This window comes from Camellia sinensis, chromosome 1 (genome assembly GCF_055761805.1).
Source record: "Camellia sinensis isolate YWXY chromosome 1, ASM5576180v1, whole genome shotgun sequence".
NCBI lineage: Eukaryota > Viridiplantae > Streptophyta > Magnoliopsida > Ericales > Theaceae > Camellia > Camellia sinensis.
The window spans coordinates 170,571,457-170,643,545 of record NC_138961.1 but is presented as its reverse complement, the minus strand read 5'-3'; the positions used below and the strand labels follow the sequence as shown (position 1 = coordinate 170,643,545).

The 72,089-nt window shown below is 38.8% G+C and overlaps 3 protein-coding genes and 1 pseudogene across 17 annotated transcripts in view; 1 reads left to right on the top strand and 3 right to left on the bottom strand.

Moving 5' to 3' along the window:
- LOC145799347 (uncharacterized) overlaps positions 1-5,005 on the bottom strand; it is a 6,117-nt gene extending 1,112 nt beyond the window's left edge. For 9 of the 15 annotated variants that reach the window (XR_014341257.1, XR_014341262.1, XR_014341264.1 and 6 more), the window contains exons 1-5: positions 4,898-5,005; positions 3,654-3,746; positions 1,764-1,898; positions 1,550-1,636; positions 342-494 (exon numbers count right to left, since the gene is read on the bottom strand). Coding sequence is in view for 5 of the 15 variants with exons in the window: in XM_082888915.1 (XP_082745041.1) it covers positions 387-494; positions 1,550-1,636; positions 1,764-1,898; positions 3,654-3,746; positions 4,898-4,963 (489 nt within the window). In the remaining 10 variants the exon portion in view is untranslated. Of the gene's footprint in view, positions 495-1,549; positions 1,637-1,763; positions 1,899-3,653; positions 3,747-4,897 lie in introns of all 15 variants that reach the window. The other 6 variants (XR_014341254.1, XR_014341260.1, XR_014341253.1 and 3 more) reach the window with 2 other exon arrangements.
- A 23,084-nt stretch (positions 5,006-28,089) lies between these two features.
- Positions 28,090-38,973, top strand: LOC145820700 (uncharacterized). Its single transcript, XM_082917238.1, has 4 exons — positions 28,090-28,237; positions 37,694-37,927; positions 38,132-38,187; positions 38,308-38,973. Exons 1-4 carry the CDS (start codon positions 28,090-28,092, stop codon positions 38,971-38,973), a joined length of 1,104 nt encoding a protein of 367 aa, XP_082773364.1.
- A 1,724-nt stretch (positions 38,974-40,697) lies between these two features.
- LOC114285787 (ABC transporter G family member 1 pseudogene) lies at positions 40,698-41,015 on the bottom strand (annotated as a pseudogene).
- A 1,979-nt stretch (positions 41,016-42,994) lies between these two features.
- Positions 42,995-56,498, bottom strand: LOC114285785 (ABC transporter G family member 1). The gene is made up of 9 exons (XM_028228871.2): positions 55,799-56,498; positions 52,523-52,602; positions 48,819-49,283; positions 47,805-47,891; positions 47,535-47,660; positions 46,602-46,796; positions 46,399-46,485; positions 45,583-45,841; positions 42,995-43,604 (listed from the first exon to the last, which is right to left on the bottom strand). The coding sequence occupies exons 1-9, from the start codon at positions 56,391-56,393 to the stop codon at positions 43,201-43,203; spliced, it is 2,298 nt and encodes a 765-aa protein (XP_028084672.2). The 5' UTR covers positions 56,394-56,498; the 3' UTR covers positions 42,995-43,200.
- Positions 56,499-72,089: the final 15,591 nt, after the last annotated feature.

Sequence of the window (72,089 nt, the reverse complement as noted above, 5' to 3'; positions counted from 1 at the left end):
GCTTCTACAGATTAACAGTGAAGTAGGAACAGTAAGGTATTTATCAACTAACATTAGTAAAACATGGGGAACCTCCCATTTGAATTCCATCCACATATTGGCTAAGAAAATCAATCTGATGATTAGAACTTAAATGATTTCTAGAGCCCTTAGCAAAACCAGCACACAAAACTATTAAATAAGTGATGCTTCAATCAGTTCATAATCAAACTCAAGATATTTAGCAGCAAGCAAGGGAGATAATGGGATCTATATGATATATCCCATCACCCTACAAACAACTAAGATGTACTTCTAGCTTAAACATAATTATTATTTAAAGACAAGGAATGGTCATTTACCTACTACCTAGTGATCTGCACCAATATGTTCCCAAGAGTTGTCTTCTACTCCAGCTGACCAACTGTAACCATCAACTCCTTGTCGTCTAAAACAGGATATCTTGCTAAAGCTGAAAAACTAGCAGCAGTGTACCTCAACAGATCCACAAGCAACTGCAAAAGAAAAATTCACAGCTGTCAGGGAAATATTGCTTTAAGACAGTTGGCATGCTTTGGTGCAGAGAATTTAATGCCACGTCTTGTAGAGTTTCAGAAATCAAAGCAAAAATGCAGAGACTACTGCAAGAAGAAAAGTTGCACCATAACAAATATTTCAAACACAAGACTTGTGGCAACTGGAAAGAGTACCAAAGAGATAATTAACAGAAGAGAAGACTCGAAAGGCACAATAAGTATCTTAAATAAATGTTAATCTAAAACAGATTCTGATGAAAGAAAGTTTGTTTTTTTTTGCCCCTCACAGGATACAGTTTTGATTCCTCTAATAAAAATATTTTGATGATTTTTAACAGTACAGGGTTTAATTTGATACAAGACTTTTAATTAAAGGTTATGATATATGCAGAAGCATTTTCAGAAAATGTCCCAATCCACCAAAACAAGTCGCGACTTGCCATCCTCTGTGAACAGGTGTGACATAACAGCCTTAAGAAATTCAACATCCAGTTTGACTATGGTCAAATCATACTTATCAATAATGCAAGGAAACTCAAAAGTAAAGAAAAAATAAAAATGACACATCATTGTAGGGTCCAAACCTACAAGTCTCAAAGTTCTGAGAAGACCTTGGCAAATATTCAGGAAAAATTATTTTAAAGCCTTTGCAAAACCGATTAACTATGTTAGCAGTTTTTTTATTAAAAAAAAAAACTCAACCTTCTAATTCTAAACCTTCCTTCAGCATTTGGATTACAATTCAATTGCAGTAAAATCTAGATGTGGGTTAAATCAGCATTTATGTAATCAGCACAATGCAAGTCCATGTTCTCAGAAATGAAACATACTAAGGGTTTTTTTATTCCAATACTAGGTTCTTCCTACAGCTAGCAAGTTTCTACAAGCTGCATAATTTTATTTTCAAATAAGAATTCTGAAAAACAATGTTGATACTTCTCTTTGCACAATCCTGTAAAACGACTTCATAACTCAAGAAAAGTCCCACTTAAGAAAATTCATTAGGTAATTAATTTACATCACATATCATTTACCTGGAAAAAGAGATTGCAATGTTCTTCTTGAGACTCCTCAGTCGACATAAGTGTCATCTTCAAATGCTTTCCACACCATATGCTTGCCTAAAAGTAAGACTCAAGATATTCACCAACACATATTTCTAATAACTTCAAGAAACTGAAATATAGCATCTGTTACAGAAGTACAGATAACCTAATGAAGTAGACGGAGGATAGAAATGAAATGTACCTTGATACCAAGAGAAATAAAGTGCCGTAGACATCCTGATATGTCTAACTCAAGATATTTTGCAGCTACATGCAAAATAGTTTTATTTAACATGCACTGGGAAATGTCCAAGCATGTGAAGTCTTCCCAGAAAATCTAGTCAGCTGTTAAGGTAAGAACTGTGACAAAAAATATAGAACACTCAAACAGTGTGCAGGAATATTACACACTGAAAAATGATAATCTCCTCTTTGACAATTAATGTGGGTGATTATACAATAAAGGAGTTCAATGTGCAAGGCTTTGTTGCCACAGATCACAGCACCATCTAGTCATTTATCACACTAAAGAATGTGTACCACAAGCACATGCATCTTTGTTCCAATCAGTAAGAGATCAGCACATGACAAACTAGTTCTAATCTGAAGCTTTCTTTTATCTAATAGAATAGGACTATAAGAAAAGATCTTTGGACTGATAGAAAGAACAAAACAAATTATTTCCCATTTACATCCGCCCTTTGTGCCACATCACTTGCCTTTTTTTCTTCTTTTCCACTAATTCATCTTCATCTCATTGTTTATCAAAAAAGGAATAATAATAATAAGGGGAAGATATAAGAAGCCATGAGTCAGCATTCTAAATTTAGAGAGAAAACGATGAGTCCAAGGAGACCAACTCCCCTCCCCCCAGCACAAGTGCACAGGCATGCCCTACGAAAAATAAAAAAGTACATCATTTTTTGGAGACAAATTAAATTGCCAAATTGCTAAAGTTTAATCATTTTGTGATGACACAGGTTTGAGACAGTTAGATTAGAAAAATAAGGGGAGATCTGAGGTGGACAGGGTGAGAGTTGATGTGGTAATAGGGGGTAGAGATAGTAGGAGTAGTGGAGAACTAAAGGTGGTGAACAAAAGTGTTCAAGTTGCCGAATGAGGAGATTTTCTATAAATACGAGGGTCAGAACATGAGTGCCACTTGATCGCTCTAACTGAGCCGCATTCCCTTGAAGGTCCAGCATATACGTCACAAGGAAGCATTCAGGCACCCCCTTACGCCCAACCTCGAGAGGATCCATAGGCCCTACTCTTGATCTAGGCTAGCGTGAGCGGATTAAGGTACCAGTGGAGACAAGGGATTGAGGCATAGGAGAAGCATGCTTAGGTAGAGTATCAATTGGCAAAGCCAAGGGTACCTAGCTTGTCACTGTAAGCAAAAGAGGTGACACACTTAAGTGACGATTTGCTTGGTCGATCCTGATTTTCCCAATTTCCTTGAGGCTTAACCATAGAACAACTCTTTACCTCTCTTTTGAGGGACAACATACAAAGAGAAAAATCGAACAACCTATGCATAAAACATGAAATATAAGAAACTTCATTTTTCAAAACTAAAAGTAACACCAAGAAGATTATTTATTTATTTATTTATTTTTTGAGAAAAAAAAAAAAAAAGAGGATAAGCAAAGACTCAAAAGAATATTACAGTCACAAATCAGTTTAAAAGTGACAAGCAAAATCTTTCTCAGTAAGTCAATCAACATGTTTTTGCAAGTCAGAAATTTCCCGTTTTCAGATTGTTATAGACCCAATCTTGAAAAATCAATAATATTCAAATCAATTTCAAGGCAAGGACTAGACACAATGACAACGAAGTCACTTGGGAATGCCTATAAGAAGTATCTTCACCCAATTCCACTATGACGACAGAATCTGTTGATATACAAGACTGGAATTTTTGCTATACAATAAGCCACTGTAATTTCTCCCATGCTTACAACCAAATTCTGGACACTACCCATTTTAACCATAACAATCACGCAAGACACAAACTCAACTATATTTCAGATTTATATAAAAAAGAATGAATGAAATGAAAAACAATTGCAAAACAAAGTTGGCTGGATACTATTAGGGATTCAATAAGAGAACCCAATTCAGATTTCTCAGATATCCCCAACTCCTCAAGTTTGATAAGAAGTTGAACGCGGCTCTCAACAACCTGTAAGATAAAAAGTTTTATGTATCACAAATGTTATACCATTCACCATAGACTACAAGATCCATTGTAACAACTTCAGTACCCAGTAACATTTGTTAAATTCCCCATCAAAGTCCAAATTGATGAAGTCTGATGGACATAAAGACAACAAAAGAAGTAAATAGAAAAACCGGAATAAAATTAATATGACTACAGAAAGTATTTAAAACAGATTATGAAATGAAGGAATTGTAAGTTAGTGAGCACAAATTTAATAGATAAGTACAAAGAGGCCATTAGAGTTTACTACTATAGCACTACTATACTCAAAAGTCAAGGATAGCATTCTCTAAAAATAAGAAGTGTCCACAAAAGATGAAATTTATTATCTGTAGACAAAATTTGGTAATTAAGATGACAAAAAAATACAGCGTAGTTTTACTTCATGAAATATATCAACCCTAAGAACAAATTATGAAATATTTGAACCCGAAGAAGAAAGGAGGTTATCGTCAGTTTGTACTGCATTTAGATGAGTCCATCCTACAAAAGGTCAAAATGAATAATAGTATTTTATCACACATTGCCATCGCGCTTCCTGAAGAAAAGGGGGGTGGGGGTGTTGGTTAACAAAATCTGCATGGTTGGCATGAAAGTATGCATAAACCGAGTAAACACCTTTTCAGAGGTTGTTTGGAAAAACTTATTTGCAACTTAAAAAAATCTAGCTTAAGAAAAACATCTAAACCCAACTTCATAAAAGTTAACTTTTTGAGCTTGTTTTGAGCTAGAAAAATAAATAAAAAGTTTTATCAAACAAAATTTTCAAGGTACAACTGCTTAAGCATGGAAGTTCAAATTAATTTTTTGTAAAAATGACTCTCATTGCAACTATCGAATTACACAAAAGCTTAATGAATTAGAATCAATGAAGCTGCTCGAATTAATTCCTTGAAAACCCTAACATAGTAGTAATCATAACTCCATAAATGCATACGGATTGCCGAGATTTCGATGAATCGATCCATAAGTGAAACGATAGTTCAATTTCTGTGTTAATTTAGTGCAATTAAATCTACTAAATACTTTTGTGTTTGTGTAAACTACAACAAAAGAGCTAATCAAGGTGATTAAGAAATGAAAGAACAATTAAGAGTGGAAAAGAAGCTTACATCTGAAGATGTAATTGCTTCCAGCAAGCTATGCAAGTCGTCGTTACTCGACCTCTCTCTCACCATCTCTCTCTCCGTTTTTCGCTCGCTGTTTCTCTCTGTTCGTTTTCCCGCCTTTAACAGGCGAAAAGAAGGGGAAGAACTATTTATAGTAGGGCTTGGACTGTCTTCGGCTGGGGACGGTCTAGTCCGGCCCATTTTGAGTCCATCTTGACGATCCATGTATGAATCGTCAAGTATTTCATTTTTATAAAAAAATTATATTGATCGGATATCAATAATTACTTGATAAAATTATATGTGTGAATATTTTATTTTTGAAATCATAATTACCGTTAATACAAATTTGATCAGATTAAGTTACCATCTATATTCAATCAACGTAATTTTTTGTAAGAGTGGATATGTCCTTGTGGCTTTAAGAGCCAATCATACAAATTAGAAATCACCGTAAAACAACATATTGGATTGTGGGTTTTGTCAAAAATATAGGCTGGGCAACAAATACTACTGCAGTCTGCAGATTCGTGTCGTACATTGAAATGTCTTCCAGAAGGTCACAACAAAGTCAAGCTGGAAACCAACTCAGTTGCATACTCAGATAGACTCCAATTGCTTCTGTTTCTTCTTTTGATCCCCGTTACAGTCTCATTTTGAGCATCAAAGAGCTACTAGCTAGAACCTTGGATGGGAATTCAAACATATATGCGAGAAGCCAACTATTATGCAGATCGGATCACCAAGATACACAAGTTCTTAATCAGCCAGTGGAATCTGTTAGTCCAATTTTGGCAGCAAATTCAGTTAGGGTTATTAACATAGTCTGGTCTGGGCCATATCCCTAATGATAAAAAATTCTCAAACATGAGAAGACTTTTCTTCCATGTAACAACTGAAATCAAGAAAAAAAATGTCAATGTAGTAAAGAAACATGAGGGAAAAGGTAACAGCATGGTGAAGAAAACACTAGAACAGCGCCAATTAGGTGTTCAAATGAGTGATGGTATAGAATGGCCAGGCCATCAACCAAAAACATTTACTCTAAATTAAAAATTCTAAAAGGAGAGGGGCCATACACACATGACATTGATAATAGAAAAACATTTAACAGATACGATGCTTTATCTGAATGAAAGGCTTCTGGAAAAGAGAAACCGCATAGCAAAATTCATCTTTCATACTCCAAATAATAATAAAAGGAAAAGAATAGTACTGACAAATTGTAGAATAACTTGACAAGATGATAAACTTCTTAGGATGCCCAAACCAAATTGATCAGAAGAGTTGAACGAACCCATGATGTGGCATGTGAATAGTCGACAACCTAAACTGGTTCGGCATTATCTCAGCATCATAACTACACAACAAGATTTGGTCTAACTGGACTGTGTGGGCATTCTGGTTATGTAGGCTCATGATCCGTGGTATTAACAAGCTCAGTTGCAACATTGTAGAATATTAAAATAAGTGCAATTTAAGGTCTTACACTTTAAGCTATGGCACATCAAAATACACATGCACAATTGCAAACTTAACTTACATGTGCTCCCTCATCATCTTAAGTTGGTTACCATCCAGTCCCCACACACGACATGTACAATCCTCGCCAACAGTGACTATTAACTGAGTGAAGCCCCATGCAGAAGAAAGTTAGTTCCTATCCGCATTAAAAAGACAGAAAATATACCAACTTTACATATAGAATAGCAGAGAGAGAAGCTTTATCTTTGGGAAAACATATGAAATGCATGACTAAATTCCATGAAACCCATGTTGTAGTCAAATATAAATCCTTAATAGGTCAAGGCCAAATTGAAAAGGCCTAAATTCACTTCACCCCATAATATGCCATCTGGTTTAGAAAAACAACAACATTGCTGTAATGTCTAAAAGCTTCATCATTGGAAAAATTATCACAAGAATTATGATAACATCAGAAGTTGAACAACAGTTCATATCATTGATCGTATTCACATCTAAATGCTGTTATGTGACAATGAATTGGCGCAATATTCAGTTATAATTACTTGGCAATCATGAAGCCATCTCTGGAACAATGGAAACAATATTCCCATTGATGAAATCAGACACCAAAAAAAATGGGAAAAACTATTTAATAACAATTGACCATAGAATCAGAGGACAAATATACTAAATTGCTTTCATTTGCAGCAAGCCCTAGTTTCAGTTTTGACCAATAGCTCAGCATTGCAAACAAAATTCCTTCCCATTCTGACCACCTCATATTATATTTGCTGACATTACAAAATATTATAAAAACTATTTAATAACAATTGTAAACTGGCTAGCAAATAAAACTTACACTAGTAAATTAGCAGCGTGTTTCTGTAATCATCCTTTGGAGGTCAAAATATTTCTCAAACTCAACAAAGGAGGGAGAGATTCTCTCTTTTCATGTTACTATTAATTTGATTACACTGGAAATCAAGTACTCGCACTCAACAGAAAATTAACAGAAATTTTTTTGGTTTGTTAGTTTTCACTTATGTAATTCCTATGCCGTCTATTTTGTTTGAATTTTTTAATAAGTTTTGACTTATATTGCGATATGCATAGTGCTCTTGCTGAGAAGGCCAAATCAATGCCACCAACAACAAAGGATGCCGATAAACTAGTTTAGAAACCAGTCCAACAGACTATCATGATTTCTCTAAGTCAAACCCCATTTTGGAATTTCACGAACAGGTCATCCGCATACTCTCACCGTAGCCAAATTCATATAAAAATTATTTATGTATATATATATAGAGTGAGAGAGAGAGAGAGAGAGAGAGAGAGAGAGAGAGAGAAGCAGGGATAAAAGGGAAAACGGGGCTAATGGTGGTTGTTCATGGTGGAGGAGGAATCTGGATTAAACTCAATGGCGGTAGATGGGTCAATTTGGGGCTGGGTTTGTGTGAAGGTATGCGACTGGAAGAAAACAGAGAGAGAGGAAGAGAGAGAGAGATACCTGGGGTAATGCTCCAATGGTGGATTGACGTTGGTGCGATGGCGGTGATGCTCCTGTACCCGACGGCTATGGAGACAAAGCGAGAGAGATAGCGTGTAAGGAGGAGGGCAAAGGCATGAGAGAGAGAGAGAGAGAGAGAGAGAGCCGCTATGAGAGAGGCGTGAGAGGGAAGTAGAGGTAAAGATTTATTAAAACGGTGATGCTTTTGAAACCCTAGCAACCCATTGTTTAGGGTTTTGGGATGTCTTAAAAAATATATTTTTTATCTTTTTATGAAAAGATATATAGAAAAGTAGAGAGATGATCTGATAAAAAAAAGATAAAAATATGGATTATATAGTAAATGTGTATTTTTTTCCGACTAAGTCCTCGTTTGGGAACAGATTTTTTTAATAATTTTTGATTTTTTAGCTAAAATGTGATGTAAAAAAAATTAGTATATTTGGGATGACTTTTTAACTTTTTACGAAAAGATGTGTAAAAAGTAAAGAGAAAATAGAATCTTTGACTTTTTTGTATGGATTGTTGACTTTTTGACTTTTTGACTTTTTTAATAGTTTTTTGACTTTTTAACTAAAATGAGCACTTGCCAAACGAGGCCTTAATCAAATCAAGTGTGATTAAAAAATCAATCTAAATTTTTGTATCACACTTACAATAAAAAGTGAGATATTTTCATTTGTAAAAGTGTGATCTTTAATTGTTTTTGTAGTAGTGGCCCCTTTCCACTCAATCGACCCATTGGTAGGGGAGACCGATCCGACGAACGACGGCAACAAGTCAACGGCGCTGTGGAGATTGTTGAGCACAAGCCACGAAATCTGCCGAGGAAGAGCTGGAAGGACATCGTTGACTCTGAAGGGTACCTTCAGAGATTTCCCAAAATTCAAACCAAACACTAAACCTAACCCCAGAAAGTAAATTAACCCCAGCAACCACATGCTACGAGCAAACACCATCATCGTCAATATGTATGTACAGAATTGTGGTGATTGTGTATAGCCCTAGATTTGGGGTTTGAGGGAGGGAGGGAGGGAGGGAGGGCGTATTATGGGCGGAGAAGGATGAGAGTTTGATCCATGGTTTGGGTTTGGACTGGTTCAAGTGACTGCTAGGGCTCGTTTGCCCTTTCAGCTGCTCCTCCACCGAGCGGGAATAGAAAAAAAAAAAGTGGAGAGGGGAGCGGGGCGGGAATAAAAAATAATATTTTTTTTTGTCAAAAATAAAATTTAAATAATAAAATAATGTCGTTTAATTTTTTTTTTATTTTTTTATTTTTTGCGACGGGGTTGTCGTCATCAAAAAAATTTATTTTTTGTTAAAATATATATTTTTTTGTAGTTAATGAATTTTTTTAAAAAAAAATCTTTTTTTTTTTAGTTACTAAGATTGAAAATTTATTTGTTTCATTTTTATTTTAATGAAAAAAATATTATTATTTTCTATTTGGTAGAAGTAGGGGTAATATTTTAATAAAAAATATTTCCACTAAAATAAAAGATAATTTTTTGTGGTCAATGAAAAATATTTTTCTACGGCCTATTTTTTTTTTTGTTATTAAAAATCATGAACTAATTTTTTGTGGTAGAGGAGAGGGAGTAGTAGTAGTGGTGAAGGTGGTGGATAAGAGATGGTGGTGGTGGTGGTGGCGGTGGCGAAGGAGATTAATGGTGAAGTTGTAGTAATGGTAGAGTAGATGAAGTGGCAAGAGTGAAGGAGAGGTAATGGTAGTAATAGTAACAGTAATGGTGAAGGTGGTGGATAAGAGATGATGGTGGTGGTGGTGGTAGCGAAGGAGATTAGTGGTGAATGGTAGTGGTAGAGTAGATGAAGTGGCAAGGGTGAATGAGAGGTAATGGTAGTAGTAGTGGCAGTAATGGTAGTGGTGGCAATGGAAGTAGTAATGGTACTCGTAGAGGTGAAGTGGTGACAGTGGTAATAATGGTGGTAGTGGAATGGCGTTTGCAATAGTGGTGAAGATGGTGAAGGAGATGGGTGGTGAGAGAAAGAGAGATGAGTGAGAGACAGATAGAGGAGAGAGAGAGAGAGAGAGACAAAGCCAGAGTGATGAGCGAGAGAGAGACAAAGTGGTCGCTAAAAGTGCATTTTCTTGTAGTGGATAGATAAATCAAGAGGGAGCTCAGTAAATAGAGAAGACGAAAGAGAGAGAGTGAGCAACGCGAACACAGAGGGAGAGAGAGAGAGAGAGAGAGGGACAAAAAGATAAAGAGATAGAAAGTGGGAGACAGAAAAAGAGACAGAGAGAGAAAAGAGATGAACGAAAGAGACAGAGAGAGAGAGATAGAGAGAAGAGAGGTGAGCGAAAGAGACATAGAAAGAAGAGAGATGAACGAGAGAGACAGAGAGAGAGATAAAGAAGAGAGATAAGCGAGAAAGACAGAGAGAGATGAAAGATGAGAGAGATAGAGAGAAGAGAGATGAGCGAAGAGATGGGGAGAGAGAAGAGATAGATGAGTGAAAGACACAGAGAGAAAGAGAGAGACAGATAGACAGAAAGAAAAGAGTGATGAGTGAGAGAGAGAAAGAGAAGAGAGAGAGGAAGATGAAAAAATGGATAAAAAGATATAGACAAAGAGAGAGAGAAAAAAAAAGAGCGAAAATAGATAAACGAGAGAGAGACAGAGAAAGATGAGCGAGAGAGATAAAAAGAAGAGAGACAGAGAGAGAAGAGAGATGAGAGAGATAGATAGAAGAGAGATGAACGAGAGACATAGAGAGAAAGAGAGAGAGAGAGACAGATAGACAGACAGATAGAGAAGAGTGATGAGTGAGAGAGAGAGAAAAATAAGAGAGACAGAGACACAGAGAGAAAGAGACAGACAGACAGACAGAGAAGAGTGATGAGTGAGAGAGAAAGAGAAGAGAGACAGAGACAGAGAGATAGGAAGATGAAAAAATGGGTGAAAAAGTTCCGTGTCTAACGCCTCATTTTCTAGTAGTGAGTCGTCTCTATCATTCATGGGTAGAATAGAGGCACGGATTTGGGAATTGTATATTTTATATAAAAATCAAATTGAAATATTTTATACAATCACACCTATTTAGGGAATGTGATTAAATATATATATATATATATATATAATTACACTTATTTAAAAAGTGTGATTAAAAAGTAGTAATGTATATATAATCACACTTTAATTAAAATGTGTGATTAAAAAAATATATATAATCACACTTATTTAAAAAGTGTGATTAAAAAGTAGTAGTGTATATATAATCACACTTTAATTAGAAGGTGTGATTAAAAAATATATAAATAATCACACTTTAATTAGAATGTGTGGTTAAAAATTATATATATAATCACACCTATTTAAAAGTGTGATTAAAAAGTAGTAGTGTATATATAATCACACTTTAATTAGAAGGTGTGATTAAAAAATATATAAATAATCACACTTTAATTAGAATGTGTGATTAAAAAAATATATATATAATCACACTTGTTTAAAAAGTGTGATTAAAAAGTAGTAGTGTATATATAATCACACTTGTTTAAAAAGTGTGATTAAAAAGTAGTAGTGTATATATAATCACACTTTAATTAGAAGGTGTGATTAAAAAATATATAAATAATCACACTTTAATTATAATGTGTGATTAAAAAATATGTATATAATCACACTTGTTTAAAAAGTGTGATTAAAAAGTAGTAGTGTATATATAATCACACTTTAATTAGAAGGTGTGATTAAAAAATATATAAATAATCACACTTTAGTTAGAATGTGTGATTAAAAAATATATATATAATCACACTTGTTTAAAAAGTGTGATTAAAAAGTAGTAGTGTATATATAATCACACTTTAATTAGAATGTGTGATTAAAAATATATATATATAATCACACTTAATTGAAAAGTGACATAAAAAATAAATATTATCACACTCAATCAAATTAAGTGTGATTAAAATATCAATCTAATTTTTTTTATCACACTTCCAATAAAAGTGAGATCTTTTTTTTTGTCAAAGTGTGATCTTTAACTATTTTTGTAGTAGTGATCCAAGCCCATCAGTGTCTCAGCCAATGTCATCACAATACAACTCTTTCCATCCTTCAAGCCTTAAGCAACTTCAATCAGGCGAATGCTAGATCCACCAAAGCCCGACGTAAGCAGAAAGTGAGACAGCAAGCACAAGCAGAGGGCATGTTGTCGGAAACCTTGCCAATGATGGTCACCGCGGTCGCCAGCATCAGAAAAGCGATGAATCAAGCCGAGGATGTCCAGTCCCCCATTACAGATCAGAGACCGAGTGTCATGAGTGGTGAGTCTACACATCCGCCCTAAAGCTTGGGCGTGACCAAAGCGAAACTGAGGCAAGATCTCTTCATAACTTTCAGATTCCATCAAAGCTAGAAAATCTTCGAAAGTTGGACATACCTCTTGCCCGCCGAAGCTAAAGACATGTGTTATCGGATTCCAAAACCTTGCCGCGGTATGAAGGAAGGGAAGGTATAGCGGAATACGGCTCAGCGTGAATAGTGCATTCAAGCCAAAGCCCCGGAAGTTCAACTTTTTCGAGCCGTCTAAAGAAGCAATCCAAGCTGTGAGATTTTCGACGAGAAGCGCTTCCATTTTGGTGCAAAACTGAGATGAAATGAATGAGCCACGGAGCTAGGACCTTTAAAGGGGATAAGGCATTGTTCGGGGGGACACGTGTCGAAAAACTGGTGGTTGCTGAGCTAAGTGGCCGGCCGGCCACCTTTTCTGGTTGGCCGGCCACCCCTCTCCTCTCAAATGCAAAAAGCTGGTCGGCCAGCTCCCAAAGGTGGCCGGCCATGCTGCAATCTGTGTCTTTAGTCCTGTTCTACACTCTAGAAGGAAGTTCCTAGCATTTCCATGTATCGGGAGTGTTAAAGGCATGAGTTTTCCTCAGGTTTGGATGCGTTCTGTTGCCCAGATCGTCCGAAATACACCTTGTTTATCGAGTTGTTGTTAAGTCTTACTTATCGGGTCATTGTTTTGATTATCAAGTTATTGTTTTGCTTGTCGAGTTGTTGTTTTGTTTGTTGAATAGTCTTGTTTATCGAGTTTTTTAAGTTTTGTTGAGCTGTCGAGTTTTGTTTGTCAAGGTTGTTACTCTTTGTTTAATCAGTTTTGTTATGTTTTGCTTATCGAGTTGTAAACTTGCTGAGGTTTTGTTGTTTCTTAGTAAGTTAGGTTGTTTAGTTTGTTGTGTCGGTTCGCTACCTGACTTGGCAAATACACAATGCACATTTACCGTTCAATCTCATTTTTGTGCAAAATGATGCGATGCGATGCAATGCTGAGAACATAAAGTACAACACTTTTTCAAAAAGTTGTTTCATTCCATCATGCTTCCTTTGTTACAACATTTTACAACAAAGGTACAAGTTTTACAGAAAATAAAACTGCCTAATAATGTACAATGTGCTACTATTACTAGTAAAAAAGGTAAATAAAGCAGGAAACAGCTGCACCAATGCTCTCAAGAGCAGGAATAAGAGGCCCTCTTCGTCATCTTATGCGGAACAGGCTCTGCACCACCGGCACCATCTGAGTCAGAACTGTCATCCTTGGGATCCTCCTCAGCCTTCTCTCCACTCCCGAAACCAGGGTCGGAGCCCTCCTCTCTATCAGCAGATGTCTCTGACTGACGATCTGCAGCCTCCTCCTCCTCTTCTTCCTCACCGGGCTCCTCCTCTACGATATGTGCTCTGCGTCTGCGGGACGACTCCCCTCTCCCGGCCCCGCGAGAAGGCCGAGATGGCCCGGCTCCCCGAGAAGGCCTGGATGGCCCGGTCCGTCGCTGATATACCGGAGGCATCTGAAAATAAAAAGTGCAGTTTGAATACATCAGCTCAAATGCGTGTATCAGATACAGATGCAAGCAAACTATATGAAATGAGGGTGCATGCAGATACAGTATATGAATGTGGTGTGTCTCAGATGTGCTCTACACAGGCAACCTACTAATGCAGTGAAATGATCAAGTTCAGCATGTCATCGGAAGTATGATAAACGCGAGAAAATTAAAGAGTACCTGGACACCCATGATGGACAATTGTGCCTCTCTCCGTAAGACCATGCCCTCGAGTGCGGCCATCATCCCGAGCATCTCATCCATATACTCGACCGGAGGCGGCAGATACAAATGCAAAATATCAATAAAGGAATGAATGTCCAAGTATCTGAGTGATAAATCACAGCTGTAAAGCATACCGGCGGCGAATTAGGATCTCTGACATATCTGTGGTCAGACATGGGAGGCTCTATCGGAATCGAGTAGGGAGTCCCGAATCGCCATCCCGTCAGCTCGGTCGGCATGTCTGGCCACCCAAGATGATGATGAGTCGGAGGAATCGGGGGAACCAATCTGCCCCACCTCTGGATGTACCAGCCCTGCTAGTGGAAGGGACGTCCGCAGCCCGAGCCTGGCCCGATGAGGGCATACCAGCGGGTCTCCTCATCGGAGTATGGACTCCCGTCAATGAAGGCATCAAGTATGTGTGACGATAAGTCGCATACTCTCCCTGCTCCAGATGAAGAAATGCATCAGTACCCAACCTGGCGTCAACAACACCCTGGAGAGGGAGCCTATCAGCGGTCCCCATGTCGTCTGGGGGTGCTGAGGGAATGTCCTGAACGGAGTAGCCCCATGTCTGGCGCAAGAAGCACTCCCCTAAAAACCAGGCCCTGCCAACCGGCCCCTCTAACAGGATCCTGTACCGAGAGGCACCCCAGGCTCCGGCAAACTGGAATCGGAGGTCTCTACCCAAAGGCGCCCAAGGCTGCCATGTGATCTGAGGATAACCAATGCATAAGCTGATCAAAAATTGTAAATGCGCAAGATAAATCGAAGGTTGGAAACATGAAGAACTAAGAGTTCTGCAATACCTCTGATGGTCGTACTATGTCAAAGTACTGCCGTAGATAGAGAAGAGACTCCCGAGGTCTCGGCCGGTACGGGCCCTCAAATACCAGCGAGTAAGGGGTCATGGGAGGCATCGCCACCTCAAGCTCCAGGGCTAGTGTCGGGAAGTACGCATAGATCCGTAGCTGTGGAAAACAGGGCAGTAGCCATCAGAATACAGAATGTTGTGTGCAAATTGTAAATACAGAATGCTGAGGGCAGAGTACAGAGATACAAAATGTAAAGTGTACCGTGTGTGCAGTGTACATAAAATGAAAGAAGAAATGTAAATCAAAGGGGGCAGAAAGTACCTCCCAGGCTCTCCAATAACCGCCAAGTATGTTCCCCCGTCCGCGGGAGGTCGCGCTCATATAGCAATAAAGAGTGGCCAGGCTGGCGCCACCCCAATCATACCGCCGGACCTGTGATAGGTCCACTAGGGCAGTCAACAGATAAAGTCCGACAGTGTTCCCCCTATCGGCGAACAGAGTAGTCCCGAAGAGGAACATCAAAAATCCGCGGGCATACTGGGCTACCTCCTTAGGAGTCTCAGGCTCCATCTCCACCCTTCGGAAATAGGAAGAAAACCAAGTATAACGGACCCTGCTCGAAGATCTGTCAACTGGCGGGCGAACTCCCAATAAGTAGATCCAGGCGGCCTCCTACTGGCCTATGTCCTCGTCATATGGGATTGCCCAGCCTCCCGCATCAAGGCCAGTCAATACGGCGAAGTCAAATGGGGTCATAGTCATGTCCCCAGTGGCAGAGAAATGAAAGGAGTTGGTGGTGTCCCACCATCTCTCCACCAAAGCACCCATCAGCGTCCTACTAGCCGGACAACGAGATATCCCAGAGCAGAAGGGCCCAAACCCTGCCAAGTCAACCAAATCCCGAACAGCCTCCGGAAGCTCCGCATACCACTCCCTAGCCGCAACGAAGCCATATCCTCGTGCGATACGGGAAGTCACTTGTATTTAGAATGAATACATATATTCAGTCTCAAAATGAAATAAATGGGCTGCGTGCAAATGAAATAAATGAGCTGTGTGCAAATGAAATGTATGAGTTGTGTGGAAACTAAAACAGATACAATGCAATGAGCTGCGTGCAAATCAAGTATTTGGGCTGTGTGTTCAAATCTCAAAATCAGTGGGCAGCGTGTTCCCTTCAATCTGGGCTGTGTGTTCAGCAATTCAAGGTTTGGGCTGCGTGTTCAATTTGTTAATCAGTGGACTACGTGTTCACCCTCAATCTAGGCTGTGTGTTCAAGAATTCAAAGTTTGGGCTGCATGTTCAAATTTCAAAATCAGTGGGCTACGTGTTCACCTCAAAGTTCGGGCTGCGTGTTCGACGTCAAATGTTTAGGCTGTGTGTTCAAATTTTAAAATCAGTGGGCTGCGTGTTCACCCTCAATCTGGGCTGCGTGTTTAGAAATTTAGAGTTTGGACTGTGTGTTCTACTCTCAACAAGTGTGTGCTGCGTGTTCACCTTCAACTTGGGCTGCGTGTTCAGAAATTTAGAGTTTGGGCTGTGTGTTCTACTCTCAACAAGTGTGTGCTACGTGTTCACCTTCAACTTGGGTTGCGTGTTCAGAAATTCAGAGTTTGGGCTGTGTGTTCTACTCTCGACAAGTGTGTGCTGCGTGTTCACCTTCAGCTGGGCTGTGCGTTTGGAAATTCGAAGTTTGGGCTGAGTGTTCAACTGTCAACATATGTGTGTACTGTGTGTTCACCATCAGGTTATGGGCTACGTGATCAAAAATTCAAGTGTTCAAAATGCAAACAGAATACTGTACCATGGGCTAAGCATCAGAACAAGCTACGTGCTAAAAAGAGCAGATATGCATAGCAAGAGGCATGAAACGTACAAAAATGCAGAATACATTGCAGAAATGTAAAAAAAGCGAGGAACATACCTCCTGCGCCTGATGGGAGAGGTGGGACTCTGGCTCCCGCAATAAAAGATCCCCGGGTGCTCGATCATCGAAATCGGTAAAATGGTAGAAAACTGCCTGGGGGAGCACATGTGTCGGAGGGTCGTACCTCTCGGGTATGAAGGGTCGAACCCTCAGAGGCAGAGCCATGATATCGGGATCATCCCCAGCGTCCGAAGGACCTCCACCGTGAGGGAAATGACCAGCCATTTCAGAAAATCTGCAAAAAGAAGCGAAAATGAGCAAAATAAGCCAAAATTAGAAAAAGTCAACAAAAGTCCACTCTCGGGTAATGAAAAAGTCAACAAAAGTCAACTCCCGAGAAAATCTTCCAAATATTGAGACAAACTCACCCCAAGTGGCGAAAATGAAGAAAGAGGCACCGAAATCAAAATTTAATCGGTTCAAAGTGAAGAGAACTGAAAGTTTTCACGAAACAACTTGGCGTGAGGTGTTGGAAAACGCGTATAGAGCTCAGATCTGAAGAGGAAAATGGTCTAGGAAGGTAGAGAAGGTGTTTTCAAAGCTGGAGTTATGAGGAAAAATGCTTTGGCCGAATGGATTTAAAGAAAAGAGAGTGAAAGTACCAAAATGCCCACGATTTTGGAAAAGTGGCCGGCCAGCCTCTTTTTCGGGCAGGCCAGCCACCCCTCTCCCTCAACCCTGGCCGGTGGCCTCTCCTTGGAAAGAGAGCTGGCCGGTGGTGTTCCCCAGGTGCCCACCAAGCTCTCTGCAAATTTTGGGAAGGATTGGAGTCCCCGGGACCTGAAAAAGTACAAGAGAAGTGCACTTTCCGTCGCGAAATCGCTCTACCGGAACTTCAACTTCAACTTCAACTTTCGATGCGTTTCTCATCGTTACTTGTCAAAAGTGAGATGTATCCTTTTTGAACATGTTGCGACCCCTCCGGTTGGTAAACTGGAGGTCGCTATTGAGTCGCCCTCATCAAAAACTTGCATTTCTTTGCTCGTCGTTTTACGACAAATTCGCATTCGAGTCGACATTTATTCTGCATTGTTATGCACATCACTTGCATTCTCATGCACACCACTCATACTATTGTGCATGTTTCACGGGTGTTTTCATATCCTCACGCTTAACCCGCGTTGTTACGCGCGTTTCTCCCCGCATTGCGATGCACTTTTCCATCGACACCGCGATTGTCTGCATTCGATATCGTTTTGAACATGTGTTGCTAATTATGTTATGCTTGTCGAGTTTCTTTCTTTTGCAAGCACGATATTGTATGTATGGTTCATTTGAGGCCGGTGCGACCAGACGAACCGCACAGGTATTGTATCTTCTCCATGTGAGACGTGGCGAGAATTGAATAATTCTCCGCATTCTTAACTGCATGAAATGTAGTTGTTGCTTTGCATTCTTGCTTAAAACTGTTGCATCTATTGTGAATATGTGCTTCATTACAGCTTGTTGCATTTGCATGATCATTGAGTTACCTTCGGCTTCTTGCATTGCCAGTTACATTTTGCCCCCCCTGCCTACGGGCATGCCTGCGGGTACATCTCTGTTTGTCTTGCCTGTTTGTCTAAGTCTTCGGCCTTGTCAAAAATGGGTCGTCTCTAGACTTTGACATTCACTCCCGTCACTTATGACTTCCGAGTTCTGCCAAAGAGGGGCAACTGTAGACACCCCATTTTTGACCGACCTTAAGACACAGACGTCACTGATTGAGCGCTTGGTGATGTTGCATATTGTGCCCGTTCTGAGGTTGCGGAGTCTCGGTTGCGAGCCTTGCCTCCAGACTTCGAGGCTGTTTTGTGCTTGGCCTCGGTTTGCGAACCGGGTCCCATTTTCTCCGTTTTCTCTTCCTGAAGGGAGGGAGAGGTCTCGTAGACCATCTCTCAGTGGCTGTAGGCTACGTTTTGTGGTCGTAGGCCATTTTTCCCGTTTGGAGCCCGGTTTTCGGTTTTTCGGAGCCGTCAGCCGTGTGCCTCGGTTCGGGACTGCCTAACCACCTCCGTTTGCTCCAGTTTTTGGTATACACCTTATTTCCTCCCTTTTGAGGAACACTGTGGCTCAAGAGACCAACTTCGTGGTCGAACGCCACCTCCAGTGTTTAACAACCCATTTTCGGGGCCCCCGGGCCACGTGTTTCGGTCCCCGAACCTCCGTTTTGTATCTGTTTTGGTTCATTTTTGGTGGAGACCTTATTTTCATTGTTAGAAAGCTTGTAGGAGGGTGGGAGGCTTGTAGGAGGGTGGGAGGCCAGCAATTTTTCTGAAAAGCCAGTTTTATTTCTTCATCGCTCTCCGCCGCCCGTTTTCCTCACTAGAAAGCTAATGTTGACCACCCTTAGGCCACTTTTTCTAGCCCTAAACCACATATTTGTATTGTACACACCTGGGAGGCCACCAATATTGATAGGCCGGCCATTAATTGTCTCTGACCCTTTTGAACCTCTCTATAAAGTTGGCTTTTCTCTCTCCTGATTCACATTTTCTGGGTTTTGACCACATAGTTGTGTTGTGCACACATGGGAGGCCACCTTTTTGAGGTGGCCGACCAGCAATTTTCATTGACCCTTTTGACCCCAGGCAGGCCGGCCACCTGAACCCTTTGAACCTAGCCGGCCAGAATCCTCTCTCCAAGTGTGTTCCAGCTGTGCAATTTGTTTTCCCCCAGATTTTGTATCCGGGGGGTTGCCTTTTGGGAGGGAAATTTGAATTTGATTTTCCCCCATTTCCTTGCCTCTCTCCCTCTATAAAACCAACACCCCAGCTCCATTTTGAGGGGTTGGCAAAACCAACTGGGGCATTGCATACAACTCTCCCTCTCCCTCTCTTCCAAACCCTTCAAACCCTAAGGTTCTTGCCCCTTTTACACTACCACTCATAGCACCACACCTCCACCCTCTATTCCAGCCCTTTGAAGCTGATTTCCAGAGGCTAGGAGCACCATTTCTTGGACCAAAAGTTGTTGAAGATTTAGGCTACAAGGGTAAGTCTCTTTTCCCTCTCTTTTAGCTCTATTTTGCATGCAATCTTAGCCTATGTTGCTTACATTTTTGGGCTCCAATCTGAACTATAAATAGTCATATTTTGAGCTTCTTTTCATGTTTGATCAAGGACCTCTGGCTGTTTGAGGTCTCCTACTACCACTTGCCTCTTTAACTCTCTTTTAGGCCTATTTTTGCATGATATTTTAGGCTTATTTGTGAGATGTTTTGGACTTGGTAATAAACTGTGGAATATCTTATTTTGAGCCCCTCTTCAACTTTGTTGAAGGGCTCTCCTCTGTTTGAGGTCAGTTTCTACCACTTGCCTCTTTATCCCTCTTTTAGGCCTTTTTCTTGCATGCTGATTTAGCCTCACTTTTGTTCATTTTCGAGACTTGATGTAAACTGTAAAGTGCTTCATTTTGATCCTCTCTTCAACTTTGTTGAAGGGCTCTTCACTGTTTGGGGCCAGCCGCTGTCCCTTGTCTCTATTCTCTCTTTTAGGACCATTTTTGCATGATAGATTAGCCCTATTTATGTTCATTTTTGAGACTTGTTATAAACTGGAAAAATGATTTTTTTGACATCATCTTCATGTTTTATTCAGGGAATTATTTTATTTGAGGTCACATGCTTCCTTGTATGCTTGATTGTCCCTTGTTTTGAGCCTTACACCTAAGCTCCAATTGCATGCTTTGTTTGGCCTTCTAGCCACTGAAAATCCAGTGGATTTTCAGTGGCTGAAACACTATTTTGAGAGCCAAGATTAGAGGGGGGGTGACCCCCTCTCTCCTTCTCTTGTTTGGTGGCCTTTTTGGCCTTCCAAAGAGACCCTACCTTGCATGCTTCAAAGTCACTTTCCAGGGTCAATTTGGTGAGTTTTAGGACTACTATGTTTTATTTTCATAGTTTTTTATGCCATGCTAAATGTCTATCTTGCATGTGCTTAATAACTCCTCACATGGCCCTCTAAAGTAACTCATCATTTTTGCATGTGTTGGCTTCATTTCAGTGGTTATTTGGGCCTATTTTCACATGTTTTGTTCACTGATTTTTTCTGGTTTGGTGAGATTCCATATGCTTCACACACTTGCCATGTAAACCATGTTCGCTAGTCAAAGTTGCATGCTACTTTAGTCCATCTTGCTAGCACTTTTTGGCCATGCTTTGAACTAGAAAACTTCATTTTTTGGGACTGCCTTGGCTCTGTCTTTATACTTCATGATCAAATAATGCATTCTTTGTATAGCTATAAGTCATTCCATGTGCCTAGTTTCAAGTTTCGGGTTTCACCTCATGCATCGGGTGCCATTTTTCCATGTTTCGGGGCTGTTTAGCACCATATTTCTGTGCTAGAATTTGTGAGTTTGCATGCCATCTTGCTTCCCTTGCCATGCCTTGTTAGAGTTGCATGTTGCGTCTTAGGATCGGTCCTCGGTTTGCGTGCATGTGTGCACGCATTTCGATAGTCCCATTTTCACCTAATGGCTACTGATGTGAGTGTGGCTGAGGTCCACTCATGTTGGTGTAAGTCCATCGTGCATTGTGTAGGCCATTTCATTTCATAGCATTGTGTATGCTAAGTTGTATGTTAGAGCATTGTGTATGCCTCGTTACATCATGTATTGTGTATGCCACTTCATAGCATTGTGTATGCTAGGTCGCATGTTAGGATTACATTCATGCATGTCATGCATATCGCATTGTGTTTGGGATAGGAGTTAGCCCGAGCACGGGAAACGAGGGACGTTTCGTACCCCAAGTGACGGAACGTGTCTCAATTCCCGGTCGCCGACACTCCGGATTATCCATGATGGAGTCTAGTCCCTATTGTGTTTTCATGTGCATTCATTCCATATTGAGTCATGCAATTCGACTCCTCGGCCATCATGCATCGAGATGCGTGATTGGTGGCACGAGGATCGAGGACTACACTCCCCGAAGAGTAGTCATGCATACATATGTGAAAATACTTTGCCATGCCCCTTTGTTGCTCTCTGTTGCAGCAAATCAGAAATCAGCAGCCTTCCGAAGCTTGGCACGCATTCCAAGAAAAATTACAAACAGAGGCAAATCGGGGAATCGCAAGAGATTTCCGCACAAGAAAAATTCAAGCATGCATCATTCATCATCCGGAACAGAGCTGAGGCGGTCCACGGATTTGCGTGCAATTTATTGCTTTCCTAGATTAATGTGTTAATTAATTAGGATTTTGTATTTATTCGGGACTGTATTATTTATTCATTTGGGACTATATTATTCTTTCGGACCCTCTGCGCGAGGGCAATGTTGTAATAAGTGTGCGTGTGTGTGATGTATGTCTTCCAACCCCACGTCTTTCTCCCTTTTATTTATCAGCTTATGATGGTTAGATTAGGGCATGTTTCAATTAGCATACAGTATGATAGCATGTTTGCATTCATTCATCTGTCTTGCATGCATCGGGTTCGGCGCATCATACTAACTGCATTTGTATCTCAATTCCAAGTTGAATACATATTAGTTGTAGCATTTCACATGCCATCTTTAGAATAGCCGAGCCTATCTTAGTTGCATTCTGCGTGTGTTACATTAGGCATTTCTATATAGTTAGGATCATGCATGGATTTCTATTTAGCTTCTGTTTTGGCTTGGAGTACTCGGTAAGTTTTATGCTTTAGCATCCTTGCATGTGTGTGAGTGACTCCCATGATAGCATGCTTACCATGAGGCTATGTGCTTATATGATATAACTGCCTGAATGCCTGTGGGTGAAGGTTGGGTTATTTGAATTGGAACAATTCATTAATTGTGAGTTTTAAGACCACTAGATAGTAGCAAAATCATGTTTTCTAAGCCCACCCGAGGGTGGCAAATCCACGTCTTAGCCTACTTGCGTGTAGCACCATCAAACCACTTTGAAAAATAAACATGAAATGTTTTGTTCCAATTCAGACGATCCAGTCTATACTTGTATGCTGTGCGCATCACATAGTAAATCTAGGTTAATAACCGGAATAAGAACGCATAAAGTTTTCAAAACTAGATATCATGGTCAGTAGAGGCCGATCTTTGATCGGGCGAGCGGGGGTGCTCACGAAGTGACCTTTCCCAATTGTACCCAAGTTCCCGAGCCGAGGCAACTTTGGTGATGACGGACACGTGGCCTTAGGCAAACGAGTCAGGGTTTCCTAAATTTTCCCAAAATAAAATATTTAGGTGGCGACTCTGTATCTGGCAAAGCAGTCCATGTTTGGCACTTCTTTCTAAAAAAAAATCAGTTTTCTCAAAACGATTTGCCGGATTTGGACTATTTGGTTCAGATTTAGAACCGTGACAATTTGAGAGTCCGAACTGTAGTGAGCCCAAATGAACAGAACGGGACTCATCCTCCCAGGGCGTTCGGGGACGTCTACACTATTATACTTGGCGGTTTCAGAGCATGCAGTAAATGCAGTGGTAATCAGAGAAAAAAATGGAGAATAAAGGGTAGTTTACTACGTGAGTAAAACCTTAGTAGATGCAAAGACCAGATACCTACCCTTGGAAAAGCTGACACTGGCTTTAGTAATGACCTCCAAGAAGCTGAAGCATTATTTTCAAGCCCACAAGATTGTGGTGTTAACTGAGCATGCTTTGAAGTCCCTATTGCAACAAGGAGATCTGACAGGCAGGATAGCCAGATGGGCAGTGGTGTTTGGCCAATATGACCTGGAATTCAGACCCAGAACAGTAATCAAAGGCCAAGTTTTGGCCGACTTCCTGGTCGAGTTCACACCAGGCGCCATCATACATCGGGCTCCGTTGAGCTGGGGTATACGATGTGCAAGTAAACAAGGAGAAACCCAGCTGGGGATAGTAGAACAGAGGAAAGAAGAGAAACTTTGGCCCTGCAGTATTTACGTCGGTGACTCCTTCCACCTGTTTGTTGATGGAAGTTCAAACCGACAAGGAGCGGGGGCAGGAGTAGTGCTAGTATCACCGAATGGGCAGATGCTGGAACAATCCATTCATTTGGGGTTTAAGGCTTCAAACAACGAGGCAGAGTATGAAGCACTGATCGCAGGATTAAAGTTAGCAGCAGCAGCAATGGAAGCCGACGAGGTAATGGTCTTCTGTGACTCCCAGCTTATTGTCAACCAGGCAACAGGCAAATACGCAGCCCGAGATGAAAGGAAGATGGCCTATGTAAAGGAGGTGGGCAGACTGATAGCATTATTCCAAAATTGCCGACTACAGCAAGTTAGTCGAGATAGCAACAGCCATGCTGATGCCTTGGCCAACCTGGCTAGTGCAATGAAACCAGGAGAGGCAAGGACAATAATGGTGGACTACTTGTCAGGTCCAAGTGTAGAACCATTGAACACAAAGCATGAGGCAATGTGTATGGAGATAGGACCAAGCTGGATAGATGCGATAATAGTATTCCTTAGAGATGGAAAACTGTCAGATGATCATAAAGAAGCACACAAGATCAAACTAAAGTCGGCAAGATTCAGTTTGACAACAGAAGGGCATCTCTACAGAAGATCTTTTACTGGTCCCCTTCTGAGGTGTGTGCATCATTCACAAGTTGAAGACTTCCTATATAAAATAATGAAGGAGTATGTGGAAGCCATACTGGGGGCAGGTCACTTGCTCATAGGGCCATTACTCAGGAGTATTGGTGGCCCTACATGTAGAAAGATGCTAAAGCTTATGTCAGAAAGTGTGAGAAGTGTCAGAAGTTTGCATCTTTGATATACCAACTAGCAGCAGATTTGAACCCAGTGTCCAACCCTTGGCCATTTTCCCAATAGAGCATGGATCTTGTCGGATAGCTACCTTAAGTGACTGGACAAAGAAAGTTCATGCTAGTGGCAACAGATTACTTTACCAAGTGGGTGGAAGCTGAACCCCTTGCAAAGATTCGAGATGTTGATATGAAGAGCTTCATATGAAAGAATATCATCACCAGGTTTGGGATCCCAAGGGTAATAATAGCAGACAATGGAACACAGTTTGACAGCAAGCTGATCAAAACCTTATGTGCAAAGTACAAAATCAAGAACTACTATTCCACTCCAAGCTTCCCTCAAAGCAATGGATAGACAGAAGCATCCAACAAAACTATATTGGATGGGATTAAGAAGAGGTTGGAAGCAGCAAAGGGAAAGTGGGTGGATGAGTTGCCCAATGTACTCTGGGCATATCGGACTATGCCAAGAAGATCAACTGGGGAATCCCCATTTGCTATGGCTTATGGCACAGAGGCAATAATCCCATTAGAGGTTGGCATCCCAGGGATCAGAACCCAAGGAGTAAAGAATGGGACTAATGATGCATTTTTAACCCGAGATCTGAACCTATTGGAAGAAAGAATGAAGAAAGAAGGAAGAAAGCAGCAATTCAGCTGGGGGCATACTAGCAGCAGCTTGCTAGGGCTTACAACAAGAAGGTCAACCCACGAGAGTTTTAAGTTGGAGACCTCGTCCTGAGAAAGGTCGTCGGCAACAAGAAGGATCACAGAGAGGGCAAGCTTGGCCCAAACTGGAAGGGGCCCTATAGAATCATCTCGGTCCTGGGCAACAGGGCATATCGGCTTGAAGACATTGAAGGCAAAAAGTTGCCTAGACCTTGGAATTCTTGCAACCTGAAGTTTTTCTATCATTAGATTTCCTTTTGTTTTGTTTTATTTTGTTTTTTTTACGTCTTTTGTTATTAGCCAAAGTAATAATAAAATTTTAGCTCGATTTTTTCAAACTTGTGTAAAATGATTGACCAGTCCCTTGGCGATGTTTCTGATTGAGACATGACAAATAACTTAGACTCATTATATGGCAGAGTTGAATTATACTTGCATATAATAGAGTTGAACTAAGTTGGCGATGTTTCTGATTGAAACATGGTGAATAACTTAGACTTATTATATGGCAGAGTTGAATTATACTTGCATATAATAGAGTTGGACTAAGTTGGCAATGTTTTTGATTGAAACTTGACGAATAACTTAGACTTATTATATGGCAGACTTGAATTATACTTGCATATAATAGAGTTGAACTAAGTTGAATTAACCTGGACTTGCCATATCAGCAAAGTCAAACACAGATTGAAACTAAGTACATTTGGGTAAGATTAACAGAGGAACAAAGGTTGAGAACCTCGGCTAGTCTCTATTTAATATAAACTTTGGCGACGAGGTCATAGCCACATGCTTAATGAGAACCTAAGTGGAACTTAAGTTCTCATTAGAGGGCAGAGAGCTGGAGAATAATGCTTGGGAGTTGAAATTTACAAGCTAAAGTTGGTTTAACACTTGTTCAAAATTTAAGAAAAATTTACAAGTTGAAGTTAAGCCGAGGTTATGTTGAAAAAAGGTTGGTTTAATACTTGTTGAAATGTTTTAAGGAAAATTTACAAGTTAAAGTTAAGCCAAGGTTATGTTGAAAGGAGTATCTACGTACCTGCCGAGATTACCATGTTGCCAAGACTTGGAAAATAATGAAAGACAAAAGTCTTGATAAGTAAAAGTAAAATGGCAAGTTTTAAATAACACTTGTGAAAATATTTTTTACAATGTTTTCAAGTGTTAAGCCAAAGCCGAGAATAGCAAGATTGGAAGTTATGTCCAAGGTATGTTAATCTGAGGAGACTACATAGCTAAAGGCATAAACTAAAGACATGCAAAATATTCTAAGTATGGAAGCAACAGAGCTTACAAGCATACAAAACACTTGAAAAAAGAAATTATAGAATGCATTCAGATAAGGAAGTTCAAGTATAAAAAGGCACTTCGGCCTGATATTGAAGATTACTTGTTCAGAGTACAAAAAGGCACATCGGCCAAATAAAAGCTAAACATTGCTCAAAAGAAAAAAGCACAAGGTATAAGAAATAAGAAAAAGTTTCAAAACTAGACTATTCGGCGTCATCGGCTGGATGGGTTTGGGGCTCAGAAGACATCTGGGAACTCTTCTTGGCAACCTTCTCAGCTGCGAGCTCGACATCGATCTCTTCAAGAATCTGGTCGAGGCTCTTCTCGGCGATAGGCGCCTCGAATGGTGTCTTCCCGTAGGAGGCATCTTTTGAGACCTCGTCCCCCTCATGCTAAGTCAAGTCTATGACTTGCTCATTCAAAGTTGGGGACTTGGCCCCAGCAGCTTCGGCCTTCTCAGACTTGTCGACCTCAGCATCTTCCTCAGACTCAGCCTCGTCCTCAGATTGGCTTGGAGTGGGGGAGAATGGCAGGACGAGGACATTGTTATCTCGGAGAGTTGAGTCCTCGGGGATAGCCAACTCCTTCAAGACAGCTATCCAGCCAAGGGTATAACCCTTGTTACATGCCTTTTTCACTTGCTTCTTGTAGTCTTTGCGGACGTCGGCTGCCCCCTCAGCATATGCCTTTTCGTTCGCTGCTTTGATCTCGGCGTCCTTTGTGGCCAAGGCAGCGAGGAGCTCGGCTTGGGCTTTGACAGTTTTTGCTTCGGTCTCTTTCTTCTCAGCCTTGAAGAACTCAACAACAGCCTCTACAACCCCGGCCTTTTCTTTGGCCTCGTCTTGAGCTTACTTAGCTACCTTAGCCTGGTCTATCAGCCCTTTCATCTTGGCATCGGCGTTGTTCAGTGATTTGAGCAAGCCAGCAACTTCCTTGGTCTTGCGGGCCAACTCCTTCTTAATGTCGAAGGCCTGCATCGCGAAAGAGTGGGCATGCTGGATCGCCTAGAAGAAATGGAAAAAGACAAAAGTTAATAAAACTCTCTAAGTATGGAAAAATAGAGAATGGAGAGTACTAAGTGTTAGGGGCTTACCTGTACAGAGTGCTGCAACATCAGAGTGAAATTCTCGTATTCACTGACCTCGGCGTTGTGTTCGAGGTCTTGGAAAAGGAGCAAGGTAGTAGAAAGGGCAACGCCGACTTCAATGTCAGTCGCGCTGTCGCCGACTCTGACTGGCTTGTCCTCAATTGTGATTGAAGGGGGCCCAGGGGGCATCAGATTCAGGGACCCCGAGGTTGTAGCAGATTCCGACCTTGGCTTTTTTGACAAGGTGGATTCGGAGGGAGCAGCCTCTGGGGGCCTCTTTTCGGTGGCAGAGGCACTTTTTTCTGCCTCAACTATTTTTGAGATCAGCAAGGTGTCCTCAGAGTCGATCTGAGTCACCGTTGCCTTGGCTTGGACTTTCTTCAACCTCTTTGGTTTCGGTTTGGGTTGAGACTGGGAAGGTGAGGACTGGATCGTGACAACGTTAGGGATGTCGGCCAAGAGGTCTTCGGCAACAGCCTTCTTGCGTCCCATCTTGTCAGAGGTCGCTGCAACTGTGACTCTTGTGCCAAAGAGAATTGCTGGCAGGGCAATGGGAGGATTGGCTGCATCATAAGAGGACTCCTCGGCACTTCGGCATCTTCGGCTATGAGTCCTGCCTATTGGTGCGAGTAGTGGAGCTCGACGTCAGCGTTGGCGTTAAGAATATGGAATCAGTTGTGGAGGAGAGGTTGATGGTTGTTCTGCTAGGTCAGAGGTTGATCCCTGGTCTAGCCTTGATGATGACTCGGCTTGAGGAGTTGTTATTGAGGGTGGAGACTTGCTCTTCTTTGGGACTTCGAGCAGAGTGGATTTGTATGTAGGAATGTAATTGAGCAGCAGAGAGGCTTTTCGTTTGTCAATTGTCAAACTGTAAACACCCCATTTTTGACCGACCTTGAGACTCAGACGTCACCAGTTGAGCGCTTGGTGATATTGCATAATGTGCTCGTTCAGAAGTTTCAGAGTCTTGGCCGTGAGCCTTGCCTCCGGATTTCCGAACCCTCTTCTGTGCCTTGCCTCGGTTTGCGAACCAGACTCGATTTTCTCTGTTTCTTTTCCTGAGGGGAGGGAGAGGTCTTGTAGACCATCTCTCAGTGGCCGTGGGCTACATTTTGTGGCTGCAGGCCATTTTGCCCATTTCGGAGCCCGGTTTCCGATTTTTCGGAGCCGTTGGCCGTGTGCCTCGGTTCGGGACCGCATAACCACCTCCATTTGCCCCGGTTTTTGGCATACTTCTTATTTGCTCCCTTTTGAGGGACACTGAGGTCTGAGAGGCCCACTTCGTGGTCGAATGCCACTTTCGATGCTTAACAGGCAGTTTTCGGGGCCCCGAACTGCGCGTTCTGGCCCCCGAACATTCGTTTTGCATCGGTTTTCGTTCATTTTTGGCAGGTACCTCTGTTTCATCACCAGGAAGGCCGTAGAAGGGTGGGAGGCCAGCAATTGTTTTAGCAACCAGTTATATTCCTCCGGCGCCCTCCGACGCTCGTTTTTCTCACTTCCAAGCCAATGTTGAACACCCTTGGGTCATTTTCTTGAACTTTTAACCACATATTTGTGTTGTAGACACATGGGAGGACACCAAAGGTTGGTTGTCGGCCTGTAATTCCACCTGACCCTTTTGAACCCTTCCTAAAAATGGCCTATTCTCTCTCCTGTTTTACAGTTGACAATTTTGAACCACAGGGTTGTGTTGAGGGCACCTAGGAGGACACCATTTTGTGGTGGCCGGCCAGAAAATCTTTTTGACCTTTTTGACCCTTGGCCGGCCGGCTATGGGGGGTGGCCGTCCGGCCACCTGCAGCTCCAAAACCTGGCCGGCCATGATCCTTGCAGTGTGTATATTCCAGCTGTATACTTTTTTCCCCCAAAAAACCTGCATCCGGGGGGGAACAACTTTTGGAGGGAAACTTGGCTTGTTTTCCCCCCACTTTTTCCCTCCTTTTCTCCCCCTCTTTGGTCTATATACCTGGCCTCCAGCTCTGTCCCAAGGGTTACCAAAATTTCCCTAAGGGCCTCTTGCATCATATCCCTCCATCTCTCTCATTTCCTTCAAAAAAACACTCAAATCCTATCCCATTTTCACACCATCACCTAGCATCACTCCACCACTTCCATTTACAGTAGCTTGGAGGTCTTCTCAGAGGCTAGGAGGCAGCAAATTTGGTCCAAGAAGTTGCTAAAGATTGGTCTACAAGGGTGAGTTACCATTTCCCTCTTTCTAGCTCATTTTTTGCAGCATTTCTTAGCCTCTCTTTCTTGTATATCTGAGCTCCGGCCATTACTGAAAGTAGTATTTTTTTGAGCTCTATTTCATGTTTCATTAAGGGACTTTTGTCATTTGAGGTCCCCATCTTGCACTTGCTTCATTATTCCTCTTGTACGCTATAATCTTGCATAGTATTTTTGGCCTATTTGTGATCTTTTTTGGAGCATGATGTAAACTGTAGATAGGATTATTTTGAGCCCTTCTTCAATTTTGAGCCCTTATTCAACATTGAAGAAGGGTTCATCACTGTTTAGGACCTCCATGTGCCACTTGTCATTATACCCCTCTTTGGTCCCCATTTTTGCATGATTTATTAGCCTATTGTGCTTCTGTTTTTGGGCTCTTTTTCAGAACTGAAAACAGTCTTATTTTGGCCCATTCTTCATGTTTCATTAAGGGCCTTTCATGGTTTGAGGCATCTTTTATATACTTTATGTTATATCTCTCTTTTTTGCCTCATTTTGCATAGCATTTTGGACATATTTGCATACTGTTTTGGGTCCGGCCATCAACTGTAAAATGAATTATTTTTGGCCCTTCTTCAACATTGTTGAAGGGCCCCTTTGTGTTTAAGGCCAGAAACAACTACTTGCTTCTTTGGCCATCTTTCGGCCCATTTCTTGCATGAGAGTTTAGTCATATCTGTGCTGGTTTTTGTGGTTTGATATAAACTGTAAAAGATCATGTTTTGGGCCCCTCTTCAACTCTGTTGAAGGGCCCTAATCTGTTTGGGGTCAGCAGCTGTGAGTTGCTTCTTTATCTCACATTTAGGGCCATTTTTGCATGCTAGTTTTGCCCTATTTATGTTTGCTGTTTGATCATACTTTAAACTGTAAAAATTCTTGTTTTGGGGCTTTCTAGCTTCTGTCTTCATACTTCATGTTCAAATTATGCATGCATTGCATAGCTATAGGCCATTTTATGAGCCAAAATTCATGTTTCGGGACTTGTTCCATGCATCGGGTATCATTTCGCTTTGTTTCGGGGCTGTTTTGCCCCTTGTTTTGCTACTGATTTTTGCATGTTTGCATATCATATTCCATGTCTTTGCCATGCCTCATCAGAGTGGCATTTCGGTGCCTGAGGGTCGGCCTCGGTTTGCGTGCACGCGTGCACGCATTTCGAGTTGTTTTGTTTTCATCTGATGGCCTCCTATGTGAGTGTGGCTGAGGCTCTCTCATGTTGGTGTAAGCCCATTATTGCATTGCGTATGCCATTTCATCCATAGCATTGTGCATACTCTGTTGTATATTACCTCGTGCAACGTGTATGCCATTCCATAACATTGTGTATGTTAGGATTGTATCTTAGTTGCATATCATGCATGTCATGCATATTGCATCGTGTTCGGGATAGGAGTTAGCCTGAGCATGGGAAACGAGGTACGTTTCGTACTCCGAGTGACGGAACGTGTCTCAATTCCCCAGTCACCGACACTCCGGATTATCCATGACGGAGTTAGGTTTTTGTTTTGTTTTCATATGCATTCATTCTATATTGAGTTGTGCAATTCGACCTCTCAGCCATCATGCATCGATATGCGTGATTGGTGGCACGAGGATCGAGGCATGCATACATTTGTGAAAATACATTGCTATGCCCCTTTCCTGCTCTCTGTTGCAGCAAATCAAGAATCAGTGGTCTTCCGAGGCTTGGCACGCATTTCAAGAACAGGTGCAAACAGAGGCTAATTGGGGCATCGTCATGGATTTCCGCGCAAAGGCAACCCGGGCATGCATCATTCATCATCCGGAATGGAATCAAGGCAGTCCCTGGCTTGCATGCCAGTTTATTTATTTTCTTAGTTAATTTGTTAATTAATTAGGAATTTGTACATATTTGGACTGTAATATTTGGACTGTACTATTCTTTCATTTGGGACTGTATTATTTATTCGGACCCTCTGCGCGAGGGCACAACTGTAATAAGTGTGGGTGAGTGTGATGTATGTCTTCCAACCCCACGTCTTTCTTCCATTTTATTTACCTGCTTATGATGGTTAGATTAGGGCATGTTTCAATTAGCATACAGTATGATAGCATGTTTGCATTCATTCATCTGTTTTGCATTCACCGGGCTCGGCGCATCATACTAACTGCATTTGTATTTCAATTTCCAAGTTGAGTACTTGTTAGCTGTTGCATCTCATATGCCATGTTTAGAATAGCCGAGCCTGCTATAGTTGCATTTCTTGCATGTGTTGCATTAGGCACTTCTGTATAATTAGGATTATGCATGGATTTCTAATTTGCTTCTTTTTTGGCTTGGAGTACTCGGTAAGTTTTATGCTTTAGCATCCTTGCATGCGTGTGAGTGACTGCCATGATAGCATGCTTACCATGAGGCTATATGCTTATGTGATATAACTGCCTGAATGCCTGTGGGTGAAGGTTGGGTTGTTTGGATTGGAACAATTCATTCACTGTGTGTTTTAAGCCCACTAGATAGTGGCAAAATCATGTTTTCTAAGCCCACCCGAGGGTGGCAAATCCACGTCTTAGCCTACTTGCGAGTAGCACCATCAAACCATCTTTCACAAACAAACATGAAATGTTTTGTTCCAATTCAGACGATCTAGTCTATACTTGTATGCTGTGCGCATCACATAGTAAATCTAGGCTAATAACCGGAATAAGAATGCATAAAGTTTTCAAAACTAGATATCATGGTTAGTAGAGGCCGATCTATGATCGGGCGAGTGGGGGTGCTCACGAAGTGACCTTCCCCAATCGTACCCAAGTTCCCGAGCCGAGGCAACTTTGGTGATGACGGACACGTGGCCTTAGGCAAACGAGTCAGGGTTTCCTAAATTTCCCAAAATAAAATATTTAGGTGGCGACTCTGTATCTGGCAAAGCAGTCCATGTTTGGCACTTCTTTCAAAATCTGTTTTCTCAAAACAATTTACCGGATTTGGACTCTTTGGTTCAGATTAAGAACCGTGACAATTTGAGAGTCCTGAGCTGTAGTGACCCCAAATGAACAGAACGGGAGCTCAACCCTCCCGGGGCGTTCGGGGGACGTCTACACAAACCCAACAATTTCTTAAAATCCTTGCTGGGGTAGAATGTCTTGCGAAAGTCCTTGGGTGGTTGAGGAAGGGCCGCAAAGTAAACAACAACCATTAGAACATATAAGAGGAATAGTAGTAATAAAGACTTGAAAGCGAGAAAAGTGACACTTGGCTCTTACCATCTCCCTCTCTGAACGTTGTTCGACTTAAGGGGTAGAGGTGAAGGTCATCCTCTGGAGGGAACTCCCAGTTGCCCGAGACGATGAAATAATCGTCTTTAGCACCCTTGTTGGAGTCTGGGAGGTCGGCAACGAGTTTGTATTCTGTGGATCTCGGCTTAAGGTAATATATGTAGCCCTTTTCTGACTTCAGACCACACATGGTGTAGCAGTATTGGATGTCGGCTAGAGTTACCTTAGCATTTCCTCGGCTAGCTAGAGCAATTATATCGTTGATAACTCAGTAAGAGTTAATGGCAAGCTGCATTGGGTTCAGTTTGCAATAGTGAAGGACTTCACGGAAGAGGATGTCAAGGGGGAACCTAAGCCAACACTCAATAAAGGCTACTACTGGGAAAGGCATGGAGTCCCCATCAGGCATGATGGAGTCTTCCTTCCCTGCCAACCTAAGGTGGACATCGACAGGAATGGCAAACGCCTACCTGAAGTATTCTAGCTTAGTTGGGGTGTCTACCCTCCACCTGAACATACCCATAATGTCGGCTAAGTAGGGAAGGTGTTTGATTTCAGAAGGAAGAGGTTTGTTAAGGTTTAAAGGACCTCGGCTTAAACTCAAATCAGAAGCTGGGGCAAGGGTTTTCAGGATCTAGGAGGAGTACGTTTCAATTTTTCCTAAGGAAAGGAGTTCTGGAACAAAACCCAAGCCTAATCTATATAGAAGCAGAGAATAAAAGACAAGAATCTGGAAAAACACAACAAGAAAACAGGGCAAAAAGCATGATTTAGACTCAAGAAGGTAGTAGAAAAATCAAGAACAGTGATAAGCTATCAAGAAAGTCAAGTATATGAACAGCATATGCGTGTGTGTATGTGCGTGTATACCCAGAAACAGATTGGACAAAAGCAAACTTATGAAACAGAGCATGTTTAAACATGCGAATGACAAAATTTAGAACACAGGCAAAAGAATGGAGAATATGAATACATTCACCATGGCAGTAAATAGAAGCAACAGAGTGTGAAACTGAAAAAGGGGAAAATAGTAACTCATCGAAGAAAACGAAGCTGGTGTGAAGTACACCGGGGTCAGATGGTGGCAATGAGCGAGGAAAAACAGTAAAAGCTTCACCGGAGGAACTAAACAGAGTGGTTGTAGAAGCTCAAAGAGGGCGACAATGGAGGATTTGGGAAAGAAAGTTAAAGAGAGAAAGTTTGGAGAAAATGAAGATACAAAAGTGAAACGGCGAAAAGAGAGAGAAGTGTTTTTTATCAAAACACGAAAAAGCAACAAAATCGCAATTAGTGTGCCTAGGACGATGTGTCTCTCAAGCGCTGCACGCAAATGCGACGCGACCTGATGGCGCGCGTCAGGTACGGTTCAATAAGGGAGTGACGCGTGGCGGAAATGGTTGAGTTACTATGCACGATAGCTCATACGCGTGTTAAAACTCTTGGAATTCTTCATTTAATGAAGCAAAGATCTTGGCTATGGGTATGATCTCGGCTAAAGAACTTGAAAAAATTTGGTTTTTGGTTCTAAGGCATTGACAAAACAGACTACAGGTCTTGGTCATATGGAGTCGACGAATAATGACCTCGGTAATGAAGGATATAGCAAGCTTAGCCGATGTGCTATATGGTCAAATGATATAGGTTCCATCACCTCAGGATACCGAGGTAATAGAACCTAGAGGGCAGTTGTGGGGACATGTTTTTTGAATAAACAACACGTGGCCAAAGTGGCACTGAAATACCAGCTGAGGTGCCACGTGTCCTGGTCATGACGCCGAGGTGTCTTGGCTAGGCCGAGGTTATCTGCGGAGATATCGGAATCTGAGATGAACGGATAGGGAACAAAAGTCCTAGAATGGGGGAGGACCTCAGCCTGGATAAGGATAAACCTCTTAGGGAGTTTATCTTTATCTATTGGAGAGTCCAGGATAAACATTGAGCCAGAGTCCAAGAGGAGCTAGGCTTCTATAGGGATCAGGTTAGTGTTGACTATAAAAGAAGGACACCCTCGTGGGTTTAAGGTACGCTTTTTGTATTCTGGCTAGTGAGTTAAGCACTAATTATTATCTTTGAGAGATAATTGAGTATTGACTTGATTGTCGGAGTGCCCCCAGGTGGACGAACCACTGCCGAAGTATTATCTATCTGTGACAGGTCGTTCGAGGGCAATCTATTCTGTCGGTGTTCTCCAGATGAGTACCTGTTTGGTAGTGTGGTCAGAAAACAGCACACACAGTTTTGATAAAAGCTTTGTTTTGTTTTGGAAAAGTATTTGATCAAGCATGAATGATTATTCCTTAGTTTTTGTATCAAGTATTATGTTTGTTTTGATGACTTTCTTGAAATGTCCTTCGTGCTAGGGGACTTTAATGCAACTAGCACCCTTGTTTGAGATATCTCCTTTGCCACTGACGAGTGAGCTTGTCTAATCGATTCCAGGTCAATTATTCCCTTGTTTTATCAATGAATGTCATCCCTTGTATTATGTAGATATTATCCCTTGTATTATGTAGATGTTAGTAAACATACCATGTAGCTTTGAAAGACTTTGATTGATAGACTTGGTTCATCCGTTATTTTGTTATAAGTTATGATATGTATTGTGTTGGCAAAATCTCAGATATCATTCATTCAAACCTTTATTACTTATATCATTCACTGAGTTTTCAGCTCACCCCTCTCCCTTATATATATGTAGGTGATGAGCAAGAAGGCGGTGTCGTCTAAGCTTTGTTGGAAGTTGTGTTTTGCTTTATGCTTTGTATTCATATTGAAGATTATGTTTCTTAGCTTCGTAGTTCATTTCTTTTGTATGCTTTGGCTTGAGAAGCCTTTTGATCAAGATATAATATGTACTTTATTTTATTTGGTATTCAAGTTGTAAAACCATGTGAAGATGTATGTCATTCCATTTAATCTATGCACAGCTCTTATGGACTAATTAGCTTTAATTATTGCTTCCGCGCATGTATGCCCCATATGTGCACTTTATTTGTGTGAATCTCTATAAGTTGACCTTCGGTAATCTCGGATTACTGGCCATCATGGCATCATTCTATTAGGGGCGGAATGGGATCGTGACATGTTGGCATAAATCATGTACACTCTAATGCACTTGATGGTGAGCCTCTAATAATTTGTACGACTTGACAAGTGTGTTAATAACTTTTACATTAGCCACATTTTTCCACGTCCTTCAATATCCCACTATACAAGATTTCAGATTACATCAATAAAAAAATGAAACAGTTGCACAAAGTATCACAACAAGTTACCACAATCCCAATTGACTTGGCACTACAGGACTTACCAAATCATATGCTAAGCAACTGCCCACTGTTGATGAGAAACCAATAGGGCAACAACCCAAGAGAAAAGAAATTACAAACACCACAAATCCAACAAACCAAAAGACCCACCAATGTCCAACACCAAAAGAAAAGGAAATTACAAGCAAAATCTATGTTTGTGACCATATCATGGATTGAAAAAAGGACACCCTTGAAACTTGATTTGGCCCACATTGCCACTCTTACCTTTACAATCTCGTCCACCTCAGCAAAATTCGAATCAAGGTCATTGAATACACATTCATTCTTTACCTTCTAAGTGGACCAAATTCATTCCTTACCCTTCAAACTCTATGGATACTACACAAATAAATACATATATTCAAATAAAACTAATCACTCAAAATATGTAATTTTTGAAAAGTATATCCAACAAGGAGTTGTAGCGAATGAATATATAAACTTACCACATCAAAGTCCTTGTTGACAGTTCTAAGAAAGTGATCAGATGGGTTCTTCATTGGTGGACATGGGAACCCATTCAAAGAAAAAAAACTGCATCAAAACAATCCACAATTCATTAACCAATCCATGATGACTCCATTAAATTAATCAATCTAGAGTCGATCTAGCTAAGATGATTATTGATTGATTTGAATAGAGATTGATTAATGCAATACCTAAAAAAGAGTCTGAATTCTCTTCAGTGAAGCATTTGAACTGGGGACTACTGATGGGTTTCATGGACCATTTTTTAATGATCTAAATTGTTTATTTTATATAGTCCTTCGAATAGATTATCAATGAAAAAAATCAAATTGATCAAAAAACTATATCTATATGACCAAATCTGATTTGTTTTTAAAAAATGGATGACACAAATATGATTTTAAGAATTGACCTACTTTTTTTTTTTTTGAAAGATAAATATAACCTGATCATATGATTATGATTGTTTGATAAATCTAATTTTGTGCATGAATAACCATCTTGCAAGGCCTTAAAAGATGAGCAGTTTAATCATCGTGGTGGAGTTTGAGGTTAGGCCTTTGAAGCCCAACAACACTTTCCAAATGAGATCCTCACTAAAAAAGATATTAAAAAAAAATTATACAAAATGATGTGACCAAGGTGTAAGCCGAACAAAAGAAACTCATCAATGATGTATTTTAATTACAAAAATAGCCCCATAGCATTACATCATTCTAATAGAAAATTATGTACGAAAAATTTTGAACAAATATAATTTTCTTTACCTTTATTTTAATAATTATTTTGGATTAGTTTTGGGCTCATGTAACCTCATTTGTAGTTGAAGTGGAACCAAAGTAGATAAAAAGGGCCTCCTCTAGATTATCTGTGATGGTTAATGGAGCATCTACTGATGAATTCAGTCCATAAAAAGGGCTTAGACAAGGGGACTCTCTGTCCTCTTTCTTGTTTAATATAGTAGCAGAGGGTTTAAGTATCTTAATGTCTAGAGCCTTGGATTTGGAGTTGATATCAGGGGTGCAGATTGGCTCAGGTGGGGTAGTTCTTACTTACCTTCAGTTTGCAGATGATACTTTAATATTGTGTGAAGCTGATATATTCGAAGTTAGTAATGTGAAGAGGATTCTTAGGTGTTTTGAGATGCTATCTGGATTGAGGATAAACTACCATAAAAGCGTAGTTAGTGGAGTGGGTGTTCCAATTGAAGATTTGAATGAGTATGCATCAGTGCTAAATTACAAAGTTAAAAGTCTGCCTTTCCACTACTTAGGTCTACCTGTGGGGCCCAACCCTAATAGAAAAGCATTTTAGAGACCTGTGTTGGATAAAGTTAGAGGCAAATTGGCAGGTTGGAAAAGGAAATTACTTTCATTTGCAGGGAGACTTACTTTAATAAAATATGTTCTTTCTTCATTGCTTATATACTATTTGTCTTTATATAAATTGCCTCAAGGGGTTGGTAGAGAACTGGATAAGCTTCAGGCCTCATTCCTTTGGGGAGGGTCTGAGGTAAGAAAAAAGGTCCACCTTGTAAAATGGAAGGAAGTTTCCCAACCGATTAAACAAGAGGGATTGGGGGTGAGAAGAGTTAAAGAGGTCAATGATTGCCTTTTATTAAAATGGTGGTAGAGGTTCGGGGTGGAGAGCAAAGCATTGTGGAGAAGAATCATTTGTAGTAAACATAGGTTAGTGGAGGGAAATTGGTGGCCTTCATCTAGCCGTATAAGTAGGGGCTCTAAACTCTGGAACGATATAGTTTCAGGAACTAAACAGAGTTGCAGACTGTTGAACTTTTATCTGGAAAATTGTAAGATGAAAGTGGGTAATGGACATAGAGTAAATTTCTGGGTTGATAAATGGTGTGATAACTTATGTCTCAAAGATGAATCCCTACTCTTGTATAGATTGATAGTGAATAAGGGAGAGTCTTTATATGCAATGGTAGAAAGGAAGGAGGAAACTGGTGAGTTGGCGTTTCAGTTCGAAAGGGAATTAGATGATTGGGAAAGAGTGGAGGCCACCAGATTGGTATGCCAGTTAGGGGCAGGTCCTGTTATGAGGCCATTCATAGATGATACTCTAGTTTGGGATGCGTCAAAATCTGGAATTTTTTCAGTTGATTCTGTTTATAATTTTATGGCAAGTGGCTTTGGTAGCCTTAGATCAATAAGTAAAAGGATTTGGGTCAAATTCATTCCCCCTAGAGTTCAATTTTTTGGTTGGCTTGCTTGGAAAGGAAGGTTAAAAACAGCAGATTTTCTCATCCGGATTGGTGCTGTGTCTGCTAATACATGATCAGTCTGCAGTCTGTGCAAATCAGTGGATGAGTCAACTAACCATGTATTACTGTCATGTCCAATTGCTTGGAGAGTGGTCAAAAATGCTAAGATGGTGGGATGTACAAGGTGCACTGCCAGGCACAGTGGAGGCTACTCTTAATTAGTGGGCAGGGGTGAGGCTTAGCAAAAAAGAGAGAATGATGTGGAAGGCTATTCCATTGGTTGTAATGTGGTCTCTGTGGAATCATTGTAATGAACGCTTGTTTAGGGATGCTGTCCCAAGTGTAGTAGGTGTGACTGATCTAATTAAGTTTAGATTGGCTAAATGGTTCAAGGAAGTGTTTAAGGATCATTTTTTCACAGTGACGGATTTTATTTTCAATATACAACACATTAGATTCTGTGTAGGAGGTGGTTCCAAGGGCGAGCTATAAGGTTGCATTGTGAGTGGGGTTGGGTTGCTTCAGTTTTCTGTGAAGGAATCTAGAGTCTGATTCTTAGTCTGTGGTGCAGTTGATGTTTAGTCTCTGCCCGATCTGTGCAGAAATTCAGTGTCTGGTTTGGGGTTGGTTCTGGTGGTTGGTTTGGAGCCTCAATGGGAGTTGGTTTGTTGATGTTTTGTTTTTTGGTACTAGTCTTGGTCCTGAACTTCTGAATAGCTGATTTGCTGATCTGCTGATGGCCTGAAGCAAAGGATTGTTGTTGTTGCTATACTGCTGCTATTTAGGGACTGTTAAGGTTTTGTTGATTTTGCTGGTTTGCTGGTGTTGCAAAGGATTATTTTGCTGGGTTGTTGCTAATTGCTGGTTTGCTGATTAGTGGTTGTTTTGTTGCTACTTTTTTTTTTTATGCTAATTGCTGAACGGAATCGAAGATTTTGAGTTATAATGTTTGTTACTGAGAAGACTTGGAAATTCATAAGAGGACGAAAGCTGTGGGTGACCTTATTCACCTGCATTCCCCTGATCTGATATGCTTCTAGGAGGTTACTTTGAATATCTATGACATTTTTCAACAATCTAGTTGGTGGAAATTGTACCGTTGCTAAGTTTCAAATGAAATGGCATATACAAGTCGAGCCTTCTGTATGCAGATACTCTGACGTTGCCTTTAGTCAAAAATTGCTCTGTTGTTGTTGGAAGCTCTTTGGTTGGGAGCTGGTGATGAATTAGAAATTGGGACAAATGGAAGCTGAATTGCTGCTAAGTATGCTGGTGTTGGTTGCTGGTGTGTGATGTGGATTTGAGCTGCTGTTATGAGGCTGCTCTCCTAGTGTGTGCTGCTGATATGAGCAGTTGATATGCTGATTGTTGCCTTTTCTTTGCCTAGAGTTATTTTTGCTTTTTAGTGGCCTAGAGTTATTTTTGCTTTTTAGTGGCCCAGAGTTATTTCTTGGTCTCAGGAGTGACAATGCTTTGGTGTATTGGTGCTGCTGTTGTATAGCTATTTTTGTTTTGTTTTTTGTTCTTTCTTTTGTTGGTTGCTTTTGATTGGTTTCTCACCAATCTTGGATCAAGTGTTAGCAAATGATTTTGCTTCCTTTGCGATGCCAACCTAGTTGGGATTGTTGAGGTTAGCTTTGATACTTAGTGCACTTCCCTTCTTTGTTGATGTATTTTTGCATGAATTGTGCTTTTTGAATCAATAAAGGTTTATTTTGATGATAAAAAAAAAGTAGACAATTCTACCAGAGGAGTGAAGGCAGAGATTATGAAAGAGCTCAAAGACTTCATTACTTGGCTATTGAACAGATGCAATCATAGTCCTCCTATCTTGCTTTGCAAGTTTGATGATACGATTCATGACATGGTATGATGCAGCATTATCAAGCCTGCTGGTAGGCTCATCGAGGAAGAGAAGCTTAGGATGTGTCAAGATTTCGATGCAAATGCTAACTCTCCTCTTTTGTCTACCGTTGAGGCCTTTTGATGTCCACACTCTGATCCTTGTGTTCATGGAGTCTTGCAAACCCATCTTTCTTATCGTGCTGTCTACTTTTTCCTTTTTCTTGGATCTTGACATGGAATCCAGAAGTTGGATTTGAGTAGAGTAGTACATGATTTCTTTTACCGTTAGGTTGTCATTAATGTGCCATATTAAGTCACATAGGCCTAAAATCAAGCAACATGAATATAATAAAAAATTTAAAAAAAAATAAAAATTGAGGGACTATAGAATTTTGATGAATATTTATTAATTAATGAATATGTAAATTTATGTTTAAGATTATTATTGACTCATTTTATATATATGAGATAAATTAAAAGGGCAATAGAGATTTAACAGAAGTTTCTAAGGTTCCATTTTGAAAGCCGAGTCATCTGTCTTACTTCTCTCATTTTATGTGTCATACTTTTCTCATATTATGAGATCACACTTGAGAAGGTAATTTATGTGTAAATTGGGCCGAGCTAGGTAATGGGTCATTCTGTGGACCACAGTAAGAAGGGCTGAGGAAAAGGGTCTAGAAGTTAGCCCGGTGCAAAAAAGCTCTGCAGTTAGCTCGGTCACCACACTTAGAACGGAAAACAGTTAGCTCGGTCATACCATATTGAGCCGAAGTATGTTGAGCTTTCCTCAAAACCTTGCTATTGGTTAGCTCGGTCCAAGCTCGATGTGATTAGTGCGGTCTTAGACAACCCAGTTGGAATATGTTAAACCGAGGTACACGCAGTGAAAGAAAGAACCGAGCTAGTGGAAGCTCGGTCTAGTATGTGGCTTTAGCATGGCTATGTTATCTCGGTCGTATTGACATCCAACCGTGGTAGAACCATCTCACTTGGTTTAAGCAGTAAGGGGGTGTTGAAAGATAAGCATTATCTTTCAGGAATGTGATTTCTAGGAGGACTCTACATGGAGGAGTAAGAGTCCTACTTGGATTGTGCCACGCGGAACCTATAAAAGCTCACAACATCACCTATGGAGAGGTAACACAACTTTGATGCTCGAATACACAGAGCTTTTGTCTATTTGTCTATTTTGCTGACTTAGGCATCAGAGAGGTATCCGGCACACACCCGCCGACTAGCTCACGTTTTTATTTTCAGGGAGTAAAGCGACGACGTTTAGAGGAGCGCGAATTTGATCAACAGGATTATACGCGAAGATTATTTCTTACTCGTACAACACCAAAATTAATGGTTAAAGTATGAGATGAAAGATAAAACAAGAACTGTGATAGATGATATTATGCCTATCATCAGGTTGAAAAAGTTCTCATTGTGAGTTAAAAAGTTGATTAATTAGTGAAACAATCTCAGGAAATAACAAACTCCTTTTCATTTTTAAAAATAAAAACACAATTAGAGAAATCCTAACATCTCTTTCATAGGAGGACATATATATATATATATATATATATTTTTTTTTTTTTTATTACTCGGTATCTTATTTTCTGAATCGACTAATTTGGAGAACTAATCCCATCATCCACTAGTGGAGGATCTCAATTAAAGACTGGGCAAAACTTTGTATGGTCCCAATAAATTATTTGTAGGTAGCAAATTTTAAATCTGAAACCATGGAGATAACACACCCCAAGTCTAAGCCTTGACCACTAAGCCAATCTCTTAGAATTCATTGGAGGACATATAAAATGAGGCACTAAATCAAGGCCGACCTTGAGTTTTGTTGGCCCTAAGTGAACTTAGAAATAGGGCCTCTATACTTACTAAAATAAATTATTAGTAAAATAGTATGTATGCATATTTTTTTTATTTGTTAATATTCACACCAAGTTTTCTTGCATAGATATATTCATTAAAATTTACTTATATAGATTAAGATAAAAACACATCATTAGAAGATTAAAAAAAAAAAAAACTTATCTTGTTGCTTTCAAGCTCAAAAAGATACTAAATGAATTTGCAAAATCTAACTTATGTGCACCATATTTTTCAATAGATAGCATAAATAATTTATTCAATGTTTCCAAACGTTGTGCGAACTAAGACTTTTAAGGAACCGAAGTAATTATGTCAAGGCTATGGGGTGTATTTTTTTTGCTCGGATAGATTAGTGTAATTTACCCTTTAGACTAAAAGAAATGGCACACTCCATTATACTAGGAACATGTAGAATAGTACAATTACAACTTTCTTTTTTTGCATAAGTCTCACACTTAGAACAAAAGCTACTCCAATCATTGATACCCTGTTCCTACTTATCACTCACAAAATACATTACTCACACCATTATCAGACCAACAAGTCATTGATCAGGAACATAATTACAATACTTTTGATTAATGTAGTGGTGTCGAATAAGGATCTTCCACATGTGTCGCCTGATTAGAAGAAGAAGCCATGAGAGACCTGAGAATGGGCTTCACTTTCTCAACAGTCTTTATAATTCCTAAAAACATGAGCCTGTATAGAGCCACCATCCCCAACAAAATACCCACATCAACCCACTTGGAGTAACCCATCTCTACTTGCCAAGTACTTCTCAATATCTCTTCTCCACTAATGGATCCTCCTGTTGGGTTAGGAAAAGTGAGTCCTTCAAACTCATTCTTGTAGAACCCTTGGTTTGCATACTTGTGGAAGGCAATGTAGTACATTGGGTATCTCCAAAATGGCTTTGGAAGATCATTTGGCAATCGAAAGAAGCCTCCGTTCAATATCATCACGCCTTGAATTCCAGCTCCTGTCATTCAAATTATAAATAATTAAATTATTCCTCTTTTTAATAGTTTAGGTTTGCAAATTAGTTGGTAGTTAAGGTGCCGTTTGGTAACACTTACGTTTTCAGTTTTCTGTTTATATTTACAAAAATTTAAAAAACTCAAATAAAAACTTGTTTGGTAAAATTTTTGATTTATAAATCAGTGGTCTCAGTTTATAAATTTGGCCAAAAATTGAAAACACAAAAAATGTGTTTCCATTTTGAGTTTTCAGTTTTTTTTTTTTTTTTACCATCCAACACTAGTCACCACCCACAAGTCTTTCGCCTCCGCCACTACCACCCACCACTTGCCATTACCATCCACCGCTTGCCACCACCACCTACTTGACACCACCACTCACCACCCACCTGCCACCACCACTATCCACCACCTGCCACCACTAGCCACCCACCACCACCTGCCACTCACCTGCCACCACCACCACCATCACCCATCACCTACCTGCCACCCGCCGCCACCACCCACTCGTTACCACCTATCACCCACCACCTTCAACCACCCGCCCACCCACCCACCACCACCACCATCCGCCACCACCCACCACCACCCGCCATCCGCTATCCGCCACCCACCTGCCGCCACCACCCACCACCCGCCGCCACCACCACCCGCTACCACCCGTCACCACCTGCCATCCGCCACCCACCTGCTACCACCATCCACCACTCGCCACCATCACCACCACCACCCACTCGTTACCACCCACCACCCGTCGCCGTCACCCACCCACCATCACCACTCGCCACCCCCTACCACCTACCACCACCCACCATCCGCCACTCACCTGCCACCACCACCCACTTGCTACCACCCACCACCCGCCACCGTTACCCATCCGCTACCACCACCTACCACCCGCCGCCATCACCCACCCACCCACCCACCCACCACCACCACCCACCGTCATCACTTTCCACCACCGTCTTCCGCCGCCACTTGCCACCATTCGCCATTTCTCACTCTTTTTTATATTTTAAATTTTTTTTAAACATTTTGTCAATTACCAAACGCGCTTGTAGTTTATGTTTTTCTAAAAATAAACAAAAAATAAACAAAAACCAGTTTATAAAATTTTTATAAATATAAACTGAAAACGTAAACGTTACCAAACACACCCTAATTATTTAATGTAGTAGTAAAGAAAATAATAGATCTTATGTTCGCAATTTATTACTTATATGATCGTTAAAATATTGGACAAAATTCAATTTACTCCTTTGTGGTTTAGTCGCGGAGCACTTTACCCCCTGTTGTTGAAATATAGGTAGAAAACACTCTTACGATTTTGGATTAAATTGTAATTCTAACTCTATTAAAAATATATGTAAAATGACCAAAATATCCCTCCAATTTGTCGTGTCATTTTGCTTCCTTCTTTTTTTTTTTTTTTCCTCTCTTCTCTTATATACATAATTTCTAAACTAAACAACATTAGTTTTCCAAATTAACTCAATTATATCACAAATAAATCTTATATCTTTTATTCTAAATCCTAACTTTTTAAGTTAATATTCATTTAATTATATATTAACAAGCAGTTACATAAATATATATGCACACTAAGCACATTATAATAATATAATCATATTGTAATATGTATATATTATATATATATATATATACATAATATATATTTTTATATGTATGTTCTAATCATACATAATGGACCATATTGTAATAAATATACATACATAATGGATGTAAAATTATACAGGACGAATGACAAAAGTGATAATCAAGCGATGAAGCACCCAAAATGAAGTAATCAAGGTATGGACACTGCCGACAATGGTTAAGAATATGAGAGCCTGGCCACATGTGAAGAGTATGTTGAGAATATAAATAACATAAAGTTATTCTCTCTCTAGAGATTGAAGCTTTTAATGAGTTTATTAAAAGCAAAGTCAGATGGGAAACAACATATTAATAATTTAATACCTGTTATGATTCCCATGAGAAAATCAGGAACAATGCTGGCAACAATCATCATTAGGCTTTCGACCAGCAACATACATGCGAAGAGCATAACAACAAAGTAGACAAAATGATCAAGTCCTTTTTGAAGTCCAGTGAGGTAATAAGCCATTGCCCCAGGGATTACAGAGATCATAAACAAGTATGGCACGGAAGAAAATGTGTTTCCCACAACAAAAGCACCAACCCCATAGTGTCCGTTTAACCTTTCTCGGGTGAAAATCTGATATTCACAAGGAAATAAAGAGAGGGAAAAAAATCAAACTAATGTCCAAATGAGCAATGCTATGCAAATAAACAAATTTTATAAAATTTTCTTTGTCAATGATGACACAATTGTTATATTATAAGAAACATTTGTAATACTAATTGTTAGTTTGTATAGAAGCTTCTTGTCAAATTATTCAAAATTAAAGAACAAGAAGCAATGTTATGCACATCGAGAAAGGTATTATTGAGGGAGCCCCATGTAATTTGGGAGTCATGAACCTGGTAAATGTCAATACATTATCAATGTATTTTTTGACACACACAAACTTTTCCCATAATAATAATAATTCTAGGTGCTCACAAAAAAAATATATATATATATATATACATATATTTAAAATTTTATCAAGAAAAATAGTGACGTTCAAATTTATTTTAAATGTAGACCTTATCCAATGTATTTCTCATATGTTAGTAGGGTGCACACAATGTGGGAATGACCAACTGTAAAAGGTCATTATATTTTCAAAATTAAGAGTAGAAAATGTGTGATCTAGATTTATACAGTACCTTCATGTCCTCGACAAAAGAAGGAAATCCACCGATAGCCATGAAAGTCAAGAATGCTGCAACAAACGTGAGCATTGAACCTCTAGCCTACATAAATTAGAAGCAAATAAATAGTTCATTACTTGTTTGTGGATCAACATGCTCATAAAAACAAATCAAATGCGTACATATTAGTTTGGTTAGCAATATATATAGTTAGTTACCTGAATGGAGCCAAAACTGGAGCCAATGTTATGGAAGATAGTCCCAACACATAAACACAGTGCTATGTAAATTGCAAGGCGAAGCCAGTAATAACCCAGATCACGATACATGTTTACAAAAGATCTCCTTGTAAGAACAAGGCATTGATTAATAAACCCTGCTTGACTTCCCTTCTTCTCCATTGTTCCTCCATTCTACACATAACAAAACCAAAAAAAATAAAACAAAAGCCTTTTAAAACACATCTTTCCATTTCAGTCTATTATGACTATGACCATTTTAGTTCCATTCAAAGTTCTATACTATACATAATTTTGCCTATCCAAATTAAATTACATTTGAAATGTCTGAATTGCAGTGTAGCAGTATTATATTTAGGTTCGATTTGACAATTATTTTGATGTTAAAAATTCTATATATATATATATATATATATTTGTGTAATTGGGAAAGTTCAAGTAAGTTAATTTTTTCTTTTAAAAAAATTTTCTTGCAGACTAAAATGGCTTGAAAAATAAAAATTTTAATGCAAAAACTTTAAAAACTTTCACTAAAAAAAATAAACAATATTATTTTTAAACCATTGTAAAAAGCATAGATGAACAATTTAATTTTTTGACAAAGCGATAAATTGAATAAAGTATACACAAAAGCATAAACAATATTATTTTGAGATAAACGTGATAAATTGAATAAAGTACGAATATTATAGCGACTTAATTTTTTACGTAGATGATATATACAAAAGACCTGACAAAATGAATAATTTGAATCATTAAAATGAAACTCATAACAGACAATACGAACCCGAACAAGACCCTCCAGATCATGAACCGGACAGGATCCAAGTCCTTATTTTTTGCACAATTTTTTGAAAATTTTATTCAGTCGTTATTGTTTTCCTAAATTTGCGGCAGTGATGAGTTGTGTACCTGTTGGCATAGACCGTGTACACTCTGTTGAACTAGATGATGAGCCTCTGATAATTTGTATGACTTGACAAGTGTGTTAATAGCTTCGACAGTCGTCATCCTTTTGCCACATCCTTGTTCAACATCCTATTGAATTGCAAAAAATTCATCAAACTCTACGGATACTACATACATACACACATATATACGAATAAAACTAATCACTCAAAATATGTAATTTTGAAAAGTATAACCAACAAGGAGTTGTAGTGAATGAATATATAAACTTACCACATCAAAGTCCTTATTGACAGTTCTAAGAAAGTGATCAGATGGGTTCCTCATTGGTGGACATGGGAACCCATTCAAAGCAAAAAACTGCATCAAAACAATCCACAATTCATTAACCAATCCATGATGACTCCATTGAATTAATCAATCTAAAGGCAATCTTGCTAAGATTATTATTAGTTGATTGATTATTTATTCCGGACAAATTATATTTGCGATCTTTGCATTTTATTCTTTGTATCATTTTAGTCCTGTTAGTTAGATTAGTTCGGTTTCAACCATTAATTTTAAAATTTGTGTCAATTTGTTCTAATTAATAACGCTGATTAACATTTTTGAAGGTAGGTCACTGAGTTTGCTGAGATTAACTCGCTAAGTTGGACAAATTTATAATTTTGTTTATAAGAACATCACCTCTCGCTTATTTGTATAGTTTTCATAAAAAAATATTAAAAATTATAATCAATTAAACCAAATTAAGACAAAATCATAAATCTAACGTCAAAATTGATTCAATTGAATTACAATGATCAAAATAACACAAAGGCCAAAGTATAAGAACCAGTGTAATTTATTTATTTATTTATTTATTATTTTGTTTTTGTACAAATATTGATTAGTGCTACACCAAAAAAATTTAAAAAATTTAAAAACCAAATTTTTATACTGAATCGACCGAGCTGTGGCCTCCCATTTTAAACTCATCATTTTATTTACAAAAATACCACCACAACACCATCCCATTCACATAAATAAATAAATAAATAATAATAATAAAAAAGAAGGGAAAATTAAAAATTGGTGGCATTTCTACAAAATATTTATAAAGTTATGAAAAAAATTGTAATTTTAATTATTAGAATAGATATAATTTTTCACTAATTTGTAATTTTTTTAAAAACCTTGCACTGAAGTGCAATTTACCTTTAAAAAAAGTTGTATAACAATTTTTTAAAAATATTATTTTCTTTGTTTAATGTATTTATTTATTTTTAAGTTTTGGGCTCATGTTACCTCATTTGCAGCTGAAGTGGAACCAAAATAGACAGTTCTACCAGAAGAGAGAAGGCATAGATTATGAAAGAGCTCAAAGACTTCACTACTTGGCTGGTGAATAGATGCAATCACAGTCCTCCTATCTTGCTTTGCCAGTTTGATGATACGGTTCATCACATGGTACGACGCAGCACTATCAAGCCCGCTGGTAGGTTCATCGAGGAAGAGAAGCTTAGGGCGCGTCAAGATTTCAATGCAAATACTAACTCTCCTCTTCTGTCCACCGCTGAGGCCTTTTGATGTCCACCCTCCGATCCTCGTGTTCATGGAGTCTTGCAAACCCATCTGTCTTATCGTGCTCTCTGCTCTTTCCTTCTTCTCGGATCTTGACATGGAATCCGGAAGTTGGAGCTGAGCAGAGTAGTACACGGCTTCTTTTACCGTTAGGGTTGTCATTAGTGTGTCATCTTGAGTCACATAGGCCTAAAATCATGACCACCAGCCAAAATAATGAATGAGGGAATAAATAATTTTAGGAAACATTTATCAATTAATTGAAGTGGTAAATTTATGTTTTAAGATTATTATTGACTCATTTTATATGAGATATTCGTTTGAGAACAGATTATTTTAATAACTTTTTAATTAAAATATGAAATAAAAAAATTAGTATACTTGAAATGATTTTAACTTTTTATGAAAAAAATTTACAAACAATAAAAAGAAAAGAGAATTTTTTTTTTTTATATAGTTTGTTGACTTTTTGACATTTTAAATGACTTTTTAATTTTTAGGTTAAAATACCAACTCCCAAATTAAAAGAGCAATAGAGATTGTTTGGTTTGTTTTTGGAAAAAAATTTTGAGAAAAATTATCTACAAACAAATTTTCAAGAGTAATCAAACCAAACAAATTTTTTTTAAAAAAAATCTTAAAATTTTGTTTGGTTTGCTTCTTTCCAAAATCACTCTCTCTCTCTCATACACATCAAATCAATCACTTTTTTGAAGTTTCTCTTTTGCCGATCAAAAAAAAAAAAAAATCAATCACTTTTTTTAAAATTCTCGCCAAAACAATTTCCCAAAATCATTTTTAAAAAAAGGTAAACCAAACAAATTTTCGTACTTTTTATCTCAAAAACTACTCTACAAACACAAACTAAACAAGCCCTTAATAGAAGTTTTTAAGGTTTCATTTTGAAGAGCAGAGTCATCTGTCTTATTCTCTCATTTTTTGTATCATACTTTTCTCATATTATGATCACACCAAAATTAATGGTTAAAGTATGAGAAAAAAGATAAAACAAGAAGTGTGATCGATGATCTTATGCCTATTATCAGGTTGAAAATCTTCTCATTTTGATTTAAAAGGTTGATTAATTAGTGAAACAATCTCAAGAAACAACAAAAAACTGTTTTTTAATTTTAAAAATAAAAACACTATTAAAGAAGTCCTAACATCTCTCTCATAGGAGGACACACACACACACACACATATATATATATATATATATATATATATATATATATATATATATATATATATGTTAATACTCGGTATCTGGTCCTTTGAATCAACTAATTTAGAGAATCAATCTCACCATTCACTAATGGGTGATCCCAACTAAAGTCAGGGAAAAACTCCATAGGTAGTGGTCCCAAAAAATTATTTACAATTAGAAAAATTTGAATTTGAAACCTTGAAAACAATGCACCCTAAGTCTTAAGCCTTGACCACTAAACCAATCCTTCAAAATTCATGGGAGGACATACAAAATGAGGCACTGAACCAGGGTCAACCCTGAGTTTTCTTGGGCCCTAAGCAAACTGTAGAAATCGGGCCTCCATACTTGTTAAAATAAATTATTAGTAAAATAGTGTGTATGCATATTTTTTTTATTTGTTAATATTCACACAAAGTTTGCTTGGACATATATATATATATATATATATATATATATATATATATATATTTATTAAAATTATGTATTAAAATTTATTTATATAGATTAAGATAAAAACACATCATTACAAGTCAAAAAGATTAAAAAATAAAATAAAATAAAATAAAAAATTGATTTTGTTGCTTTAGAACTCAAAAAAATATATACTAATTGAATTTGCATAATCTAATTTATGTACTACATATTTTTTAATAGATGATATAATTAATTTATTCAAGTTTTATTGTGATAGCTAATTTATTCAATGTTTCTTATGATATGATTGAGTGAATTTAAAATTTGATTAACTTCAACTTTAAAATTTTTATTTTTCCATAGGTAATTGTAGTTGACAAATTCAACAATATTTATATAAACAATCACTCATTGTTTTTAAATTATTCACCACTTGAGTTGTTTTTTAATTGTTTCGATAAAACATCGTTTGGAAAAAAAAAAAAAAAAAAAAAAAAAAAAAAAAAAAACTATTGATACAGTAATGTTATGTTTGATTATCTACAATGAAAGAGAAATTGAATGAAATGCTCAGTCTCTACATGAAATGATCATTCAGTTACATGATAAATAATAATTCCATTTGCAATATATTTTTTATTATTTTTTTAATAAACTATACATGGTAGTGGACATTAAGAATAAAACGATCATTTCATTTCATTTTCATTATAATGAATCAGACACTACTTAAATCTTAAAATATTTAAAAATCTTAATTTTTAAACAAAATTTGATAGCCAAGACGACCCCCTTGTCGCCTACCCTCAGGACGGGCGTATGCAGATAAATAAAAGTTAGAAGCTGTGAGTCTGAATTTAATTAATTATTATGTTTCCACCATGACACTTTTTTTTATACTAAACGTATCACATGTCATGGCAAACTGGCTTCATAGTTCACACTCCATGACACGTTTTTCTTCGTCAGGCGGTTATTGTTACATTATTCTATAGAAAAATGCTTGGGAGCACTAATTAGTGCTCCCACTAATTAGGTGGCAGTGGGTCCCGCCATTAATGATGTGATGTTTTGGTCTTGGAGTTGTATTTTTTTTTTTTTTTTTTTACTTTTTTAATGTATTAGTGCTATTAGTGGTGATGTTTTTAGTGGGATGAATCATTGTTGTATTCTATATTCACACAAATATATTTTGTTCACAAGTAATGACCCTACTGTCTACAAGTCAATACCTATATAACTTGATTTGAGAAATTTGAGACCATTAAGGTGAATAAAATAAATTTAAGTTAATACGTAAGCTCATTCTGTCACAAGGCAGACAATAATTCTTTCTCTAAAATTTCTGAGTCCCATGTCTTAAGAATTTTGAAATAATTTCTCTCTATACAACTATTTGAACTATTCATCTCATAAGTTTAACAGTAAAGACAAATTATACAAAAAATTCAGTTTCATTGAAAATCAATAGGCATATAAACAAATTATATTTTATTTTCTTTAAATAGACAACAATTATGAGTTTAAACTCAAGCCATCTATTTTATAAAACAAAATATGATTTGTTCATCTATTCATTGATATTTAATAAAATTAATTTTTTACACAGACGGCCTTCACTGCGAGATTTAGAAAATAAACCTTTTGGATCATCATTGTGAGTTTAAAATAGGACTCACATAATGAAGAAATGTAGAGGATAGTGGTATGAATTAGAATTACTTCATAAGCCATTTTTTTGGAGTTGCATATGATTGGTTTTGCTTTGGGGCGACAACATAGTTGGAATTATTATTAAACTTACCGAAGTGCCAAAGGCTAGGGTTTGTTTGCGGCCATTGATGAGGATCTCTCCACTCTGCCTTGTGTTTGAACCTAATCTCCCTGCAATTAGTCGTTCATCAAAGTCATGAAGTGTTACCAGTTCAAAAAAAAAAAAAGTCATGAAGTGTTCTTAAACACGTCACCTTATTAAATCAAATTAATTAGGTAGACTAATTCAAAACTTGAGAAAAAATGAAGAAACGGACAAGAGACAATACGCAAGAGATTTCATGTTTTTTCTTTCCATTTGTCTCTCTCTACATGTTCATATCAATTAAAGTCAACTCACTGAGAGAATAAGAGTAGTAGGTATGTATATATATATTGTTTTGAAAGTCTTTAAGTCAAATGAAGGGAAACGTAGTAAGTAATTATTGCAATTTTATAGGACCGATCGAAAAGAAAAAAGAAAAAAAAAAATAGAATGAAATTGTATATATATTTTTTCAAAATTTCTTTTAAGGTAAATTATAAATAATTCTATAAGATTTGTGTTAAATACAAATTGATGCGGAGTGTTTGGTTATAGAGATTTTGAAACTTGTGGACAAACATGGTAAAGGCAAAAGGTACTATAGACACAAAATGGCATATGTTCGAAATGACATAAAATTTGACCGATATATAAAAAATAATGTAGCATAAATACCCATCACTTTGTCATGTCCTAGGATAGATTTTGAGCAAATTCCAATATTTAGGTCTTCAATTTCACAATTTTGTCAAATTTACTTTGCCGATCAAAAAAAAAAAAATCCCAATTTTGTCATTTTTGAAAGTAATTTTATTTATTTATTTATTTATTTATTTTGAAACAAATCCAATTGGAATTAGATTTTTTCTAGTATGTTTAATTTTCATTATAGTATTTGAATTTGAACTAAACTCAAATATTTCATTTTTGTTTTGTTTTTTTTTTTTAAAAAAAAATTATTTGATTTCGTCTTGGTTAGCAAGTAATTAGCCTAAGAGTTTCCCTTTTTGCTTTATCCCTTCTCTAGTATAAATTGGCATGTTCGCCTTATTACAAATCAGTATCTTTTGGATAATTAATATTATTATAAGAGAGTATTTATTTTTATGAAATTTGTGATTGTTCTTTGTAATTGAGTGTTCATCTCATTACCTTCCCTGCATCATACCCTATAGTTTTAGACATTACAAATATTCTCTTATTAGAATTTGTCATTTAATAAAATTGACAGAAAAAAATAAAATTTCTAACTATTCTCCTATACAATAATGAAACTATTTTTTTTTTCTTGTACGGCAAAATAAAGCTTTATTGATGAAAAAAGTAATGGACTTGCAAAAATACATCAACAAGGCGGCGAAACGCATTAGCATCAAAGCTAACCCAAAATTGGTGAGAAACCAATCAAAACAGCCAACGAAAGAAAGGAAAAAACAGAACAAACAAACTGCAGCAAAGAAGACAAAGAGAAGGACCAGAGAAAGTAGCAGAGTAGAAGATCAAAGACCCTCTACACATCGCCAAGCATCTGATGCATACCACGAGATTAGAGCCCAAAAAATAATGAAACTATTATAACTGTTAATTGAAATATATTGCTGACATTATTAAAAATTGTTAATTGATTTAATACTTGATTAATGAAAAAGGTTAGATATAATTTCTAGAATTACAAAAAAAAATTAAGAATAATAAATAATATTTTAAACCAATCTCAAAAATTGTACATGTAATTTACCTTTTTTTATTAGAAAGGTCAATATTGTGGATGGTAATTATACATCTCTGACAGGTTTTTGTGATGCGATGAGGTTTGAAAAGTTGACTTGTCTTAGTAATTTGACCAAGGATTAGGTTAATGTGCATGGACTTAATTAGGTATAGGTCAATTAGAGTGGATGGTACGTGGTCCTAAACAAGTTTCTAATTATGAGGTTTGACAAGTTTCAATTTATGCTATCCTTGAAAAAAGATCATTCCATTTGTTGGTATAAATTTGGAAAATTTTAGCACCAACACCATTTTGGGAAATTTACTCAGGGCTCAGGAATATTTTTAATCAATCAAAACACTAAAAAAAATTAAGAATTTAGAGACCAAAATTTGGAGACAAAATTATCTTTTAGAGACCAATAATTTTGTTGCAAAAAGTGTTGTTATTATATTTTTAGCAACAAAAATTAGACATTATTTATGAATTATTATCCTTTTGGACCAAAATTTTTTTCTCAAAAAAAAAAAAAATCATTTTGAGACCAAATTATTTTGTTTCTAAAAATCTATTTATTAGTGACATTTTCAAAATTTTGTTGCTAAAAGCCTTGTTTTTTACTTTTCTGGACAATCTTTTAGCGACTATCATCATGACGATAAAAATTGGTCTCTAAATATTTTTTACAACAAAATTTTTATTTTTAGAGACCAAAATATTAGTCTCTAAAACACTTATATATTGTAGTGAAAAAATCTATGCCTCTCCTATTATCTTTCAATTACCAGCACAAATATGTGAAAATTACTCCCATGTTTTGATTACAATATTGCATGTAACTTAAACAACCCATGACTATTAGCACTCCACTTTAGAACCAATATACTCTTTTTGTCTTTTATTTGAAATAAGAAGACAATTCATGTCCATAATGACTTTAAGTGTGAATGTCTTTTTATATATTTTTTAGTACATAACGATTGTGCTTGTGGGCTATGTATATAGGTAACACAAGTTCATTCCAACAAGAAATTAACGTCTAAAATAAATTACAAAATTAAATACAATCCTCCCAAAGTAGGTTTTGCTTTTTCTTTTGGGAGTTGTACTAACATATGAAAAAAAATATTTTTTGATCGGCGAACATATGAGAGAAATATATCTGATCTTCTAGTTAATTTCTTTTGCAAAATTAAAGTATTGAAGTCTGATAGTTCTATTTTGAGTCGTGCTAAGGATGAATTTTGTGGGTTCCGCAAATATATGGGTAGGCTCACATGATCCGCAAATGTTTTTTTGTTTATTTATTTATCTTTTTGTTACCCGTTTCAATTAAATTATGTGTCATGACAATATTTTTAGTATTCATTATAAACAATTTTTTTTCTATACCAACCGTGTTTTGTTTTGTTTAGTTTTTTTCAGAAGTGCACCCAAAATAATAATAATAATCATCATTTCGACGTTTGAAAGACTGTAACAAATTAACAAATGAAAGAATCAGTGCTGAAAAAAACTAAAAAATTTATTTAAAAAAAAAAAGAAAAGAAAAGAAAGAAAGAGAGGAGTACCTGCTAAAGCATCAAGAAGGGTGGACTTGCCACAACCAGAAGGACCCATGATGGCCAAGACCTCACCTGGTTCAACATAACCAGTCACCCCCTCCAAAATGGCCCTCCTCCCACCATTCTTCTCTGGCACCGTCACCCACAATTCCTTCCACGTCAAGTAAATTTCAGTCCCCTTCTTCGACCCGCCTTCCTCCCCACCCACATGATTGTTAAATCTTACTACGTAGTCTTCTCGCTTTGGCGGTGGTGGTGGCTCAACAACATGAACTCTCTCCACCTCCAACGACCTTTTGATCTCTGCCTCCACCACCCTCAGTGATGGCGCTTCAATAGCGCCAACATGAGGTGGTGGTGGAGATGGAGGATCAGAAGAGATGGTAATGGTAGTAGGAGGAGGGAGAGAAGGGCCAGTGCTAAATGGGAAATTGGTTTTTTTGATGTTGTTGAAAGGCAAGTCATCTTCCTCAGAAGCCAAGCTTTCTATTTCTACATCATCATCATCAACAACACTCTTCTTTCTTGTTGGCTCTGTTAAGAGTGTTCTTGATGGACTTGGAGTTGGTGTCCATCTAGGCACGTTAACTGGATAATCCATGCTACAGAGAGAGAGAGAGAGAAAGAGAGAGGGGTATGTATGTATGTATGTATGTATGTATGTATGTATTGAAGAAATAGGGAATGAATGAGAAGTGAGTTGTGGAAAGGCGAGGTATTTATAGGCAGGGAGGGATGGTTTTATGCAGTGAAAGACTGATAACTAAATGGGAAAGTAGTGGTAAAATAAGGTTTCCACGCGTTTTACATGGAGCATAGAATAATTGACTTTATAAGCGCTGCAAGCTGTTTTTCTTCATTTAAAATAATAAAGATAAATAGAGATAATAAATAATAAATAAATAATTATTTATTTATTTTGGGTTGGAGAGTTTTTTATTTTTGGCTAAAATAATAAATAAAGATAAAATATGTTAAAATAATTAATAAGATAAAATGTTATATTTAAATTATAATTATTTTATTTTTTCTCTCAGCCATCAAATCAGCTACAAAAAAAAAATAATTATCATCCCAAACATAACTTTTTTAGGTAGTTTAAAATAATAAAAAAATTATAAAATCAACTAAAATAATCAAGTTTTCAAATGAGCCCTCATTATTGTCTCTTAATCTTGGAAAATTATGTGACGGTCTAACGGCAAGTCTATGTAATGTTTAATTTGATTTTTATTGATTAAAATAACAAATTTTAATATTTTTGTATTAGTTTTGAAAGGCAACATGATATGTGTAATATGATAAAAAGTATGAAGCAATTTTTGAAAATCAGTAAGATAACCTCTCTTACACGTTGGTGTTGGTCTTCGTTCTTTGGTTTACGAATTGTGGAACCCAAACAACGAATGGAAGCTTTTTGCTTTTAGGAAATTTGAGTCAGTTAATGAATATTTGATTTGATAATGTGATCAAATGTGAATATGATTAATTGGATTATTGCCTGATTGGATTTGGATAAATTTTATTTGGTTCGATTATTAATTCAATCTTATTTTCACACTTTTACTCTTTTGCATGATTATATACTAGTGTAATAGAACGGTTTTAAATAAATAAATAATAATTAATTTTAAAATTAAAATTAAACAGTAAAAAATACAATGAATAAAATTTTAACTATTTTTATTACAATTTCGCTTACGGTTTTTTCCCCTGCCATTAATGCTATGCTTTTATGTTTAAAGCTCTAAATAACAATAACATGAATTATCCCTACAAGAAAAAATACATTTGGCGACTAAATTTTTAGTTGTCAAAAGTTAATTATTAGTCGTTAAAAGTCGGTTTTTAAGTTTCCCCGACTAAATTTTTTAGTCGCCGGTTTGGTCGCCGGAAGACGGTCGGAAAAGGTATTGGCGACTAAAACATTTTTAGTCGCCAAAAAGCAAGTCTTTAGCGACCAAAACTTTGGTCGCCAATAGTCAATTATATTTTTTAAATTATATATTTACCGACCAATGTTATAATCGCCAATAGTCAATTATATTTTTTAAAATTATACATTTACCAACCAATGTTTTAGTCGCCAATACTCAAGGAATCGGCGACCAAAGCTTTTAGTCGTCAAAAGCTCATTCGTGAAAAAAAAATAAAAATTACACTGACTAGTTTCTCGTTTGCTCTTGTGGAAATTCGAACAATTAACGCCTCACACCATAAACCTTATACAATACACACTTTTCACTACGCCTCTATAACACCATATGATTATATATATAACATATATTATTTATATAGTACATAGACCCGTATTAATATAAAAGTATATATATAAAGATAAATATTTTTTATTGAACACAATTTATGTAAAAATAAATTATTTACTAGAAGAAAAAAAAGAAACCACTTTTGGAAACATAATTTTAGTCGCCAATTCTATACTTTTGGCTACTAATTATTTTTTAGTCGTTAAAAAATTTAATTCCCGCATTAAAATTACCACTTTTGACGACTAAACTTCTTTTTAGTTGCTAAAAAGCCTCACTTTTGGCTATTAAACATCTTTTTAGTCGTCAAATGCCTCACTTTTGACTACTAAATTATTTTTAGTCGCCAAAAAGCCTTACTTTTGGCTACTAAAATTTTTTTAGTCTGTAAAAGCCTCACTTTTGGTGACCAAACATCTTTTTAATCGCCCAATGCCTCATTTTTGGCTACTAAGTTTTTTTTAGTCACCAAAAAAGCCTTACTTTTGGCTACTGAAATTTTTTTAGTCAATAAAAGCCATATATCGGCGACCAAACAGATTTTTAGTCGCCAACACCTATACTTTTGGCTACTAAATTTTTTTAGTCGCAAAAAATCTTTACTTTTGGCTACTAATGCTTTTTTAGTCGCCAAAACCTATACTTTCAGTAACCAAAGGTGCTTTTTTAGTCGCCAAAGATGCTTTTTCTTGTAGTGCATAATGTAATTAGAAAAAAGTAAACAAAAATTTTGATAAATTATAAATTGCACCATTTAATTTTTATTTTTTGAAACAAAAATTACACCTATGATAAAATATAAATACATTTCTATTATTCTAAGGGTTTCATAATTTTAGTTTGCTATATATTAGATGATATCATAATTTTAGTTTGCCATATATTAGATGATATCGTCCCAAAACTCTCAATGAATTCCTATCAGAAACCACGTTGATCAGGCGTCTTTCTAATAAGGCCTCAAAGCAAATTTACCAGCTATAAGTACTATGCAAGAAACTTAATCCCATGCTCACATAAATGCAACATATAAGTCCTAACACTTATCCTAACTATATGCAACGTCCTCACCACACGTAGTAAACCTATTGTGGTAAAAATCACTTCCCTCGAGCCCAAAGTATTCAAACCTGGCTCGATACCAAGTTGTTACACCTCACCTTTTTTATTTCATAGATACCATCACCAAATCCTTTATTATAATACAATTTCAGAGATAACGTATGGAACTTCAGTACATTAATAAGGACAATTAAGTAATGGTTCTCTCATTCTAATACATAATGAATGCAACATGAGTTATAATTAAATGAATTATCCGCAGGCTTATATCATTACATATAAAAAAAAATGGGTCAATCCTTTTTATAACAATGGCGTTCCACCAACAATTAAAAGGCCCCGTGGGCAACAAATACAGAAGATGCATGATCTTGAACAACTTCTCGATATTCACTTGAAAAATGATTAGCAACGTGGGATAAACATAATATCCAATAAGGATCCTAACATGATCCTAAACAATAACAACTTACAGATAGTTATGATCATGAATGCTTCATCTCATACGATATAGATAATGTGGCGATTTATAACCGAAGTATACTTACATAAGTACTTTTTCAAAATCATCCAATTTATTCAACAATACAGACCGTTTGCATTTCCTTCTCATTTCCTATTTCAAAAATATTACCTAATAACTATTTTTGTTTTGAAAATATGTTCACTAAAATTCGATTTCCTTCACATTACTTACAACCCAATACACGAACCACACCCAACTCTAACACATTCATCACATTTCCTAGTCTTAAACACAAAGACAAAGAGATACATTCAACAACTAACTCGTTACACCCACATGTATGCATAAACATCTAACATGAAAAAAATAAAAATAAAAATAACAAACACCCAACAACTACCTACTCAATAGATATATGACAACTTGGCCTTTCCAAACCATAACCACCATAACACATACTATATTCAGATACACCGAGATAATAACAAGAAAACAAAACCAAGGAAATGCTCCACCTGTCTTAAGCACAGTAATTCAATGATACACATTTCCACAACAAAATGCCAATTTACCAAACACCGCTGAAAGGTAATGGTACATCTGCCAAGTTCTTCAGGCGCTAGCTAGAAAATACTAGTACTTCTCATTCTAAGTGCAATCAATTCTCCAGGCACTAGTTGGAAGGTAATGGTATCTCTCATTCTCAACGCAGTATACATTACCAACCATCACAACATATTAAAAACATAAATAATACAAGTGTAATACATACACATAATCTATTCAACATGATAGTGTCATCCTCCACCGATGACCAAGGACCAAGGACAAAACCTCCAAACACTTGTATTTAGTACACGTAATATCATACTCCAATTCTCATGAGACTTTATGTCCAACAACAACAAATAATAAATACAGTGTTCATAATCCAACCTCATGTTCATTTCTAAAATTCACAAAGTGTTATGATTTCCTTCTCTTTTCAAAAATCAATTCTTTTATTTTCTAAGTTAACATGCTCCAATTTTTATCCAAAATCCATCCTTTTCATTTCACAAAACTACATCCATAGATATCAAAGTCACAACCCAACATAACTTAATATGTGTAGACGTCCCCGAACGCCTCGGGAGGATGAGTCCCGTTCTGTTCATATGGGCTCACTACAGTTCGGACTCTCAAATTGTCACGGTTCTAAATCTGGACCAAAGAGTCCAAATCCGGCAAATCGTTTTGAGAAAACAGATTTTGAAAGAAGGGCCAAACATGGACTGCTTTGCCAGATACAGAGTCGCAACCTAAATGTTTTATTTTGAGAAAATTTAGGAAACCCTGACTCGTTTGCCTAAGGCCACGTGTCCGTCATCACCAAAATTGCCTCAGCTCAGGAACTTGGGTACCATTGGGGAAGGTCACTTCGTGAGCACCCCCGCTCGCCCGATCAAAGATCGGCCTCTACTAACCAGGATATCTGGTTTTAAAAACTTTATGCATTCTTATTCCAGTTATTAGTCTAGATTTACTATGTGAAGCACACAGTATACAAGTATAGACTGGATCGTCTGAATTGGAACAAAACATTTCATGTTTATTTTTGAAAGTGGTTTGATGGTGCTACCCGCAAGTAGGCTAAGACGTGGATTTGCCACCCTCGGGTGGACTTAGAAAAACATGATTTTGCCACTATCTAGTGGGCTTAAAACTCACAGTCAATGCATTTATTCCAATTCAAATAATCCAACCTTCACCCACAGGCATTTAGGCAGTTATATCACATAAGCATATAGCCTCATGGTAACCATGCTATCATGGCAGTCACTCACACATATGCAAGGATGCTAAAGCATAAACACTTACCGAGTACTCCAAGCCAAAGCAAAAGCAATGTTAGAAATCCATGCATGATCCTAACTATACAGAAATGCCTAATGCAACACATGCAAAATGCAACTAAGATAGGCTTGGCTATTCTAAACATGGCATATGATGATGCTACGGCTAACACGTATTCAATTTGGAATTGAAATACAAATGCAGTTAGTATGATGCGCCGAGCCCGGTGTATGCAAAATAGATGAATGAATACAAACATGCTATCATACTATATGCTAATTGAAACATGCCCTAAACTAACTATCATAAGCTGGTAAATAAAAGGGAGAAAGACGTGGGGTTGGAAGACATACATCACACGCACGCACACTTATTACAACATTGCCCTCGCTCGGAGGGTCCGAATAAATAATATACAGTCCCAATAAATAGTACAGTGCGAATAAATAAAAAAACCCTAATTAATTGACAAATTTAACTAGGAAAAGCAATAAACTGGTGCGCAAATCTATGGATTGTCTCGGCTTTGTTCCAAATGGTGGATGATGCATGCTCAAGTCTGTAGACGTCCCCGAACGCCCCGGGCGGGATGGCTCCCCCCCGTTCTGTTCGTATTGTGCTCACTACAGTTTGGACTCTCAGTTTGTCACGGTTCTCAATCTGAACCAAAGAGTCCAAATCCGACAAATTGTTTTGAGAAAACAGATTTTGAAAGAAGTGCCAAACATGTATTGCTTTGCCAGATACAGAGTCGCCACCTAAATGTTTTATTTTGGAGAAATTTAGCAAACCCTGACTCGTTTGCCTAAGGCCACATGTCCGTCATCACCAAAGTTGCCTCGGCTCGGGAACTTGGGTACGATTGATATCTATTTTTGAAAACATTATGCGTTCTTATTCCGGTTATTAGCCTAGATTTTACTATGTGATGCGCACAGCATACAAGTATAGACTGGATCGCCTGAATTGGAACAAAACATTTCATGTTTGCTTGAAAATGGTTTGATGGTGCTACCCGTAAGTAGGCTAAGACGTGGATTTGCCACCCTCGGGTGGGCTTAGAAAACATGATTTTGCCACTATCTAGTGGGCTTAAAACTCGCATTTAATGAATTGTTCTAATCCAAATAACCCAACCTTCACCCACAGGCACTCAGGCAGTTATATCACATAAGCAATTAGCCTCATGGTAAGCATGCTATTCATGGCAGTCACTCACACACATGCAAGGATGCTAAAGCACAAAACTTACCGAGTATTCCAAGCCAAAACAGAAGCTAGGTTAGAAATCCATGCATGGTCCTAACTATACAGAAATGCCTAATGCAACACATACAAAATGCAACTAAGATAGGCTCGACTATTCTAAAGACGGCATATGAAATGCTACAACTAACATGTATTCAACTTGGAATTGAGATACAAATGCAGTTAGTATGATGTGCCGAGCCCGGTGTATGCAAAACAGATGAATGAATGCAAACATGCTATCATATTGTATGCTAATTGAAACATGCCCTAATCTAACCATCATAAGCGGGTAAATAAAAGGGAGAAAGACGTGGGGTTGGAAGACATACATCACACACACGCACACTTATTACAGTTGTGCCCTCGCGCAGAGGGTCCGAATAAATAATATACAGTCCCAAATGAATAATTACAGTCCAAATATGTACAAAATCCTAATTAATTAACAAATTAAATTGGGAAAGAAATAAATTGGCATGCAAGCCAGGGACTGCCTCAAATCTGCTCCGGATAATGAATGATGCATGCTCGGATTGCCTTTGTCGAAAAATCCCTCGCGATGCCTCGGTTTTCCTTTGATTGTAATTATTCTTGGGATGCGTGCCAGGCCTTGGAAGGTTGTTAATTTCTGATTTGCTGCAACAGAGAGCAACAAAGGGGCATGGCAAAGTATTTTCACATATGTATGCATGACTACTCTTCAGGGGGTGTAGTCCTCGATCCTCGTGCCACCAATCACGCATATCGATGCATGATGGCCGAGGAGTCGAATTGTACGACTCAATATGAAATGAATGCACATATAAACACAACAAGGCCTAGACTCCATCATGGATAATCCGGAGTGTCGGCGACTGGGAATTGAGACACGTTCCATCACTCGAAGTACGAAACGTCCCTCGTTTCCCGTGCTCGGGCTAACTCCTATCCCAAGCACAATGCAATATACATGACATGCATGAATGCAACTAATATACAACCTAGCATGCACAATGCTATGAGATGGCATACACAATGCACGATGTAACAAGGCATACACAATGCTCTAACATACAACCTAGCATACGCAATGCTATGAAATGAAATGGCATACACAATGCACAATGGACTTACACCAACATGAGTGGACCTTAGCCACACTCATATCAGTAGCTAATGGTATGAAAATGAGACACTCGAAATGCGTGCACACATGCACACAAACCGAGGATCAATCCTAAGGCACAAATGCCACTCTAACAAGACATGGCAAGGCATGGAATATGGCATACAAACATGCAGGTTTCAGCACTGAAATGTGATGCAAAATGATCCCGAAACATGGAAACATGGCACCCGATGCATGGAATGGCCCCGAAACACAAAACTAGGCATGCGCATTGGCCTATAACTATACAAAACATGCATTATTTTATCATGAAGAATGAAGAAAGATTCAAGACAGTCCCAAAACATGCATATTTCCAGTTTATAACAAGTCCCAAAAATGAATGCAAATAGGGCTAATCTATCATGCAAAAATGGCCCCAAAATAGAGATTAAACACAAAGGGACAGAAGCTGGCCCCAAATGGCAAAGATCCCTTCAACAAAGTTGAAGAGGGGCTCAAAAAAAGGCACTTTACAGTTTACATCAAGCCACGAAAATAATCACAAGTACGGCCAAACTATCATGCAAGAAAAGGCCTAAAATAGGGATAAAGAGACAAGTGGCAGCTTTTGTTCTCAAACAGAGGTGAGCCCTTCAACAATGTTGAATAGGGGCTCAAAACAAGAGGTTTTACATTTTATGGAAAGATCCAAAACAACTCACAAATAGGCCTAAAATACTATGCAAAAATTGGCCTAAAAGAGAGATAAAGAAGCAAGTGATAGCAGGAGGCCTCAAACAGAGGAGAGCCCTTCAACAATGTTGAAAAGAGGCTCAAAAAAAGATATTTTACAGTTTATGGAAAAGTCCAAAACAACTCAGAAATAGGCCTAAAATACTATGCAAAAATAAGGCCTAAAAGAGAGTTAAAGAGGCAAGTGATAGCTGGAGGTCTCAAACAGAGAAGAGCCATTCAACAATGTTGAATAGGGGCTCAAAACAAGCTATTTTACAGTTTATAGAAAAGTCCAAAACAGCTCACAAACAAGCCAAAAATACTATGCAAAAATAAGGCATAAAAGAGAGTTAAAGAAGCAAGTGGTAGCTGCTGGCATAAAACAGAGAAGAGCCCTTCAAAAATGTTTAACAGGGGCTCAAAACAAGCTATTTTACAGTTTATGGAAAAGTCCAAAACAGCTCAAAAATAGGCCAAAAATACTATGCAAAAATAAGGCCTAAAAGAGAGTTAAAGAAGCAAGTGACAGCAAGAGGCCTCAAACAGAGAAAGACCCTTAATCAAACATGACAAGGGGCTCAAAAATATGACTATTTACAGTTAGGGTCGGAGCCCAAAAATGCAAGAAACTAAGGCTTATATACAAAGCAAAAAAAGACTAGAAAAGGGAAGAAAGTGACTCACCCTTGTAGACCAATGCTTCAGCAGCTTTTGGACCAAGGAAAGGTGCTCCTAAACTCTGAAAAATAGCCTCAATTTTCTGGAAGTGGAGTGCAGATTGATAGGCTATGGGTTGGTGTAGAAATGGTGTAGGAACAAAGGTGTTTTGAGGCTTGGAAGAGAGGGAGAGGGAGAGTGGTATGCAATGGCCTTAAACCAATTTTGTAACCCCTCCAAATGCAGCTGAGGGGCTGGTTATATAGGCCAAAGAATGGAGGAAAAAAAGGGGGGAGGGGAAATGAATTCAAATTTCCCTCCCAAAAGAGTCCCCCTCGGATGCAGGATCTGGGGGGAAAAAAAGGTCAGATTTGTAAGGAACCAGGTGAGGGGGTCATGGCCGACCAGTTTTTGGGGGTTCAGGTGGTCAGCCGACCACCTCCCATGGCCGGCCGACCAAGGGTCAAAAGGGCCAATGACAATTGCTGGTCGGCCACCTCATATTGGTGGTCTCCCATGTTTGCACAACACAACTATGTAGTTGAAACCCAGAAAAAGTGAACCAAGAGAGAGAAAAGACCATTTTTTAGAGGGGGTCAAAAGGGTCAGGAACAATTACTGGTCGGCCACCAAATATTGGTGGCCTCCCAGGTGTGTACATCACAAATATGGGGTCTAGGGTTCAACAAAGTGGCCCCGGGGTGGTCAACATTGGCTTTCAAGTGAGGAAAGCGAGCGTCGGAGAGCGATGAAGAAATAAAAATGGTTTTTTGGAACAATTGCTGGCCTCCCACCCTCCTACAAGCTTCCTAACTATGAAAATAAGGTCTCCACCAAAAATGAACCAAAATGGATGCAAAACGGAGGTTCGGGGGACCGAAACGCGCGGCCCGGGGCCCCGAAAATGGGCTGTTAAGCACCGGTGGTGGCGTTTGACCCCGAAGTTGGTCCCTCGGACCCCAGTGTTCCTCAAAAGGGAGGAAATAAGGTGTATACCAAAAACCGGAGCGAACGGAGGTGGTTAGGCGGTCCCGAACCGAGGCACATGGCCATCGGTTCCGAAAAATCGGAAACCGGGCTCCAAACGGGAAAAATGGCCTACGACCACGAAACGTAGCCTATGGCCACTGAGAGACGATCTACGAGACCTCTCCCTCCCTTCGGGAAGAGAAAATAGAGAAAACAGAGCTTGGTTCGCAAACCGAGGTGAGGCACGAAAGAGTCCGGAAGTCCGGAGGCAAGGCTCGCAGCCGAGACTCTGAAACTTCTGAACGAGCACTATATGCAATATCACCGAGTGCTCAACTGGTGACGTCTGAGTCTTAAGGTCGGTCAAAAATGGGGTGTCTACAAAGTCGCCTTTGTGCGGAAATCCATTGCGATGCCCCAATTAGCCTCTGTTTAGGATTAAGCCCAGAGTATTGCATGAAGCTCCAAAAGATTGCCGGTTTTTGATTTGCTACGACAGAGAGCAAGAAAAGGGCATGGCAAAGTATTTTCACATATGTATGCACGACTACCCTTCAGGGAGTGTAGTCCTCGATCCTCGTGCCACCAATCACGCATCTCGATGCATGATGGCCGAGAAGTCGAATTGCATGACTCAATATGAAATGAATGCACATATGGACACAACAAGGCCTAGACTCCATCACGGATAATCCGGAGTGTCGGTGACCGGGAATTGAGAAACGTTCCGTCACTCGGAGTACGAAACGTCCCTCGTTTCCTGTGCTCGGGCTAACTCCTATCCCAAGCACAATGCAATATGCATGACATGCATGAATGCAATCCTAACATGCAACCTAGTATACACAATGCTATGAAATGGCATACACAATGCATGATGTAACGAGGCATACACAATGCTCTAACATACAACCTAGCATACACAATGCTGCGAAATGAAATGGCATACACAATGCACGATGGAGTTACACTAACATGAACGGACCTCAGCCACACTCACATCAGTAGCCATAAGATGAAAAATGAGACACTCGAGATGCGTGCACACATGCACGCAAACCGAGGACCGATCCTAAGGCACAAATGCCACTCTAACAAAGCATGGCAAGGCACAAAATATGTCATACAAACATGCAAATTCCAACACTAAAATATGATCCTAAACAGCCCCGAAACATGGCAATATGGCACTCGATGCACGAGATGAACCCCGAAACTCAAAACTAGGCATACACAATGACCTATAGCTATACAAAGCATGCATTATTTGATCATGAAGCATGAAGACAAAGTCAAGGAAGTCCTAAAACATGAACTTTCTTAGTTCGAAGCATGGCCAAAAGGTGCTAGCAAGATGGGCTAAAGTAGCATGCAATTTTGACTAGCAAACATGGTTTACATGGCAAGTGTATGAAGCATATGGAATCTCACCAAACCAGAAAAAATCAGTGAATAAAATATGCCAAAACATGACCAAATAATCACTGAAATGCGGCCAACATGTGCAAAAATGAGGAGCTCCTTTAGAGGGCCATGCAAGGAGTTATTAGACACATACAAGATAGACATGAAGCATGACCAAAAAAACTTTGGAAATAAAATATGGTAGTCTTAGAACTCACCAAATTGACCCTGGAAAGTGATTTCAAAGCATGCAAGATAGGGTCTCTTTGGAAGGCCAAAAATGACTACCAAACAAGTCAAGGTGAGAAAGGGTCACCCCCCTTTGATTTGGAGGCTCAAAACAGTGTTCTAGCCACTGAAAATCCACTGGATTTTAGTGGCTACAAGGCCAAACCAAGCATGCAACAAGAGCTTAGGTGTAAGGCTCAAAATAAGGGACAATCAAGCATACAAGGAGGCATATGACCTCAAACAAGAAAATACCCTTAATCAAACATGAAGATGATGTCAAAAGGAGACTTTTTTTAGTTTATAACAAATCTCAAAAGTGAACACAAATAGGGCTAATCTATTATGCAAAAATGGCCCTAAAAGAGAGAATAGAGACAAGGGACAGCAGCTGGCCTCAAAAAGTGAAGAGCCCTCAACAAAGTTGAAGAGGGGCTCAAAACAAGGCACTTTATAGTTTATGTCAAGCTTCAAAAATAATCACAAGCAAGCCTAAAATATCATGCAAGAAAAAGGCCTAAAAGAGGGATAAAGAGACAAGTGATAGCTTCTGGCCCGAAACAGAGGAGAGCCCTTCAACAAAGTTTAAGAGGGGCTCAAAAAAAGACATTTCATAGTTTGGCTCGAGGCCCAAAAATGCTTACAAACAGGGCTAACATATCATGCAAGAAATAGCCATAAAAGAGGGATAATGGGAAAGGGGCAGCAGGTGGCTTCAAACAAAGAAAAACCCTTGATCAAACATGAAGATGAGCTCAAAAAAAAACTATTTCTCGTTTGGAGCCCAAAAATGCTTTCAAGCAAGGCTTAGATATAGAGCAAGAAAAGACTAAAAAAGGGAGAAAGATGACTCACCCTTGAAGACCAATGAACCTGCAGCTTTTGGTTGAAGAAATGGTGCTCCTAACCTCTGGAAATAACCTCCAAGTTGCTAGAATGGAGTATGGAGGTGTGGTGCTATGAGGTGGTGTAGAAATGGTCCAAGAACAAAGGTATTTGATGGTTGAATGAGAGAGATGGAGGATGTATGTATGCAAGGCTCCAATTGGTTTTTGTCAACCCTTAGAAATGGTGGAGAGGTGCTGGTCTTACAGAGGGAGAGAGGCAAGGAAAGGGGAGGGAAAATCAAATTCAAATTTCCCCCCCAAAGGCAGCCCCCCCGGATACAAAATCTGGGGGGAAACAAAATATACAGTTGGAACACACTTGGAGAGAGGATTCTGGCCGGCGAGGTAAAAAAAGTTCAGGTGGCCGGCCGGCTACCCCACATGGCCGGCCGGCCAAGGGTCAAAAGGGTCAAGAATGATTGCTGGCCGGCCACCCCAAATTGGTGGCCTCCCATGTGTGCACAACACAAATATGTGGTTGACACCCGGAAAATGTGAACCAGGAGAGAGAAAAACCCATTTTTTAGAGGGGTTCAAAAGGTTCAGGTGCAATTGCTGGTCGGCCAACAAATGTTGGTGGCCTCCCAGGTGTGTACAACACAAATATGGGGTTTATGGCTCAAGAAAGTGGTCTCGGGGTGGTCAACATTAGCTCTCAAGTGAGGAAAACGGGCGTTGGAGAGCGATGAAGAGATAAAGCTGGCTTTTCAAAACAATTGCTGGCCTCCCACCCTCCTACAAGCTTCCTAACTATGAAAATAAGGTCTCTACCAAAAATGAACCAAAACGGATGCAAAACGAGGGTTCAGGGACCGAAACGCGCGGCTCGGGACCCCGAAAATGGGCTGTTAAGCACCGGAGATGCCTTTCGACCACGAAGTTGGTCTCTCGGGCCACAGTGTTCCTCAAAAGGGAGGAAATAAGGTGTATACCAAAAATCGGAGCAAACGGAGGTGGTTAGGCGGTCCCGAACCGAGGCACACGGCCGACGGCTCCGAAAACTGGAAACCGTGCTCCAAACGGAAAAACTGGCCTACGGCCGCGAAACGTAGCCTACGGCCACTGAGAGATGGTCTGCGAGACCTCTCCCTCCCTTCGGGAAGAGAAGACAGAGAAAATAGAGCCTAGTTCGCAAACCAAGGCAAAGCACAAAAGAGCCCCGAAGTTTGGAGGCAAGGCTCGCAGCCGAGACTCCGTAACCTCAGAGCGAGCACCATATTCATCATCACCGATCGCTCAATTGGTGACGTCTGAGTCTTAAGGTCGGTCAAAAATGGGGTGTCTACAGTTGCCCCTCTTTGACAGAACTCGGAAGTCATAAGTGACGGGAGTGAATGTCAAAGCCCAGAGACGACCCATTTTTGATAAGGCCGAAGACTTAGACAAACAAGCGAGATAAACAGAGATGCGCCCGCAGGCGTGCCCGCAGGTAAGGGGCAAGATGCGAAATGATATGCACAAAGCCGGACGTAACTTATGATTATGCAAAGGCAGCCGTAGCGAAGCAATCATACACAATGAATGCGACAGTTTAAGCAGGCAAATGAAATCAAACCAAACTACATTACATGCAGAAAGGATGCAAGAGAATTATGCAATTCTCACCACGTCTCACATGGAGAATACAATACCGTCTGGTTCATTTGGTCGCACCAACTTCGGATGAACCGTACATACAATATCGTGCCTCATGCTGCTGGGGATCTTTTGCTTCTTCTCAGTTGAACTGCAGGTACTACTTTTCTCCCTGACTATGGTTGCAGCTTTCCCTATTCTCCAACAGGGTGATAGACTAGGTTGATTCGATATCCAGAATTGAGGCGCATACATATGCTATCTCAATCTATGGGGCTGCCATACAGATTTCAAGCCGAGGATATACCCCTGGGTATTTAAACCAGACTTTAGTCTCGGGAATCCCGAACCTTTGCGTTCTAGGCATGAGCCATTCGAACTCTAGTTTCCACCGTCTCAGTTGGTCTCCTAGGAACTCACCTCAAACACAGGCAGGTGGCTATACCAGACCACTGGAAGTCGTTCGGGCACGACAAACACCAAAGGAATTGCACCTTTAGAGGATTTAAGGTCTCCTAGACCAAAGGGTGCACAAGACAGTGCGATGCAGAGTGAATGTACAAAACAGCGCTAAGAAGATGCACAAAATAGTGCGATGCTAAAGGTGTACAAAATAGTACGAGCATGGTGAATGCACAAAACAGTGCGATACAGATAAGGTGCGCAAGATAGCGTGATGCAATGCACTAACAAATGCAGGTGGGATGCGCAAGATAGCGCGAATGATACAATGTAATGCACAAAACAGTGCGATACGCTAAATAGGGCGAGTGTAAACTGCACAAAACAGTACGATGCGCAAGAAAGTGCGAGTGATTACAAATGCGGAAGTGCACAAGACAGTGCGATGCGCAAAATAACACGAACCTGAACCTGCACAAAACAGCGCGATGCGCAAAATAGCGCGAATGTAAACTGCACAAAACAGTGCGATTGAGGTGCGCAAAATAGCGCAAATGATAAACTGCACAAAATAGTGCGATGCGCAAAATAGCGCGAATGTAAACTGCACAAAATAGTGCGATGCGCAAGAAAGCGCGAGTGATTTGAAATGCACAAGATAGTGCGATACGCTAAACAGCGCGATTGATTTTGAAATGCACAAGAAAGTGCGATACGCTAAACAGCGCGAGTGATTTTGAAATGCACAAGAAAGTGCGATACGCTAAACAGCGCGAGTGATTTGAAATGCACAAGAAAGTGCGATACGCTAAACAGCGCGATTGATTTTGAAATGCACAAGAAAGTACGATACGCTAAACAGCACGAGTGATTTGAAATGCACAAGACAGTGCGAGTGATATGCAATGCACAAAATAGTGCGAGTGAATGCATGTTCTATGCAAATGAGGTGCATTTTCTATGAAAGTATGGAAGAGTGCATTTTCTATGCAAAAGATACGAGCATTTTCTATGCAAGAAACAGGAGCATATTCTATGCAATATCGAAAGCATATTCTATGCAGAATCGAAAGCAAGCGTATTCTATGCATGAATCATAACGATGCACGGCACGCATGTAACAGAAGTGTATATGAAAGTGCACATTCTATGCAATGGAAGGGCATCAAACATGTACTCTAGTGCCTCCGATTTACCTTTCGGAGGACTTTGTAACACACTCAGCTCAAAAAGGGCACACCCTGTTCATATTGGCAAGAGATAGCATCTGCATGTGAAACCCTCGAGTGCTGCTTGTACTGCCATTTTGACTTGAAGCAGGCTTACACTTAGGGTCGAGATACACTCATACTCCAGAGAAACGGCGAGGCCTGAGAAAGTGCATCTGGAATGCAATCTCGAATTTTGCTAAAGTTGAAACATGCTAAGATGCTCCAAATTTTCCCTCTTTTCTTTTGCTTTGCAGTCC

What these genes read in the sequence shown, in the direction of transcription:
- LOC145820700 (XM_082917238.1), top strand. Translation starts at nt 28,090, where the DNA reads ATGGAATCAGTTGTGGAGGAGAGGTTGATGGTTGTTCTGCTAGGTCAG. An exon ending in ACTTCGAGCAGAGTGGATTT is followed by an intron (nt 28,238 to 37,693) that starts GTATGTAGGAAT and finishes AGTTGATATCAG; the next exon opens with GGGTGCAGATTGGCTCAGGT. An exon ending in GCTAAATTACAAAGTTAAAA is followed by an intron (nt 37,928 to 38,131) that starts GTCTGCCTTTCC and finishes AATTGCCTCAAG; the next exon opens with GGGTTGGTAGAGAACTGGAT.
- LOC114285785 (XM_028228871.2), bottom strand. Translation starts at nt 56,393, where the DNA reads ATGGATTATCCAGTTAACGTGCCTAGATGGACACCAACTCCAAGTCCA. An exon ending in TACACGGTCTATGCCAACAG is followed by an intron (nt 46,797 to 47,534) that starts GTACACAACTCA and finishes TGTTATGTGTAG; the next exon opens with AATGGAGGAACAATGGAGAA. An exon ending in CCAGTTTTGGCTCCATTCAG is followed by an intron (nt 46,486 to 46,601) that starts GTAACTAACTAT and finishes TAATTTATGTAG; the next exon opens with GCTAGAGGTTCAATGCTCAC.